The 50,511-nt window shown below is 41.1% G+C and overlaps 5 protein-coding genes across 7 annotated transcripts; 4 read left to right on the top strand and 1 right to left on the bottom strand.

Annotated features, from left to right (window-relative positions):
• The first annotated feature begins 1,406 nt into the window (after positions 1 to 1,406).
• psmd7 (proteasome 26S subunit, non-ATPase 7) lies at positions 1,407 to 4,795 on the top strand. Its single transcript, XM_048262874.1, has 7 exons — positions 1,407 to 1,572; positions 2,627 to 2,718; positions 2,843 to 2,935; positions 3,072 to 3,169; positions 3,260 to 3,340; positions 3,647 to 3,738; positions 3,844 to 4,795. Exons 1-7 carry the CDS (start codon positions 1,499 to 1,501, stop codon positions 4,298 to 4,300), a joined length of 987 nt encoding a protein of 328 aa, XP_048118831.1. The 5' UTR covers positions 1,407 to 1,498; the 3' UTR covers positions 4,301 to 4,795.
• A 589-nt stretch (positions 4,796 to 5,384) lies between these two features.
• Positions 5,385 to 26,214, bottom strand: pkd1l2b (polycystic kidney disease 1 like 2b). Its single transcript, XM_048262762.1, has 41 exons — positions 25,536 to 26,214; positions 24,286 to 24,444; positions 24,012 to 24,200; positions 23,177 to 23,287; positions 22,729 to 22,876; positions 21,779 to 22,008; positions 21,276 to 21,686; positions 21,061 to 21,182; positions 20,807 to 20,939; positions 20,510 to 20,699; positions 20,164 to 20,272; positions 19,514 to 19,643; positions 19,074 to 19,415; positions 18,734 to 18,879; positions 17,133 to 17,312; positions 16,574 to 16,711; positions 15,965 to 16,120; positions 15,750 to 15,874; positions 15,364 to 15,487; positions 15,028 to 15,159; positions 14,620 to 14,845; positions 14,321 to 14,511; positions 13,786 to 14,016; positions 13,413 to 13,514; positions 13,055 to 13,233; positions 12,579 to 12,725; positions 11,359 to 11,558; positions 10,979 to 11,229; positions 10,659 to 10,848; positions 9,014 to 9,492; positions 8,832 to 8,928; positions 8,591 to 8,731; positions 8,322 to 8,507; positions 7,787 to 8,120; positions 7,524 to 7,657; positions 7,283 to 7,410; positions 7,006 to 7,166; positions 6,714 to 6,924; positions 6,428 to 6,529; positions 6,202 to 6,333; positions 5,385 to 6,082 (listed from the first exon to the last, which is right to left on the bottom strand). Exons 1-41 carry the CDS (start codon positions 25,855 to 25,857, stop codon positions 5,945 to 5,947), a joined length of 7,557 nt encoding a protein of 2,518 aa, XP_048118719.1. The 5' UTR covers positions 25,858 to 26,214; the 3' UTR covers positions 5,385 to 5,944.
• A 1,186-nt stretch (positions 26,215 to 27,400) lies between these two features.
• On the top strand, positions 27,401 to 33,438 carry LOC125307038 (beta,beta-carotene 15,15'-dioxygenase-like). Its single transcript, XM_048262763.1, has 11 exons — positions 27,401 to 27,552; positions 27,867 to 27,995; positions 28,087 to 28,216; positions 28,344 to 28,491; positions 28,740 to 28,887; positions 29,329 to 29,549; positions 29,632 to 29,898; positions 30,098 to 30,203; positions 30,308 to 30,402; positions 30,598 to 30,709; positions 30,927 to 33,438. The coding sequence occupies exons 1-11, from the start codon at positions 27,489 to 27,491 to the stop codon at positions 31,085 to 31,087; spliced, it is 1,581 nt and encodes a 526-aa protein (XP_048118720.1). The 5' UTR covers positions 27,401 to 27,488; the 3' UTR covers positions 31,088 to 33,438.
• A 4,523-nt stretch (positions 33,439 to 37,961) lies between these two features.
• Positions 37,962 to 44,206, top strand: LOC125307529 (PHD and RING finger domain-containing protein 1-like). Its single transcript, XM_048263553.1, has 7 exons — positions 37,962 to 38,018; positions 41,323 to 41,515; positions 41,632 to 41,715; positions 41,873 to 41,994; positions 43,169 to 43,445; positions 43,537 to 43,647; positions 43,753 to 44,206. Exons 2-7 carry the CDS (start codon positions 41,396 to 41,398, stop codon positions 43,774 to 43,776), a joined length of 738 nt encoding a protein of 245 aa, XP_048119510.1. The 5' UTR covers positions 37,962 to 38,018; positions 41,323 to 41,395; the 3' UTR covers positions 43,777 to 44,206.
• A 96-nt stretch (positions 44,207 to 44,302) lies between these two features.
• si:ch211-210p4.6 (malignant fibrous histiocytoma-amplified sequence 1 homolog) lies at positions 44,303 to 50,162 on the top strand. Of its 3 annotated transcripts, none has more exons than XM_048263551.1 (10): positions 44,303 to 44,606; positions 44,957 to 45,827; positions 45,955 to 46,243; positions 46,548 to 46,734; positions 46,845 to 47,026; positions 47,309 to 47,805; positions 47,975 to 48,132; positions 48,297 to 48,480; positions 49,792 to 49,859; positions 49,948 to 50,162. In XM_048263551.1, exons 1-10 carry the CDS (start codon positions 44,591 to 44,593, stop codon positions 49,986 to 49,988), a joined length of 2,493 nt encoding a protein of 830 aa, XP_048119508.1. In that variant the 5' UTR covers positions 44,303 to 44,590; the 3' UTR covers positions 49,989 to 50,162. The 3 variants fall into 3 exon arrangements, with proteins under 3 accessions (XP_048119508.1, XP_048119509.1, XP_048119507.1); XM_048263552.1 differs by having other exon boundaries at positions 44,304 to 44,606; positions 46,596 to 46,734; positions 49,789 to 49,859; XM_048263550.1 differs by having other exon boundaries at positions 44,305 to 44,606; positions 49,789 to 49,859.
• Positions 50,163 to 50,511: the final 349 nt, after the last annotated feature.

Raw genomic sequence — 50,511 nt, 5'->3', positions numbered from 1 at the left:
ACACGTTTTACTCTTTACTCTTAATACTGACGTAAAGGCTTATGTTTTGGCATTTGCAGAAGTCAGTGAATGTGTGAATATTTTTACAGCAGACATTTTCCCCTTAGTTTAAGGTCATCCAATCAGAGTTGCCATGAGCTTAATGTTCTGGAACAGAAAAGTTAACAGAAGTTATTTGTGCTATATAAATACTGAATAGTTCAGCCTCTTCAGAAGCAATACCCATGGAGTTTATGTTTATAAACCACTTTTTTCTGCAAGATTAACAATTACAAATGAGAAGTATTCATACTCCCCTCCCTGTTCCTTCTGTGTCTGCCATACACCAGAGCCCATCTCCTAGATATTCTCTGGCTGCACACTGAATGTGGTTATAATTTGTGCAGCCTCTAGGGTACAAGGTCAGCAGTCTCAAACCTGGGACAAGAGCACTTATTGCTGCATCACGAGTTTCCAAAAATAGAACTACACGTCACTCATCTGAATTCACTCACTTTCGCAATTACAAGAGTCAGTAAACGGCAAGTGTTTTGTCAGCTGTTACACATTATCAAGCAGCCCATTGGTCCACCTATAAAAAGAAAGAAAATGTAAAGGTGAATCTTCAAAGGGCTCAGATTGTTGCTGTTTATAGTTGTACCCTTGACATTGACTGTCTTTATTGGTAACTGTGATTCAGCTGATAAGTACCTCTCTGATCCCCTTCACCATAAAAGCTCTATTCTTGTTTAATCATATCAAGTAAAGATAAGAATGCAGGTCAGTACTCCTCATGGAGATGAGTGGACTCAAATGGTTGAACTCTTGTTACAGACATTGAACAGACTTAGACTCTTACTGTAACTTTGAAAATGTTAGTAGTAACAGCCTATCTGAGTATTGAGTAGTAGGCCTAACAGCCTATCAGAGATGCAGTGTCTGTCTCAAGGCTCCTACAGCCCTGTCAAACGGACCCTGTCAAACAATGTGCATGTCCCCTAGTGGTAATTTCTGATATGACACACTAACTGCCTATATCACCTTTCAAAGTAGTCTAAATCATGGCTACAAGCTACTACTGTATCCATTGAATTAGGTTATTTGTTTCTATGAAATTTATATGAAATGGAGTGTCTGCAGGTTTGGCACCACAAATGTACAACAACACCCACTCAGCCACTTGATATAGTCTACATAGGCCTATTATGGGCTCTTAAATAAGAAACGCTGAAATGAAATAAATTAAACTCTGGCATTGGTGTCATATGGTGATATATATTTTCTTCTGATATATCTTTCTTCGTCCTACTCATAGTCCTACTCCTCATGCCCAAGCACAATTTCAAGAGTGAGCCCTGTCAATTTTACCCTCCAATCCAATGGATGGCAGTATAATGTGGAAAGGCCTCGAGAACAACTGACAGGAACTGTTTAGCAAGCAACAAGCCGGAGAGCACGTCAAGTAAATGTTCGATTGAACGTTAGCTAGCTAGGTTACTGACAAATTTCATTGACCAAAATGCCGGAGCTAGCTGTTGAAAAGGTTGTTGTACATCCCCTCGTTTTGCTGAGTGTGGTGGACCATTTCAACAGGTACAATTTTACCGTGGGGTTATTTGGAAATTATAGATTGGGTCGCGATTTAATTTGAGGGGCCCAACAGTGCTGGCTCATTGGCTAAATATTAGCCATGCTAACGCTAGTCAGAAAAGTTACTTGGATGATAAAATAACATTTCATTGAATTACTACTGAAACTATTTTGCCGCATTGTATGTGCATGGAAGTCTAGTTTGACAGCCAACGTTAGCGACTTTCATAGTTGTAGCAAAATGCCAGCTCACTTAAACTTGACTTTAGAAGACTGTCGATAGCTAACGTTAGGCTTGGCTACCATTTGAGTGTTACCTCTAGCAGACCTAGCTAAACAGCAAGTCATTTGCGCTTGTGAAATGTTAAAGACGTTTTGCTTAATAACGTTCATAGATATATATGAATAACGTTACGTTGTAAACTATGAATAACCACCAAACCAAACCTTATTAACAGAACAAGGTGCCTATCAGGAAAAGGCTAATTGATTCAGTTCATATGTATTATTGTAATGTTATTTAGACAGTATTTTGCTCGTTAGCATAGACTAATCGTAGCTACCGTTATATGATAACGTTAGTGTTAACTTTTTGGCCAGAAATTCAGTTTACTGTCTACATGTCTTTCCTCATCATCGTAGTTGAATCTATACTTTGCCTTTTATTTTTGATTTGTTGATGAAAGGTAATTCTGTTTAGAATAGGTAATCGGGTTGTTATGATCATATGTCAGTCAGACTTTTTACTAACGTTAGTTTGTCTGACTGCATAGCTCTAGCTCCAAGCTAGCAAAATGACTCAGTCATTTAACTTAACCTTAGCTATCTAGCTAATGTTAGCTAGATTCTACCTAGATCTTAGGTCATTAACAAATAACATTAATTTGTTAAAATTACACATATGTGCATCAAGGCACTTGATCTGGTTAGCTTTGAACCACATATTGCTGTATATTGATAGTTGACATGTCGGATAATACCTGAGATTCCGTCATTTTTTCAAGAATGATGCCTTAACATTGTGTCTTTCTAAAACCTTTTTCATCCTCAATGCCAGAATCGGTAAAGTTGGGAGTCAGAAACGCGTTGTGGGTGTTCTTCTTGGGTCATGGCACAAGAAGGTCCTTGACGTGTCCAACAGTTTTGCAGGTTACAACACGCTTGTCTTGTTTTGGAACATAACCCCATCATTTATCTGACAACCAGCAAAATTCAATCTACGAATTTTAATGTAGTTGAGTATTGCTCATGCATTGTGTCTTTTGATATACAGTGCCTTTTGATGAGGATGACAAAGATGACTCTGTGTGGTTCCTGGACCACGATTACTTGGAAAATATGTATGGAATGTTCAAAAAAGTAAATGGTAAGTTTGTTTTTGTCAACGTTTGTATGGGGTTTAAGTGGCATATGTTGTGTTTGCCTACATTGTTTTCCTCTGCAGTAAGTGGTGAAACATAATTGGCCACTAGATCTCAATTTTCTGTTCGATTGCTCTTCAGCCAGGGAAAGAATAGTTGGATGGTATCACACTGGTCCAAAACTACACAAGAATGACATTGCCATCAATGAACTCATGAAGCAGTACTGCTCCAATTCTGTAAGTACCAATACACGGGTTGTAACTGTGTACAAATTATGCAATTGTACTGCATAGCCTAATACTGTGATTTGTGTTTGTGGTGCAAAGGTGTTGGTCATCATTGATGTGAAGCCCAAAGACCTGGGGCTGCCCACTGAGGCCTACATCTCTGTGGAAGAAGTGCATGATGTGAGATCCTCTTCAGTATTCTTGTTCATAAAACCATTTTAATATGCATATGAGAATTGTTTTCCCTTATATTTGTTTATGAGAAACGAAGATGTTGAATAGTTTTTCATTGTGCTAACTTCCTTTAGAACGACTTGAGTGCATTCACTGAGGCTTTGGTTTGATCCACAACAGATGGATTGCTTTGCTTTGAAATTACTATTTAATTATAAAGTCAGTGATTTAAGCACAGATAAAACCTCAGTGAATCTAACTCTAAAAAGATTATAGACAGGGCCTCATCGGTTTTTGTACTCTGTGTGGTAGGATGGTACTCCAACTTCAAAGACATTTGAGCATGTGACAAGTGAAATCGGAGCTGAGGAGGCTGAGGAAGTCGGTGTGGAGCATTTACTCAGGTACAGTCATTTGACGTGCTGAGTCCGGCGATGGTGCTAATGATAGGCATTCATGTCATTCGATTTTTCTGTTACGGTAGCTTATTTTATTTTTATTTTTTACAGAGATATCAAGGACACGACAGTTGGCACGTTGTCTCAGCGCATCACCAACCAGGTGCATGGTCTGAAGGGCCTGAACTCCAAACTTCTGGACATCAAAGGTTACCTGGAGAAGGTGGCCACTGGCAAACTGCCCATCAACCACCAGATCATCTACCAGCTGCAGGATGTCTTCAACCTGCTGCCAGACGTCAACCTGCAAGAGTTCATTAAAGCCTTCTACCTCAAGACGAATGACCAGATGCTGGTTGTCTACTTGGCCTCCCTAATCCGTTCTGTTGTCGCCCTCCACAATCTGATCAACAACAAAATCGCAAACCGTGATGCGGAGAAGAAGGAGGGCCAGGAGAAAGACGACGCCAAGAAAGAGAAGAAAGAAGACAAGGACAAAGATAAGGAGAAGGACAAGGAGAAGGGAGACGCCTCTGCTAAGAAAGAGGAGAAAAAGGAAAAGAAATGAACTGGAGCTTCTAGCATGGACTCACACGGTCTTGACTAAAGTTGAGAGGATGTTTTGTTTTTTGGTACCCTCCTCCTGTTTGTATGTACAGGATTGGTCGGGCATTGTATTTATCTTTTTGATAAAGGACTCCACATGCTCTGTTTTGATTAAAAGAGGGAAGGGAATCATTTTTTGTCATCAAATCCATCTTTGTGTCAAAATGTATCTTTCATATTGTCTTTTTTTCCCCTTCCGTTCTTTTTAAAAAGAAAAGCACTGATGGTAGTATATGACGGTTGTATACTGCAACTACAGCAACTGATTCCTTAATGAAACGTCAACCATGACGGGGATCCCATCAGAAACATAATTGTGGACCTCACCTAAAATTGAATCAAAATTGAAGTACAGACATGAAACATACTACATTGTTCCCCTTAGTTTGTGTAGGATCTGTTATTAAACAACAAACATGTAAGCCATTTTTACTAAATAAAAAAATCCATTCCAAAATTGCACACCCTCTAGCAACCTTTTTATAATTCACAAAGGGGGAGAAGTAGGTGACAGGAAGCTGATCTTGTAAGTACATTATTAATCCAGTGTCACATGTTTGGCTGTGCTTGTAGTGTACTGTACGAATTCAGTACATACACCAGACATACGGTGGGCCTTTATGAAGTCATCAGCCATGAGACCGCGATGGGACCCTGCACACTGCTGACTTCATCTGTCTCTTTCAGGTCTGGAGTGAGACCTATCAGAAGAGCTTCAGCATCACATCCACTATCCCTTTTTTCACATGGATCAGGAGAGTACAAGTAAACAAAGATTTATTTTAGAAGTATCTGAAGTTGTAATCTTAGGTTTTGTATTGAGGAATGGACACACCCTGACATCTCATACACCTTAAAAGACCCTCTAAACTATTGAACTTGAAATCAATAGTTTGAAAGGCTACAGCATTTCACTCCAGATGGTAGGCTATTCACCTTAAACTTGTCTGTCGGCCTAATATCTACATTTATAGCCCTGAATGCACATTTGACCATCTCCATGTAACGTATAGTGCAACAATTGATTCTAAGGCTTTTGCAGATAGGGCAGTACATCATTAATATCTTTTTGAAACCCCTTAAATGCTCTACAGTGTCTCTTTATTTAGAAACATAAACAAGAAAGATACAACAGGTGTGTTCATTGTGCATTATAAAGATTTACACAAATGAAATATCCAGTGGAATTCTGCACCAGAATAATGTTTGAACTTGGAACATTACATCAAAATATGCCACATCATTTTTTTTATCCTAATGTATTTATTCCACACCACAAAAAGTGTGCAATGTTCCAGTCAAGTGCTAATTAGTATAGCTAGGAAGTTTCACTATAATTTCACTATGATCTTGTAATGATAATGTGGACAGTTTACAATGTTTACACAGTTTAAAATAATTCACATATGGAAGCCACAGAATGTTCCTTAACACATTGCAACTACTTTCTCCAAATCTTGGAATCTTAGGATATTTAGGTTTCGAGTTAGCAACATACTTCAACAAGAACCAAAAGCAGCAACTGGATTTTGCTTCATGTTATACACCATTACTCAAAACACAGACATTCTACTCATACTTAAATAACAATGGACAACCAATAGTTTTACGATATGACAGATGGTGCTGGATTGTTAGTGGCAGAGAAGGAGCCACTCGCTTCTCCTTTCTTCTGAATTTTGATCCCAAACAGACTGCAGAATTTCATCAGCATCAGGTCCACTATCTCCTCCTCTTCAGATGGCTGAGGAACATAAGTGGACGACAACAGAGTTAAAATATTGCAAATCTTACTCTTATAAGGGAGCTCTTATTATATTTCAGAGCATGTTCTTAAACACAGAAGGTCAAATGTTTGGTAACCTTATGGTGAAGTTGCTCTTCACTAAATGCCACCAGGATCACGGAAATAAAGAGATTCAACACCACAAAGGTCATGAAGATGATGCAAGAGCCAATTAGGAATGCACCAAGAACTGGGTTATAATCTAACACCTGGAATTCAAAAGCAAAATAGAGAGTCATTAGCGTTGAGTCATTGAGTTTGCAGTCATCTGCATTTATTTAAGTTAATTTACCAGGAACTGACCTCTTCATAATTGAAGATACCAAGCTGTAGGCTGACCATAGTCTGTGCTGCATTAATGAGAGTCCTGTATGAAGACAGCTTCCAGCCATACATTAGGTTGCACTGCAAAAAATATGCAGAGAATAGTTATTGGTTAGGAACACAGGAAATCTACAGTGTATCCAAAGCAATAATCATAAAGCCATATATTAAAGCAGATTTACATATAAATGAATATGCTTCTATCATAATAATAAAGTTATTGGACACAGGTGTTCCATGCATACTGTGGGTGACTTTAACCTACAGCAATAGAGTAGGCCAGAAACATGATGGTCATGACCAGCAGGAAGCCTGAGATGTCTGTCCAGGCCCTTTGCAGGGTGGAGGTGATAAGGTGCAGTTTGGGGTTGAGCCGCAGGAGGTGCCACAGCTTAATGGTGGACAAGAGAACCAGGAAGGCGATCAGGTAGCCCAGCACCGCATCCGCTGTGGCAGTCTCATGGAAACTGATGTACCTGATGAGGGGAAAAGGTTTCAATATAACCGCTAAGTTCACTATCCAGTCCCAAGATGTTCATGTGACGGTGATCACTAACTGGTCCTTGTTGTTTTGATATAATTCCAGGTCCCTGTTTCCCAGCAATGTTCTTTTGATAAACACACTCAGTGCACTCCAGCTGAGGATGATGATGGCCAGCTCAAGAAGGTTCCACTTAGTCTTAAAGTAAGCCCACTTCTGCTGCCTCATTAGTTTGCCCTGATTGCAGAGAGAATAACGGCTTTACAGATAGGAATATATACCAACTGAGGAATAAACAGGTTGGGGTATTAATTTTTTTAGTTCTTCTTAAGTACTTCATGAAAACTGCTCACCTGGACATACATGTAGTAGAGAATGAAAAGAAAGTAGATGACCTCAGAGGCCATGACAAAAATGTGTAAACCACCCGTAGACTGATAGAGACGGACAGTCTGTATCTCACTACGGTACTGGAATGCACCTGTGCAGACATTTGAGTGTAATTATACAGTGGAGAATAATTGTACTTATCTCTAATCATTCATATCTACGGTAAATATGAAATGGCTTCAATCAATGAGATGTCTGCCTTACCCACAGCTGTTGTTTCTAGCATTAGTGTAGCAATGCAGAAGAGGTTGATGTTGGCATTGTACACAGTGAACTCCGCAAAGATAGCACGAGTGTAAACATCCAGCCATCTGTTGTCAAACAAGTACTGAAGCGCACTGTGGATTAGAAAAGTAGACTCTCAAACACGTTTTCACACTTCTCTCAGTGGTCTCAAACTGTAATGTCACTCACTTCCTCTCTCTGTACTGGTTATATTTATGATTTGCATATATGTATGTTTTTACCTTGTAGCATTGGTCAGGTCAGGGCCCAGCTCCACCACAAAGCCTCCTCCTCTGTACAGGGCCACGTTGCCCCATATGGGATGAGCTCTGAGTCGGGACTGGCTCAGGTATTGCCAGGGGCCGGAGGCAGCAGCCTGGGAGGTGTTTGTATCCCTGGTGCGATTCCAGCCTGGTCCATAGGAGCCCCTGTCCTCTATCTCCCAAGAGTACGGCGCATGGCAGTCTGTGACCGACAGTTCCATGGAGCGGGCAATGCGACAAGAGTCTTTCTGCACCCTCACCTGGCGAAGGCGGGCGTTGCCAATAAGTTTGGAATTCCCATCTGTTATGAAGCCTGAAGTAAATACAGACAAATGAGTATATCAGACTGTGTTGCTCACATTGTTTATAATATATTTAAATATTTTGTGCTTTAAAAAAATTATTTAATATGGTTGAATAGGGTTACGCTTATGTTTCACTTTGCCTGTTATTGATTTCTCTGTGTATAATGAAAATACATTATATGAAAACTGCAATATTACAAACTGCATACCTGGATATTGTCCAAAAATGTTGTTCAGAAGCGACGTGTTGGCCCACGTAAACACCTCCTTGTGGCTCATCGAGTCTGTGATCCCACTGCTGAAGCTTTGCTGAATGTGCCGGGTCAGATAGAACGCGTTTGGATCCCTCTGACTATAGGCAACCAAGAGTAACATCCACATAAACCCCATGTATACTGTGTAAGAAAAAAAAACAGTTAGTTCTCTCTTTTCCATGGCTGGAAAGAATGTGTTTGATCAGTAGGCAGGTCTGACTCACTGAGAATCTCTCTGATGAGGGCAAACACTTTCTGTTCCTTGATCATATTCATTCTCATCCTCTCAATGTCTGAGGGTGGTGGCGGCTGGTAGAAACTGCATGTGCTGTCTCTCCGTGCAATACGTACGGCATCAGGATCACCTTTAAAGCATGTGTGGATGCATTCATTTTATTTGCGTTCAATAATTTACACATGATTGATCAATTATATATTCCTAAAAGGATTTTGCAATAACGGTACCTGTATTCGACACTGATTCCTCAATAGGAACATCACCATATTCCTCCTGGTCAACTTTCTTCAGCACTAGGGCAAAGAAAACCGCAAACCCAAGCACCTGTGTTGTGTTGAATATGAGTATTCTTATACAAATCCATTGAATTAAATGCAGTCGATTTAAAGTGAATTCCACAGTTTCTTACTTTCAAAGGCTGAGTGATAAAAAGGCTTTCAAAGAAGGACACCAGCATGGAGATGAGCCAGTTGACAGAGCGCTCTTTCCCGTATTTCAACCCGTACAGCATCGTGAAGAACGCCGACACCCCGCTCGTCGCCGCCACCAGAAGCCAGCCCAGGAACACGAACCACCAGGGCAGGCCTCCCTGACAGCATCTCTTGCCACCACTACTGTCCCCTCCCTCGGCGCTGTCCTCGGGGCTGGGGCTGCGGCTGGGGTGGTCTCCGTTGGAGGTGGAGGACAGGTGGGGCTCCAGGAGGCCTTTCATGCCCCGGACCTGCTGCACGGCCTGGCTGTAGCTGTCGGGGTTGGAGAAGCGCTCGGGCCCCAGCAGGCCCAGATCTTTCTCCACGTGCTGAAGCTGCCGGTAGAGGTACTGGCTGTGAAGGCTGCCTTTCTGGCCGTCACTGGATGTTTTCTTTGGGCTCTCAGAGGAAGGGTTCTCTATCAGCGGGAGAGAATTACACTTTTGTCATCTTGCATGCTGGATCACAACATCACCACTAGGGAGAGCTCCAGTCTCAGGGGACACAGCTTTACAATTGCAATTTCAAGGAATCCTAAATTCCCTCTTCAAGATACAATTACCATTCATAAGATCAGTGGTCCCCAAACTTTTTCTTCCGAGGGCCAGCTCACTATGCCTGGCTCTAAGAGAGGGCCAGAGACTCGGAGTATATCAGTAACCATAAATAGCTTAGCGCTGTGAACAAAGGCAGTCTACCTTAGTTGAATATTCCATTACATTTAATCTATAGGCTATTGCAATTTAATACCATTGTTATCTGTGTTTATATTGCCATCATGCCATATCAGTGTAAAATGTAGCTCAAATGAAATAATACTAATAATAGCATTCTCAAAACTATAAGCAGGGAGTCCCAAAAATATATTTTGAACTCTGAACTTTGAATACACAGCTCAAGTTGTGAACAAGCAATATCCTACAAATAATTTAAAGTTCTCAAACTATGAGTTTTATGAAGTGGGGGCAGAAACATCTGAAATGACCACCATTCTAACTTTCACTCACCTGATTTGACTTTCAACTTTGTTAACTCTGTATGAACATTTGAACGAGTGAATAAAAAATATAAATAATTATACCAGAAAGTTCCAGAATTATGACTTGAATAGAAGTTAGTTAGTTATTAACAATTAATTGATACATTTTTAGAATACTTTGAGCACTGTTGCAGTCAGCAGAGGCCTCTTACATTGTTTGCAGGTGGGCCTATACATTTCATTCCGTTTTCGATGGCAAACGCGAAACAGCGCCAAAACAACCACCAGTGGACAAAAAGAGTATTACATGTGTACTGTTAAGACCCGCCATAGAGAATGAATGGGGGAAATTACGGAGCTTATAGTTTGACGATGTCGTACTCCCGTGCGGGCCGGATCCTATATACCACGGACATGTTTTGGGGGGCCACCTAAAATGAGGTGGCGCGCCGTAGTTTGGGGACCACTGCATAAGATAATAGTGTGTTACTATATTCCCATTTTCTCCCCATCCTATCATCCATATACTCTCTGTATGTGACATGTGTTTTTGTACCTCATACAAAAGCATAATAATACAAATAATGAGACAATGGTTTAGTAACCTTCCAAAGTGACCGTGAACTTGGAGCTGTCTGTGTAAAACATGTCCCCTGCACGGTTTTGCTGCCGGATGATGTCTTCCACGAGTGAAAGAAGCGTGTTGATGTCAGGGTTTTTGCCAGATGTCACATCTATCCTGGGAAGAGGGTTCTTCATCACCTTGGAGAGTGACTGTGCTATTCTTCTTATGTCCTGGGAGACACAGACATCTCACGTAAGTAATTATTAGCATTAAACTGAGGAACCCATTCCACTTATTAGATGGTTAAAGACCATCTAATTGAATATCCGGTTATTCAATATCTGTGTAGGTTTTTTGTACCTTGGTTACGGCTTCTGGTGTTATGTCCCTGTGCTGGCTCTCAGGGGAGGGCGGCTGGGTTGGTGACACACGGCCACTCTTGGCCTGTTTGCAGGTGTCCGCTTTACTCTTGTCCTTTACAGGCTTCTTGGACTTCCTCTCCCGCGGGCGTGTGTTTCTGAAGATGCTGACAATGAGGAGGTTGATGGGAAACATGATGATGGAGCTCTGGACGCCAATCATCACTTGCTGCCAAGTGAACTCAATGTGACCTTGGTGGGGAAATAAGACAAAGAAATAGTTTGACTTTAAAAGGCATCTAACCTCAGAGTTGAGTGCTACTGATGTCTGTTTTTTTCATGCAGGTAGGTTAGTAAAAGGTGAAATGTGCAGAAACGTACCCAAGTCCATGGTCTGCTCAGCAGGATCTGTGGGCACACCATAGAACATGATGCTGGTCAGCATGGTGCATAGTAGCAGAGAGAAACAGCAGGAGACGCGCTGCACACATGTGAAGTTGCTGTTTGCGGGGCGGCTGACCACAGAGAACCAGATGTGGCCATCACGGAAATCTTTCACTGTCTTCATGTAGAACAGATTGCTGCAAAATGAAAGACAGGACAAATGACTATCAACTGCCTAACTGGCTTTTTTGTCATACCTGAATTGCAAAACAAAATGGTGATTAGGGTTTATCATGACAGACAATATTCTTGTAGTAATCCAGTGGTCCCCAAACTACATTTTAGGTGGCCTCCCAAAACATGTCCGTGGTATATAGGATCCGGCCCGCACGGGAGTACGACATCGTCAAACTATAACCTCCGTAATTTCCCCCATTCATTCTCTATGGCGGGTCTTAACAGTACACATGTAATACTCTTTTTGTCCACTGGTGGTTGTTTTGGCGCTGTTTCGCGTTTGCCATCGAAAACGGAATGAAATGTATAGTAGGCCTACATGCAAACAATGTAAGAGGCCTCTGCTGACTGCATCAGTGCTCAAAGTATTCTAAAAATGTATCAATTAATTGTTAATAACTAACTAACTTCAAGTCATAATTCTGGAACTTTCTGGTATAATTATTTATATTTTTTATTCACTCGTTCAAATGTTCATACAGAGTTAACAAAGTTGAAAGTCAAATGAGGTGAGTGAAAGTTAGAATGGTGGTCATTTCAGATGTTTCTGCCACCACTTCATAAAACTCATAGTTTGAGAACTTTAAATTATTTGTAGGATATTGCTTGTTCACAACTTGAGCTGTGTATGCAAAGTTCAGAGTTCAAAATATACTTTTGGGACTCCCTGCTTATAGTTTTGAGAATGCTATTATTAGTATTATTTCATTTGAGCTACATTTTACACTGATATGGCATGATGGCAATATAAACACAGATAACAATGGTATTAAATTGCAATAGCCTATAGATTAAATGTAATGGAATATTCAACTAAGGTAGACTGCCTTTGTTCACAGCGCTAAGCTATTTTATGGTTACTGATATACTCCGAGTCTCTGGCCCTCTCTTACAGCCAGGCATAGTGAGCTGGCCCTCGGAAGAAAAAGTTTGGGGACCACTGTAGTAATCGAACAAAACACAACAAATGAATGTTTTACCTAAATTTCTTTAAGTCCATTTCTCTGGCTACAGGAAACACTTTATCCAGGACACACTCCCCCATGTCTATGGCGAGCCACGAGCTGCAGAGGAAGTGCCATTTCTGCCCCGTCTCAATGTCCTGCACCATCACTTTGTTAATGTACCTGATTTGCACAAAACAGAACATACAAGTATGAGAGATACTGTGAAACATGGATGTCACAGACACAGGTGTAGTTATACTATGCTCCCTGTTAAGCAATGCAACAGCTTTTAGGTTTAGTTTTAGTGAGTTACTTTCTAGTTAGCTCTGTGTCATGTACTTGGGCTCAGCTCTGGCACATAGCAAACTGTGATGAACTTCAGCTGTGTGGATGACCGTTTTGATTTGTCCAATTAATGTGTAGCCTTTAGTTTGAAGATTGCAGTAAGTAGGATAATATTAGTGGATCAGTTCTTGACTGGTGGTAGTGTACGGGCATATCTGTGTTACCAGCCAGGGTGATTCCCTGAGTTGTCATGCCAGAGCCTGATACTCTGCAGTTCGCCCAACGAGAACGGCGTGGTCAGTAAAAACATGTCTACCCCGCCTCTCTCAAACACTGGCTTGTCTGGGTCAGTCAGATGGTGTGGTTCACTCTCGCCCTCAGTGCCCAGCAAAGTCACTGTCACCTGCCCAGGAACCAAAGACACAGTATGAACTTTGACCTATGAGGTAACCCGACATAAAGAGCATCATACAGCCATTGTCAGTGAATGAGAAATTTTGTTTGCCAAAACAACAACAGGAATGTGCAATGATGCCAACCAGAGATGGCCAATAAGCCTTCATAGTAGTGAGGTATGCACACCTGTGAGGATGTAGAAGCTCCGCGTCGGTGCCCAGTGCTGATGTTGAGCAGGTATCTGTACTCTGCCAGGGGGTCGTTGTCACCTAGCACAGTAATCTTAACCTAAGAGGCAGCAGAAAAGGCATTTTCAAACTGAAAAAACAGCATATACCGTGAGTTGATCAATCTTCTAATATCATTTTATAAATGCATTCATAAAGATAATCTATATGAAATGTAAAATGGAAATTCAGTTCAATTCAATTTAGCATTCAAAAGTATTCAGTGGACGCCAATCAAAGAAAAACATGAAATAAAGTATAGTTTAGCCATATGTGTTCTTTTGGAATACTGACCAGAATGTCACATTAGTGTGGATTCTACAGAGACAGACCTTTGCTGTGTCCTGAATGTCCTTCCGTCGTGCCCATATTACCACCATGAGGTAGGCCAGGAAAATAGCACCAACAAAGCACACCACCACCGGATTGTTCACAAAAGTGCTGAAAAGTTGAGCTGTCTGGCTCACATCCACCACGTTGGGCATGACGAAGAAGGAGCTCCCAAAGAACGTCAGGTGGTTGCACAAGCACTGCGTGACCAGGGGTGTAGTCAGGGGGCCAACCTATGAAGACAGAGTCAAGTATGTGCTAAAGAGTGAAATACAGAGAGGCATCAAGTCAAATTCACTAGGTGGTAGAGATTGCTATCAAAATCTGACTAAGGCCAGTTTGCACTGTTCAATGCATTTATAGTAACATCTAACAATCTAAACATCTAAAAATACACCCCAAGGGCTCTACATAGCCAAGCTTGAACAAAACATTCACTGATTACAATGATTCCTAAAATGATTTCAGACACTAACTTCGGGTCATATACACAATTACTCTTGCAATAGTAGAGAAATGTAACGTGAATGAACACACCCTGCATCCATAGTCACTCCAGTTTAGCTTTAGTTCATCCCAGTACACACACTGAGCAGCAATGGACGTGATGGAGACTGTGACTTTTGTAGAGTTGACTCCTGCCCCAACCACAGGCCTCACCAGAAGGTAGTATACGCCTTCATCTATGGTCATATCCCTGGGGCTCAACACCCATGTGTATCTCTCCTCTGCCCAGAATCAGTGGAGTGAAAAACAAAAAAGTAACTTCAGTTATCTTGTTTCTTTTCTTTGACATTTTTTAAAAAAAAAGTAGAAATGAGTTAGGATGTGGAAACCTTGTGTGTCTCTGTCATGCGGCAGGTAGGTTTGTGCCTCGTAGTGTGTGTCGTTGGGGTGCTCCTGGAACCCTATTAGCAAATGTAAGGAGACGTCTTCTGAGGGGTCCAGCTTGAGCACCAGGGACACGTTAGGGGACGTCACATTGATCACGATGGTGCTGAAGTTTCCAAGGTCCAGAAAGGTGCTGTTCACTTCAGCAACCAATTGCCTCGGCAAGAAAATCTGAACAAAATCACATCAGTTAATGGACAATTGGGCCTCAACTAAAGACCCTTAGCTACACAAAGGGTTTCACATGTAATTGGTATACTACAATAAGACTAAATCAGAATTTGCTGTCAAAATTAACACTGCAATACATTTTTTAAAAATACTCTGTACAAAATAATGGTAAGCATGTCTACCTCAATCTCGTTTGTCAGGTTAGCAACAGGGATAAGGGAGCCATTCTGTTGGGTGAGAGACAGAGCCCCCACTGTGCCATTGATGGACTGCGCTGTATTCCAGCCAAATGGGTTTGTCTCAAAGGTCATCATCTGATATGAAACATATATAAAGGTGGTCAACCACTGGTGTGTGCATGTGTGGAGGAAGATGGTGTAATGATGTGTGTGTATGGGTGGGCATTTCTCTACATTAGAGAAAGTAAAAAATGATATAATAGATTATTGCATTTACACACCATTGAGAGAGAACATACATTAGCATCCATTCATCAGACATTGAGGGCCTGCTCTTACCCGGACATCCACGGGCGTTGATGACACAACAGAGAGACCTAAAGGTGGGAAAGCAAAGCTGGCAGAGCTGGAGCTAGAGTTCTGAATGGTGAATGGCTGCTTCACAAGGTTCTTTGGAGACATTCTGCAGGAGGAATATGTCTTAGATTTTTTTGTAGAGCGCAGGAACTTGACATTGAACTAGAAAATATCACTAAAAGACATAATCAGCACATCGGATAATACAAATTAAATTGATCTTTCAATTAAAAACGTAGTCAAGCAATACTAATTCTGTCAACGACATACCATTTTGAGTGACTGCCAAAAAGGATATGGATTGTCCAGCTATGCATAAAAGAAATAACATATAAAAGGACTCTGCAACTTAGTCAGCTGGTTATTACCTGTTGACATATAAACTAATCTGAGGAGTGGTTATGACTGTGGGCCCATGGCTGGTCTTTTTCCCAACCAGAAGGGCACTCTGGACGTTGTCTACAGCACTGAGTAAGTGCTCGGAGATCTCATTCTGGAAAAGACGTTAAAGTCATTATGTGAGTACCTGCACCAAAATGTGATTTAAAACCACGGTTGTCATGCAGAAGAAGTGAAGAAGTACCTGTTTATCTGTCGCTGCTGAGACCACAATGATGTTACTAGCAGCTTCAATGAGAGGCTTGGATGCTTCCAACATCTTCTCATTTACATTACTTTCAGGGAGTGGAAGTGAGTTGAGGGACTTGCTGAGCTTTGACAAAATACTGCTTGCCTGAATCTGTCCGGAAGGGAACAAAACATATTACTGTTTTATATTTATATGTGTAAATTCAGGATTAATACAATCTCTCTCTCTCTCTCTCTCTCTCTCTCTCTCTATCTATCTATCTAATCTAGTTGCAATTCCATATGTTACTGCCACTGCTGTTCCCACTGGTTAAGCCAAAGGCTGTTGCTACTATGGACAATTATAGCCACAGCAGTTGCAATGGGACCACAATCCCCTTGATTGAAATGACCACACTGGATTCCTCAAACCCCCTCTCACCCCTTTGATTCCAGTATGCAGGTCCAGGATTCTCACTTCCTGGGGCCCGTAAAACTACAGATCTGTCCATGTGTGGGTGGCCACTCCTACTCAAACTGTACTGCAAGCCTTATGTGACAGAGATAATCTTTCCTTGACAAATAGGGCACAGTACAATACAAACATCCAGAAGTCGTCCTGTACCTGTGTGTCTGTGGTCAGCTCATCATCCTGCTTAGTAAGTTCGGCCACAGCACTGGCGACTGCCTGCACCTCCTCTGGGCTCCCCATGGGGACACTCTCTATTGCTACAAACATATTGGTGACCATCTGCTCTCTGAGCTGAAAGGAAAACAATACTAATCATGAACTGGACTTCATGTCTCAGCATCTTGCAGGCGTTACCATAGGCTACTTACAAGCATCTCAATAATCCCCATTATATGTCATATGAAATTTATTTGGATAAACATTTGTGCTCATTTTTAATTAGAAGAACTATGTGTAGTGTTTTTAGTTTAAAATATAAAAAAATTATCTAGAAATAATAACAGAATGTGAAAGAAAGAGTTTTGATGTAATGTCAAAGAAATGTATGCTCTGTGTTGTTCAAATATCCACTAATTTTAGCTTGAGGACCAGCCAGACTTGTAATGCCACTTTGTGCCTAATCTGTATTGAATACACTGCAAGTTAACTGAAGAGTGCCGTTTTTTTCTCCTGCAGAATTGGACACATAGCATTCAATGATGGACACTGGTACCTCTTTTCTTGCACTCTTGTCCTCGTCATTGTAGCCTCCATTCAATGCACTGGACACGGTTTGGTACATCTGAGCTAAGGCTGCCCCTGTAAACTGGCCTTGGCTCTGTAACTCTGCCACCTGATTTGACACCAGGTTCTGGAGATCCTGCACAGAGGACTCCGAAACAGAGTCCCTCACCTAGATGATAGACACAAAGGTATGTAATGTGGACATCAACTTATTGTGATTTTATAGCTTCATCAGTGTTAAGGTGAATATAATACACAAATTGGACAGTGTCTGTTAACACTATTTTGAGTTTAAGTGGTAAAACTTCTCTGACAAGAGTTCAGTAGAGCTTGTTACTCTTCCCAGATCAAAAGTGGCCTTACAGTGTTTAACACTTACAGGGCTCTATCTTGTCGATCTTATCACAGCGCAAAGCTTATTCCTTTTTTAAACTCAATAAATCGCCATGCTCTTCATTAAACAATGTGCCCAGGGGTGTGGCAGTTAACGGCATAAGGTGTGGTCTGGCGCATGATCTAAAAATCGCTATCTTACACCCTCTAAAAATCATTACGCCACTGACCAAGAAAAACCTGGTCTATAGCGAAAGGCGCACATGAGGCACAGCTGAAGATGCACTGTCTCAAGATGTAAGCAGCAGCTCCTCTGCAGGATAAATGTCCTTAGGTTTTTTATTCAGTCATTCGAACATTATTGGAGTAAGTGTTTTTCAGGCTATGTTTTTGATGGTTAACCCATTGTCAGTTAATAGTGAAAGTAATTAACTGTGTATAACTGTTTTGTCATTGACTATGACACCACAGTGAAGTTAGTTTCATATTACCTATGAGTTCAAATAATAGACGAGGGCAGATACGTGTAGCCTATACTCTTCTAGTCACAAACAGGTTTTAGTTAAGCATGGTTTAGTGAAATACCTGTTCCAAATGGTCTTGTGTGCAAGCAGATTCCTTCAAATGCGCCGGAGACCATCAAAATACCAATGCGCTGTTTGAAGTCGCACTGCTTGCTGTTAAAGGGAATGACAGATGTCATTCTCATTGGTTTAAAGGATGTTATGCCCCAAAACACACCCATGATGACTGATTAAGAAACATAAGACCAACTTTTTTGTGCCAAGCGCCCAACGTTTGATAACAAAACTACCCGAATGTGGACTGGACACACCCCTAAATGCATTTAAGCTTTTCGCTACTGACCGGGTTTTAGATCGCCAAGATAGGGCCCACAGTGTTATAATGAATTCTTAAAGAATATTGGAATTGAACACTTCAGATTTTACACATTTTACTGTGTAGGCCTACGTATACAGAAGACAGATGGATCTAAATGACAGATCCTATTTGAGCTGCACATTTTGGCCTACAGTGTATGTTGTGTTGCTATTTGCTGTGTTATTTTCCAAGCCCTGTATCACATCTTCTCAGAAGAGTGTTGGGCACAATGGTGAACAATATTCAAACACATTTTCTAGTGGCTGCTGATAACATGCTACCATTCCATTTGCATTCTATATCGTTTTTGAGCAGCTAATTGATCAAAATGAATGAATGAAAGAATGTACAATCATCTTATTAGGTATCACAAACCTTGACGAGAATTGTGGTGTTTAAGGTTTGTCTAGCTGAGTTCTGCAAAGTTACAACCACAGTTAGGGTGTAGTCATTACTCCTGTCTCCTAGTGACAGAAAGAGTGACCTCTCGCTAGGGTTATTACCACAATAAAGGTAATTGCCTGTGAAAAACAATTACAACATTTGATAAGATAAGATGTAAAAGAGATAACAAAATGTACATGTTGATGAAGATAGAAGAATAAAAATAAACAAATCATGACACCTTGCATTCCAAGCGATCCCCACCTTACCTTACTCACAGAAACTTGTCAAAACGTTGACATTGACAATGCCACCAAAATTAGTTTCTTACCACTGGCAGTGTTGAGGCAGTAGGTGCAAGGTGCAAGGCTACAGAAGGACTGGGTTACACTGCAAGTGAAGGTAAATGGAGAAAGAACATCTCCAGCAGTGCGGTTTGTCCAGCATGACAGGACACTGGGTGGACTTGCAGTTGTCCCGGGAGAGGCTGACGATGTAACAGAGGCTGATGTGGTCACACTTGAGGCTATGGTCACACTTGAGGGTGTGGTCACAGTTGAGGCTGCGGTCACAGTTGAGGGTGTGGTCACACTTGAGGCACCGGGTTGAGGTAATGTAATGCCAAATTCACTATAACCGGACTCTATGTTACCACCTCCTGTATCTTTTGTGCCTATAGTGAATATAGTAGATGAAGAGCAACCAGTGAGTAACATACAGAGACTATTAGATTCATGCACACAGTGTGTGACCCCAGCACAAGACAATTACCATAAACAATGACTGTGATGAGCTGCTGTGCACTCTGAAGGGTCGCTGCTGGGACTGCCCATGAGCTGACTGAGTTCGCTACCTCTCGGAATCGCTTTTCACCATTGCTGTAACAGGAGCTGAGGGCAGCCTGGAAGGAAACAACAAATACATCAAATTCAACAACAAAAAACATAATTTGTCATTATTTTCAAATCATTCCCCAACTTCTTTCAATCAATATGGAGTCTTAGATTGAAAATGATTCTAGACAGTTATATTTCTATTTTTGTCAGCATTAGTGTGTCGGTTGGACATATTGTAAGACTCTTTAAAAGGTGTAATGTGTGTGAGGATTGAATGTTTTTTTTGTGTGCTAAATGTCCTTTTTGTTGGTGCACTTCAAGTGTTGAATGAGATGTATTGTAATGTTAGATTTTAGTGTTTTTTTCTATGTTATACTTTTTCTTGTCACTTTGTCTAAGCTACAAAAATGACTGAGACAGAATATGTATTGCAAGCAGACAGAACGGCAAATGTAGTATAGTTAGTACCTAACTAATTACTCCCCCCACAAGTGACATATTAATTAAATCTGCCCAGGGAGGCCATATCACTATCTACTACTATCCACTACTTTTGAATGTTAATGTATAAATGGACATACTTACAGGGACTGGAGATGTGTCCTCAATTAACCACACTATTGTCTGACAACCTGGACAATCCACTTTTAGGTTGAGGTCATTTAGAATGTTGATAGAGTTACAGTCCTGACAGCTGAAAAAGACATTGCTTATTGTCTGAGGTAGAAATGATTTAGAAAGGTAAAAAAAATCACCTCAGAATCTGAATTGGTATTTCTTCACATATTAAGGTACTGATGTATCCTATGTGACAATGAAACTAAAACTATAATACTGGAGTACATCCAGCAATATGACATCCAGCAATATGGTGTACTTTGACTCCTGAATACTGCAAAAATATTATCATTGAACCAAAATAGATTCTCACTGTATTGTGACAGTTATTTCTCTCCTTGGAGTAAGGGTTACACATTTGGTTGCCGTCGACACTTCTTTATTTCCTGTCTTCTTTGTAACAGTCAGAGAGTATACCACATATTCAAAAGGTTTTTGTAGGCATTTCTTAGGAATCACAATTTTCTTCTCATTAGAGGTGTCAGAACATATACAATTCCCAACTGAAAGGCAGAAAAAAAAAAAAAAAAATCCAAATTAAATTGTTACCGACGTGCTGCCTGTCAACATACAACAATGTACATTTGTGAACTATAAATGTTAGACTTACTGCATTCCCAGTGTAAATCTGAATTTCCATGTCCATTGATCTCAAGCTCGACGCTTGGGTCACCAATGTTGGGCTTATTAGGGTCCATCTGGATATTAACACTGGCTCTTGGAATTCTCAGATGCTCCTCTGTCTAGGTATAAATGTAATGCGAGATGTTTAGATCAGGGTTAGTCCAGTAGTATTGGCAAGAGAGTTACAGGGAAACAAGTAAGGGCTCAATAACTGTATACGTCATTGAGACAAAAACCTACTGAATTTTGAGCATCATTTGACAGTAGTTCTATCTCAGGGAGGCAAAGCACTGTTGTATTTCCTGCATCCTGCTCTGTGGCTGAGAATGTATTCCATGCTTTGACCTTCACTTGTACCATTCCTAAAATCCAACATATACAACATACATTTCATGACGACTCATTCTGTGATGGATTACTTTGTGATGGAAATCAAATTTCAAAGGCGTGGAAACCTTGGACGGTTGTTGAGATGTTGAAAACCTGAAGACTGCCACTGTCCACTTCTCTCGTCTCCTGGACAGTGTTGTTGTCACTGTCGGATATCTGGAAGAGCAGCTGCGCGGGGGCCCCGTAGTCCAGAGAGACGGTGATGTGGAGATACGCCTCGGGGCACGGCCTGGCCTGGGTGGACACGGACGCCTGCAGCCCCTGCACCGGATCCAATACACACACCTCCAGCGCTGTGGAGGGGTCAGCAGCCGTGACGTTGTTAGAGGCCAGCAGAGTCAGCCGATGACAGCCTGGAATCAGGCTCTGCACCTCCTCTGGACCCAGGGTGATGTTGTGAGGGACTATGCCCACAGCAGCGGACGACGAGGCCAACAATGTGCCATCTCTCTGAACTTTGTAGGTGACATTGCTTCCTGTAAAAATGAAGTGAAATTGTGTGTTGTTCATCGTTGTCAAGTCTATAACTATTTTCTCTTGTGTACTTCACGTGGAAAAATTTGGTTACCTGCGTCCAGTTTGACCTGGATTGTAAGAGGGTTGTTAGCAAAGGCTTTGCAGTTTGTGCTGTTCATTGGCTGGCCCATGCTGTAGCACTTGACCACTCCATATTCCCCAAGTGGCTCCTGGATGGTGATGGTCTTCTGTGCAGTGACGTGCCACTCACTGGTGGTGCACTCCACCCCGACAGTGAAGACCCCTGGATAGCTGTACTGATGCACCACACTGGCCTGTGACCTAACAAAAGGAGAGACTGACTAAACCTCACTTATGCCAAGCAGAAACTGGGCGATTATTTTGACCAAAACAGTCTGATTCCTGAATTCCTGTCCGATTTCTCATGTCGTTTGAGCACTCAAGACACACGATGAGAAGACGGAACAATCAGCTTTCAAGGTCCGGTGCGATACAACTGGATTTCTGGCATGCCATTTTTGTCGGCTGTCTTGCAGTGTGAGCAGTCAAACATGCAATGTGAACACAGCAATCACTGTCAAACTAGTAGAACATACCATGTGGTATGCGACTGGAAAAAAAAAAAAAAAAAAAACTCATAGTGCTTTACATGCCGCTACGCCTTCTCCTCAGAAGCTCAGAATGCAGGCTTGTGTTCCATGTTCTATCCCTCTTTTCAATCAGAAAGAATCCCATCTAAGCCTACTTTAGATAGATAGATAGATAGATAGATAGATAGATAGATAGATACTTTATTGATCCCCAGGGATCAATGCTTTCCCCATTTTCTCCCTCCAACGTAGGCCTTCATGCCTAATGCCAATGCCAACGCTATTATACCTTATATCCATTGCCTCATCTCTGTCCTTATCATCACCTCTACTACTTTCAAGGTAAATTATCAACCTTCTTTGTGAATATGGGTGTAGTCTATATGTCGTGGCAGTGTGCACAACTGCAATCAATGTACAGTGTAAGGTAGAGATGTGCATTTGGACTCACTCATCAGGAATGTAGGGGTCAATGATGTGGCCATCCCCTGCAATGAGTGTGCATGTCAGGTTACCCTGGAACGGGTGCAAAAGCCACTTCACCTGGATTGTGACGTTGTCAAACACAGCAGCCAACTTGCCCATGAGCAGGTGAAGACCTACATGTAAAGAACAATTATGAATGTGTTGCAGATAAAAGAGCCTCTTGCCACAGATTTTTGACATTTGGCATTTACAGCAAGAGTCTTATTATAGAGTTCCCTGAGACTTAGTATTGACAGTGGCTGTATAATCACTCATTTCATTCTGAATACTGATCCATTCATTTAGTGTGACATTTTTACAGTCCACAGTTTTACTGCTACCACTACCATCAGCCATCATATTTTATGTATATATTAATATGGACAATATTGGAAAGCATAAACAATCAATCAATTAAGACAGAGACCTCCTACCATCTTTACAATGATATTCCACAGACAAGTAGCTTCCAAGACCAGGGCATGGTTCTCCAAAGGATGATGCATCTGCCAGAGCTTGGCAGGCCTGCAGTCCGTGACACTGCCCTTGAAATCAAATAGCCATCTTTGTATTACTATTTGTTCAGGACATTTGGTCTACCCTCACCTCTCCTTTTGCAAGGCTCTCTTTTCAACGGAACGTATCCCTGTGCCAAGCATTGGATTCACAATAATCACTGTACTTTATAAAGAGGAGCCCATACATACAGTGTTGACTATTCATCCCTGTAGCTCGTAGGTCTCCTCTGTGAACACAGAGTTATTTCTGGGAGCCTCATTAAATATTGACTTGATTATGTTCAAGCTTTATTTATCTCAGTCATCAGAGCCTGTTACAGGACAGAGATCCTTTTGTGGTTCAACTATCAGTGACCACACAAACATTATGCTAGCTCATAGCCCTTTTCATTTTGATTCTATACAGAGAGCGTCTAATTGAACTGCTGTTTGCACATAGTAGTCTTCATACAGAGATTTTGTATCTCGGGCACAAAGCAAGACACAATAGGCCGCAGCACTGTCACAGTGATTCCTATTGTGCCAGTATATAGTATTTAGAAAAATGTTCCACATTTCTTACAGCTGCAAGCTATGTTTCTCTAGAAAATCATGTTAAATCTACACATTTATCATTTATTAAACAGTTATCATAATATTATTGAACATATTTCCATATATGTGTTATGTGCATTTTACACATTTAGAATGTGTAAATGTAAGCCTACAGTATATGAAGCATACCGGTCTAGAGATGTGTTGAAGATCATACCTTCTACTAAATGTACTACATCCACCCAGCTGCACTCCTCTTGTGAGGACGTGATCGAGGAAGAGGTGAACCCCTGGCAGTAGTGTATCGTCTTCCTCCCAAAGAAGCTGTCGTCCACCTCTATCACCTGCCCAGAGCCACACTGAAGTGTTGCATTGTAGTTTGCACAAGCCATAGATTTCCCAGTTTCTGGGGAGAAAGAGTGTTACTAAGACGGTTCTTATCTCACAGGCCTGTACACACCTCACACAGAGAACGGGGAAAAAAGGCTCACCAAATTCACAGGCGAAGTGCATCTCTTGGGTGCAGTTGTCTGTGGCCTCCCATTGAAAGCCAGAGCCCTGGAGGATGTAACCACACCTGGCTCCTATTGAGGGTTCACTCGCCCAGTTAGAGTAACTAACATCAGAGCCATCGAGCCAGGAGAGCGTTCCTATGAGAAAATAATATGATTAATATTAGAAAAAATAAACTTTCCCAAACATGCTTCTTCATTTAATATTTCCAAATATTTCCTTTAACTCTACCCTTAATGGGATTTGTCAGAACAGGTCCACAGTAATGAAGCTGTTTATATCAGAACAATACATTTCCAACATCACAGAACAAATATACCGTAAAATGCAGCTTCACCCCAGCAGGGTCTAAATTACTCAAACAAAACACAGGAGGAAAACCCATAAATGGAACAATAGAGGCCCTGCAATGGTCTGAGTGATAATGTTTCTCTTTTGTGCAGAAGATAAAGCAGCTGCTGTGTTAGCCACAACACTATACTTGGACCTATTTCAAAGACATGAGGGTAAACACATTAAGAGACGATATTGTTTGTGAACAGACAGCTGCTAATCAGAGATAGACAGAGGGCACTGTTTCGAGGATGGCTGTCAGGCGTTCATCTGGACGCCAGCTGAAGGGAGCGATAACATTGATTTTAAAAGCAGCCTAGTCCTGGTTGGTTGCCTAGTCCAGTGACCACATGTCCAGCATCATTTGACAGACAAATGGAAAACAAAGCAGATGTAAAGTTCACAGATTGTTTTTGGTCACCCACTACAGAAAATCATGCATTAAACATTTTCTCCTACAAGTGGTCTAGTAACATATTTAAGAAATATAAGTTTATCCAACCAAATCAGAGAATTTGATCTGGAAAAGGTAAAGATATTTGTAATGTTAATCTTGGTAAACAAAGATGTGGTTAAGCTTAGCATAATGCAGAATGCTGTTAACCTAAGCAGTTATTCCTGTTGTTCCTCTAAATTTCTTTAGAAGAAATGATTGCAAAAAACGCTGGAAACATTGTTCTAAAGAAAAGACAGAAATAGAAAGCACACAACATGAGGGAACAGCTTGTACTATTATGTGCAAGTAAAAAATACAGTAAGAATTCCTTATTACAGTATGTTCATGCTTGTGCCTATACACGTTATTCAATATTAAAAACACAAATTGAGATGAATACTAAAACAACTTGTCAAATCAGGGCAATCAGCTTAAAACCCCTCACAGCCTTGGTATTACCCTCTGCCGCAGCTGAGTCCAGGGTGAGGTTGCTGGACGCCGGGGCCAGCCCTATCCACCAGTCCTGCTGGGGCTGGATGTGCCGCTGGAGGAACTGCTGGGTCTCATCGTTCAGAATAAACGCCAGGTGCCCTCCGCCTCGTTCGCACCAGCGCTGGGCGTTCTGGAAGGTGCGCTGCTGCGCCACAAACTCATAGCAGGAGCCGTCAAAAGGCTCCTGGTGCTCTGGACAGCCCAGCGCCTCTGTGGGGTCTTGACCACGCGTTGCGGCTATGTGTAAAATCGCTAGCAGAACCACCTCTGCAAGGACACCTTTAACCATCTTTGCCACTACCTGTGAACTGGTGCAGGCAGCCTTAAAGCTCTGCACATTTAAAGCATGCTGACGTCAGTTTCCTTCATATCACTCCAGGCCCATAAAATGACCTGTTCGCACACAGCGGACTGGCTGTTTGGTTGCTTTGTGAGGCGTCCATTGTGGTGTTACTGTGAACAATGGCCTGTAGTGAACATGCTGTAAAAGGCCCATGGGTAAATAACTGCAGGCCAATCTGTAATCCCAGAGGGTGGATAGTGAGGTATCAGGACCACTGTCTGCTTTGGAAGATAAGGTTTGTGAAGTTGGCCATTCATTGGTGAGATGCTATTTCTGTGTACTGCATTTTGAGCAGCAACAGTTTTTTTTCTTGTGAATTATCTTTAGTGTTTATGTAGACTTTAGTGTTTATGTTATCCAGGTTATCCAGAGACATACTTTTAGCTAGTTGCATGAGAGGATTTTTTGTGCTGAAAGGCTGTTTTATTTATTTATTTATTTATTTATTTATTTATTGGTTTATTTGATAGGGGACCATGCATATTAATGAATATTGTGTAAAAAACACCATGTAAATATGCCAGAATTAGTAAAAATAACTACTTTTCATCTGCAGTCCCTAGGCAGGTGACATAGGACAAAACATATATAGCCAGCAGTCATACAGCACTCATACACTGTAAAATTAAACACATAAGGGTGACATATGCATTAACAGAATAAGCAAAACATGACAGACAAACAAAACAAAACAGAAATACATGAAGACAAGGACATTATTCATCCACCTCTATACATTCAGTTGATAGTGAACGTGTGTGGATGATGAAATTACATGTGTGGCAGTTTAAGGTGAGTGCATCTCTGGTTTTCTAGGAGCCACTGTTTTCAGTGAGTTTTAAAAGTGTTATATGTAGGACACTCTCTTATCGGGAGGGGCAAGCTATTCCGTTTACCTCCTACTACTGACAATACGTTTTGGCCAAAAGCGGTGCGTCTGAATGGTATTATACAGACCCCTTTTACAGAGGCCCGTGTACTACCTCCACTTCCAAGTCTTTGGAGAAAGCCATGCAGCGGAGGGGGGGCAAGATTGTGCAGCACTTTGTATACCAAACAAGCACTTAAAGTGTTTAAAATTGTCAAAGTTTAAAAATGTGTGTCTCTCTAAGATATTGCAATGGTGAAATGACAGTCAGTCTGTGTGCATCAGAGGTGATTTGAACTCAAATGGCCAGGCAGCTACAGGCTACTCAGTTTGTATAGCCTAAAGACGTTTTTGACTTTGACTTTGCATTGCGTGTGCCATGTCTCCGGTCCCTTTAATAGGGTTAGATAGTAAAACACTTATCGCACTTAAATAATTTAAGACAGTTCTGTAGGTTAACAGTCCTCCTCACGGTGAATAAACAGACACACCAGACGAAAAAAAATTCTGAAGAGTGCACTATCTGTACAGTTTGAGTTTTCTGTGAAACTCGCCAATTCGCTGACAAATGTCCGTTACGTAAGACAAAAACATGTTGTTGGGCTGTGATATATAGTCGACGCACAAGTAGGTGAGCATAGTGACCTTTTGGACTGAGAGAGCAACCTCACTTACCACACGGAAAATAGTTTGCTGACAGCACGGAATCATGGACAAAGTATTTGCAAAAAATGGAACAGAGACCCCGGAGCCTGTAAAAGCGGAAGTATCAGGTATCAACTTCAACTGAAACTTACATAAAATATCTACAGTTTCAAAATGCTATTACTCATCTAGTTACACTGATGACGGATGGTTATAGTTTATGTCCAAACCAATTGGGATAGCTTGATTTGCATAATTTTCTTGGCGTTGCATTTTTCATCTGCACATGCTATTTCGACGAGAACAATATGGTGACGTTATGATGATTGATTATTGCCAAAATAAAAGTATCACTATAAATATCATTAACTGTACCGTTGGTTTACCGTAGCTGATAACCGCAGGTTGTTATAATTTTCTTGTGTTTCTTGTGTGCGTTCAGGCACAGTTCCTGAATGGTTACAGGGAACCCTTGTGCGCAATGGACCTGGGATGTTCTCTGTTGGGGATACTGCATACAAACACTGGTTTGATGGCATGGCTCTCCTCCATAGCTTCACCTTTAAAGATGGTGAGAAGGAAGGGCAGAGCACACATCACTATTTGCACTGAGTTGCAATGCAATACAACAGCTACTGATAGTGAATGCTGTCACTTTCCAGGTGATGTCTACTACCGGAGTAAATTTCTCAAGAGTGATACTTTCAAAAAGAACACAGGTGCCAACAGGATTGTGGTGTCTGAATTTGGGACTATGGCCTATCCTGATCCCTGCAAAAGCATATTTTCAAAGTAATACCTGAATTTCAATGCAATACATTTTCATTGTTCAGTTGAAATTACAAAGGAACAGTTCTAAATTAATTTACATAAAGCAGGAGTAATCTCAAAACCCATGACACTTTTGGCCTCTCCAAAGGGCTTTCTCCTACTTCAGCAATGCCATCCCTGATTTCACGGACAACAACCTTGTGAATATTATACGATATGGTGAGGACTACTATGCTGCATCTGAAGTGAACTACATCAACCAGGTCGACCCACACACTCTGGAGACAGTTGGGAGAGTGAGTTCAAATATGAACACATTTGTATTCAATACAATAGAATAAAAAACATGATTTAAATGTTAATTTCTGAGTTTTCATATGGTTATGTTTTTTGTCAGTGGTGTGCAAGACTGTTCCATAGTCTTTTTGCTTTGTTGTATGAGTTGTGTTTTATGAGTTGTGTGTGTCCACATTTTCATTGAGCAAGGTGTGAGAGGCCTTTATAAAGTTATGAAACTGATGAACTGTGATAAACTTTGCTTCAGGTAAATTACAGGAACCATATTGCAGTAAACTTGGCTACTGCACACCCTCACTATGATGAAGAAGGAAACACCTACAACATGGGCACAGCAATTATGGGTTTTGGCCGACCCAAGTACATGATATTCAAAGTTCCAGCCAACGCATCAGGTATCAACAAGAAAAAAGTGTTATGGCCAGTCACAGCAACACATGGACAAGATAACATTAACATATTTTAAGTATGAGTAAATAAGTAAGTATATATAATCTTTTGATCCCATAAGGGAAATTTGGCATTTATCCCAATCCGTGAAATAGTGAAACACACTCAACACACAGTGAGGTGAAGCACACACTAATACCCGGCGCAGTGAGCTGCCTGCAACAACAGCGGCGCTCAGGGAGCAGTGAGAGGTTAGGTGCCTTGCTCAAGGGCACTTCAGCCGCGACCCACTGGTCGGGGCTCGAACCAGCAACCCTCCGGTTACAAGTACGAAACGCTAACCAGTAGGCCACGGCTGCCCAACTATTATAGTTAATAGTTTAATTGTTTAAAAACCATTGACATAACAACTGTTGCATTACAGAAATACTGATATCTGTCTGCAGATAAAGACAAGAAACAGCCAACCTTGAGTAAAGTGGAGCAGGTGTGCTCTATCCCCTTCAGATCAGCCCTCTACCCGAGTTACTTCCACAGCTTTGGCATGACTGAGAACTACATTGTCTTCGTGGAGCAAGCCTTTAAGCTTGACATCCTCAGGCTTGCAACGGCCTACTTCAGAGGGGTTAATTGGGGAGCCTGCCTCACATATGACAAAGATGATGTTGTAAGTGACAAATGTACTTTGAAGTACGCACGTTTTCACTTTACATTCCAGATATTACATGACTTGTATTGGTCTGTTGTAGACAATATTTCATCTGATCGACCGGCACACTGGGAAAGCCATTTCCAGAAAGTTCTATGGAGATCCCTTTGTGGTGTTCCACCACATAAATTCTTACGAGGAAAACGGCCATGTTGTGTTTGATCTGATTGCATACAAAGACAGCAACCTGTACGAAATGTTCTACATTGAAAACCTGAAACAGGACACAGACAAGTTCATTGAAAACAACAAGATCTTCTCACCACCAGTCTGTCAGAGATTCGTTTTGCCCATCACTGTTGACAAGGTACAAGGCAGTAAATATCTCTGCATGCAATTTTATATTCATATTCTCATATATATATATATACAAGCACGGCATACTGTACAAGCACGATTTATTTTTGTGGAGAGAATGTGCAGGACTGAGCAGTGGTCATATTTTGTACCGTTTTTTCAGTACATCTAGTTTATATTGTGTTTATTGGTCACACCCTCTCCTTCAGAACACTCCAGTGGGCACAAACCTTGTAACACTAGAGGACACATCAGCCAAAGCAGTGACCCAAAATGATGGCTCAGTCTTCTGTTCACCTGATACACTCTTTGTGGGTAGGTTTCCTTCTTTCATTGGCTATTAGCTTGCTGCATTTGATTAAATAAGCTGTTGATCAAAACGTTTTCCTGGAATCTTATTATATTATGTTTTTTCTCAGGTTTAGAATTGCCACAGATTAATTACAAATTCAATACCAAAAAGTACAGATATTTCTACGGCTCAAGAGTGGAGTGGTCTCCACATCCAAATAAGGTAAGATGCTTTATCAGCACCCGATAAGAACCCCACCCGGCCTCGAACCTGGGTTTCTGAGCTACTAAAACAACCAGGCCCTCTTAGTCAGAGCGCATACTCAACTGTAGTGACGGCACTCCGTCATAAAGTAACAGGTAACACCAAAAACGAATTTGCTCATAAGGGTTACACTATCTGTCATCTTTCCTGCAGATTGCCAAAGTGGACATTGTCACCAGAACTCATAAAATCTGGACTAATGACGAGTGCTACATCTCTGAGCCGATTTTTGTGGCCTCACCTGATGCTGTTGAGGAGGATGATGGTTAGTAGCATGCACAGAAAGCAAAACAGGAACATTATATAATACAATATATAATCTATAATAATATATAATACAGAACAATATGATGTTATTTCTGAGAATTATCACAGAACACAGCATGTGCTGTAATGTAAAGTGAATACCACCCACAACGATTCATAATGCGCCATTAGTCTTCCAAAAATTATGACCTTATTTTTCTTTGACTTCATTTCAGGAGTCCTTCTGTCCTCGATCGTGTCTCTTAATCCTGCAAAACCCAACTTCATGCTCATCTTGAATGCCAAGACATTGGAGGAGATTGCCCGTGCAGAGGTGGATGTGTCTGTTCACATGGATCTGCACGGCTATTTTATTCCTCAGAAGGACAGCAACTGAGCAGGTTTTGGTCTTTGGGTTTAACCGTTTCTTTCAGCCCTTAAAATAGTTATTGAAAACCCTATGTGCTCTGTGATTATTATTAACATTATCGATCAAATCTCAATGAGACAAATTGTAACACATTATCTGTCAAATGTATTATTTACATATGATGCTGCCTATTTATTAACATATAACAAGCCCATAATATAATTTAGTATTTAATTTGTTTTTAAACTTCACTGTCTTCACTAGCTGGGTTTCTATCCAACTTTTTGATGCAAATGTTCATCATTTGAATAGGGACTCCTATAGGGAATAATCTGGAGTAAAACCACCAAGGGTCTATTTATGGATGGAGTTCAAATTTAAATACATTAATCAGAGGAGTTTTGAGATTTTTGCATTAACAATGAAATGGTTCAGTAGTGGTGTGGAGAGGGTCCCTACAGACAATCAAAGTATTGTAAACGTTGTGTACAGAGAGGTTATAATGAGGACTGTTAAGGAAATCAGTGCATTACCTTAAACTTGTCTTTCAGTCGCCGGCATCTTGAGAATTCCTAAGTTATTTTCACTCCGGAGTATTGCTTTAAAGCAACACAATGTAGTTTTTTGCCTCAAAGGAAGGCATTTTGATGCTACACTGACTTACAATATGTGAAGTCACATTTCCAATGTGTGCCAGGAATGCCTGGTATTCACTCCTATTTGGAATTACACAGATGTCACAGTTGCAAACGGAAGTTCATGAACGTGAGGAAACCTTGCCATGGAACGTGAGGAAACCTTGCCACGCCTCCACTTCCCATTAACCAGATAACTTAGTCAAGGCTCACCTGCTCGCACCGCTTCAGCATTCGCTCGCGCTCGCAGTAGCCACCGGTTTGCTCCCTCGTTTCATGCAGAACTTGCTGCCCATTAAATCCGTCTGTTTACACACTTTCATTTGCGTCTGCACGGGGACTCTTGGAGTGAGGCAGTTGTTGCATTCGTATTAGTTATGTAAAGCCCACTCGTTCGTTGAGAGACATGTCGCAAACATGTATGCCAGTTGAAGCCACTTGTTTTGCTGATTGCCTGTTTCTACCTAACAGCTAGTGTTCGGTCGCGTCGGGCTTGTTCATAGATACTTCAGCTCACAGAGTTGCCTCTACCTTTTGGCTTGTGTAACGGATGCCAGCTAGCTTAGCTGTGCTTGTGGAACGTTGGTAAACCTAACTCCCCGGCGCCTCAAGAGTGCTGCTGGCATGCGAGCCAGGTTCAACACAATGCAGGTTACACTTGCTTGGAGGCATTGGGCAGGGCTGTAGTCAAGACCACATTTGTCGAGTCCAAGTCAAGTCCAAGACCAGGACTAGTCGAGATTCGAGTCCAAGACAAGACCGAGTCCAAAAAGGTTCAAGACCGAGTCCAGGATAGGAAAAAAAGTCTTATGCATGACAGTATCAAGACAATCATTTTGGGTTATTATTATTATTATCTAAAAGCAAAAACAGTGTGAACACACCCAGGATTTGTAAGTGTAGCCATTCCCCTTCTCCAATATTATTATAGGGCTGTCAAACGATTTGAAATGAATTAATCTCGATTAACTCATTTGTAAATGGTGCACTGTCACTTTAAGCCCATTGTGGCCACGTTCTCATAATGATCTTTTTTACCAGCTCCATTGAAATATAGCCTATAGCTAGTCCACAAGCTCTAATATTGTTTGTACCACATGTATTGTACAATATTAACAATGATAAGCATGATATTAAGTTGGTATAAACAGCTTTCATTCCTTTGGAAATAGAAGCATGTAATGACATGATGCTAGCTAGACATTTTCTGTTTGCAATTAAAAGTGAATGATGAGCCTGAGCCAGTCACCTAGCTAGCGATGTGTTTCAATCGGCATAATATGTGCTTCATGTAAACAAATTATTGAAGACTTCAAGACTCACCAGTTCCATTACACAAAGGCAAAGACAACTCTTCATATTTTTGTCCATTTTTCAAATCACAGTGAGTGCAGCCTACATGTCAAAGTGCCCTGGCTCTCAGTTTAGGCCTTAACTGGTCAGTAGTGGAAATCGGATAAATCAGCAATCTCCTCTAACCTCGTCTTTGTTGCCTTCCTTTTATAAGTTTCTTATATTAAAAAGGAGATATCAATTATCATCAACAACGAAAAGCCAGCTGGAGCCTGCCAATCGTTTTCTCTCCCTCTCGTGTGCGCTCAGACGTGCTCTCAATCAAATGGAGTAGCATACGTTCAAGTTGGATCTTAATGGAGAGGACCCGAAAAGTATCATCTTTATGTAACTGTTGCTGTTGGTGCATTTTGACATTGTAAACGTTATCTAACAAGAGTGAAAAGCAGTTTGCAGTAAAGCTACTATTTATTGGCTAAATGTTGGTTCCTCTTCATCTTCAGCTAACTCCACAGACAGTAAAATAAACTCTCAGGCTTGCGGTTTTAGGTTTTGCGGCTTCCGTTATGTGACATCAGCCCCCCACAAAGGAAAACACTATTGCGTTAATATTTTGTAACGCATTATGTATTTCAAAATGAATCGCGGCGATTAACACGTTAATTTTGATGGCCCTAAAGACACCTGGACTCGGTCGAGACCAAAAGCCATATTTGGCAAGACCAGTGGCCGAGACCGAGACAAGACCAAGTCCAAATACTAGCGAGTCCGAGACAAGTCCGAGACCATAGAAAAACGAGTCCAAGACCGGACTCGAGTACTACAGCCCTGGCATAGGGTGAAATCATAATCAGCAAATATCTCGTGAATCACAATTGCAAACGGCCATGTGTCTAGACGTGACGATTCTGATAAACTAGGCTTTCAGTCGAACTGTCACTTGGGAGAACACTTTGGCGCACTTGGGGAACGGCTCGCCAACCTCCTGTGACTGCCCCAGTCACAGTCAGCTTGCTTGGGGCTGGCCGGTGGGGGGCTGAGCGTGAAGCGGACCGCTGCAACTTCTGCTGTGGCTGTTGTTGTTGCTGTCACTGTGGGTACGGCGCACGCCTCGCAGAGGCAGAGAGCTTTTTTTAGTGCCTCCGCACTCCTTTGTGCCGCTTCAAAACGCTGCCTCATGTTGCCCCTGGTTGGCCCGAACAATCCCGAGGGGGTCAGTGGCGCGTCGAGCAACGGAACAGTGACAGTGACAGTGTGAGCCACAGGTGACGCACCAGCACCACCAAATGGCCCATCGCCCTGCCCTGCGCCAGAGCAGCGCACCTCGATGCTCGTAGAAAGAGGTCCAGGGCCCTCCACCACTCTGGGGTGGGGTCGAGGTCCCCTCCTCCTCGGCAGGCAACCACATACTCTCCCCCGGCATACACCTGGAGAACGGCCGCCGTATTGAGAGCCCGGCAAGCCTGCCCCACACAGGCATACGCCTTAGATACCTGGCCAGCCATAACCCGACAGGACTTGGATGGTAGTGTCAGCGGCCCTCGGGCTGATGCTCCCTGGGGGCAGTGGTACGCTAGCGTCTACTCCACCTCTGGGAGGTGAGCCAGCCCCTGGTCCAGGGCAGAAAAAGGGCCGAAGCCCTGCACTGGGGACCAGGCCGAGTATGGCTTTTCCCACGACTTCTGTACCTCCGCCAGGAAGTTGGTTGTGGGTCCAGAGCAGGGATCCATATCCCGCAGCTCCAAGCACACCTCTGCATCTGGGCTCAATTCAGCTGACCAAGGGAGCACCTACACCAGCTTGTAGCTCTGCTCCGTTACTCTCCTAGCTGACCAAGGGAGCACCTACACCAGCTTGTAGCTCTGCTCTGTCCCTTGGAATCCTCTCTAATAATTCTACTGCTCACCACTTCTCTTGCTGTTAGTTACAGTATTCCATTGCTTCTAGCTTACCGTAATCGTAGATAGTTAAATTGGGATGTCATCGTGATTCACTCATAAATCGTCAAATCACGGGCCATGAGCCTGCAACTGCACCAGTTCCTCTATTCCCATTGTACTGACCCCGAGCTCTGCAACTGCAAGCTGTATTCCCCTGCACTGACCCGAACTCTGCAACTGCAAGCTGTATTCCCCTGCCCTGACCCGAGCTCTGCGACCGCAAGCTCATTGCTTGGCTCGTCATGTTAGTTAACTCTCGAGTCTACCCATTCTTTTAAGATTGGTGCAGCCACCACGGCGGTAAATGACGGTCTTCCAAATCAGGCTGCCTAAACTCAACCCGTCTTCATTTTCCCGGCTGAACTTTCCGGCTTTAAACTCTGCAACTGCAAGCTGTATTCCCCTGCACTGACCCGAACTCTGCAACTGCAAGCTGTATTCCCCTGCACTGACCCGAACTCTGCAACTGCAAGCTGTATTCCCCTGCACTGACCCGAACTCTGCAACTGCAAGCTGTATTCCCCTGCACTGACCCGAACTCTGCAACTGCAAGCTGTATTCCCCTGCACTGACCCGAACTCTGCAACTGCAAGCTGTATTCCCCATTGTACTGACCCCGAGCTCTGCAACTGCAAGCTGTATTCCCTGCACTGACCCGAACTCTGCAACTGCAAGCTGTATTCCCCTCCTGGCCTCGGCTCTGGAGCCGAAGCTTCATTGCTTGGCTTTCGTCATGTTAGTTAACTCTCGAAGTCTACCCATTCTTTTAAGATTGGTGCAGCCACCACGGCGGTAAATGACGGTCTTCCAAATCAGGCTGCCTAAACTCAACCGTCTTCATTTTCCCGCTGAACTTTCCGACTTCAAGAAATCTCAGCGAGCACTGTCATACTAATCCCCTGTTGCAGGGTCCTGGCCAGGGGTCCCAATATTACTGGCTTTGTTGAGGTGGTTGGAGATATCACCGAATGCTGCCAGGGCATTTGCTGCCGGCAGAGCATTTTTGGACCCTGGTCACCATTTATATTAAATGGTAATATACTCTTAGCTCAGGCGCAGGCTGCCAGCGCAGTTCCCGCCCGGCGTGATGCCGTGATGCACTTCGCGACCACGAGCAGTAATGCCGCGCAGAGCTGCCGTGTTCCAGAGAAGCTTGTCAGGACCCTGACTACACCTAGAGGTTGCCATACAGTAATGCTTTTATTGGCAGTATACATTTTGGGTAACCAAAAGTATCAAGTGAGAGGGCTGAAATGTGGTCAGTTCAGAGATGCTTGTTATCCGGCAGAAAGAAAAAACAATATTATAGCCTCTGTAACTCTGTGCCAGTACTTCACACAACTATTCTGACTGTTTCCTAAGAAACTACAGGGTCTCAGCCTTCTACAAAATAAAGGCCCGTTCTTAAAAGTGTTAATGATTAACTTTGACTTATTGGTTGATATTGGTTATGATTATTCTTAATTAAGAAATATTATTTACTTACCTTGTTGTTATGTTAAGGTGACCTTTGTCTTTGTGTTTATCTTCTTGTAAATGTTGTCTTCCCTTGTGCGTATTGAATGGTCTAATCAGCCAGTATATATGTTCCCCGGCGTGTTATTGTAGGAGGTCAGTTCTTTATGTTCAGTTCTGTTTGAGTCAACATTATCTTTTGATTTGAGTTAAGTTCTGTTTTGTAGCTCTAGGCCTAGACCTATCTCTTTCAAATTAGTTGAAGATTTTGTTATGATTTCTAGTTCTGATTTCTGACTGTTTTATGTTTTGTCAGAATAAACGTTTCTTTTGAAACGTTATCCCTGCATCCCTGTTGCCTGGCCCTCACATATTTACTTATTATTATTATTATTATTATTATTATTATCCATTATTATTATTATTATTATTATTATTATTATTATTATTATTCATATATGGTTTTCCTGTTCTGCTTCGGATTCCTTGGTGGACTGGGGTGGGCCAGACCTCATTTGGTGCTTGGTCTTCTGCCCTGGGCGGGTTTGACACGGCATGTGCGGCTTCTTTTAATGCATCACCTATCAGATAAGGCTCATACTTATACAAACAAATAAACAAAGAAAAGAGACAAACAATGGAATAGGGCAAGTGTGTGCATGTATGGGGAAGCCAGTGGCGATCATCCTGGTGGTACATAGCACACCACATTTCTTTTAATGCATTGCACATCAGATAAGGGTCATACACGTCCAAAGAAAAAAAGAAAAAGGCAAATTAAAATGTTTTGAGTGCATGTTTTGATCGCATACTGTACAACTCACTTATTTTAATGCACCCCACATCAGATAACGATGCTGCATTTCGTTGTCTTGTACAAGTACTTGTACTCTGCACAATGACAATAAAGTTGAATTTAATCTAATAAGGTGCACACATACACACATTGTGTTGGGCTGGCAGCAGTGGGCCCTGTGTCCCGCAGCATCTCTCCCTGACTTCCGACCGTAATGTGCCTTTGATGTGGTCCAGCTTATGCTGTGACCATGGAGGCATCCAGGGCAAGCCTATTATTGTTATATTTGTCATACTTCTCACACCTCCCATAAATCACACACACACACACACACACACACACACAGGAGCTATTAGGACATATGCCAGTCCCCTCCTCCCTTTCGGTCTGTTTGGTTGTTATGTGCATTGTGTTTTTGTGTCTTTGGTTGTCATACTTGGTACTTAATATTAACTAGTATTAACATTTGTCAAATGTAATTAATGACACTTTTCTGTTTGCAAATAAATAAATAAAAATAGAAAGCCTGGTATTGCACTATTGTTATCAAGGGCATATGACCTTTTTGTCAGTTTTAGACGAATAAGCCTACCGCCTTAGTAGCAGGTAATTCAACATCTTGATAATGAAGAGATAAATTTGAAGCTAAATGCCTTTTTAAAAGGAATTCCGGAGAAATGTGCTTTAGACGTTATTTTTCGATTCGGACAACATGAATGTGAAATTAGCCTAGGTGAAATAAAAGATCATTCAGACCTTCACTCCGTTTCGGAAGGTGGCGGTAATGCACTCTTCAGCAGCCTACATCAACAAGAAGAGGAAGAAGAACAAAGCAAAAGGTTTGTCAAGAATAATTTCAAAGGTATTTTGTGCCGTGGCGATTAATTATGTTATCCGTCTCTTTCTGACCGGTTGTTGTTGTTTATCTGCTTGTTTGTTTGTGGACTAGCGTACTGCGAAGTCAGGCCTACCAACACGGCTCCATTTCAAGCTCACAGAGTGAGCTACTTTCCCACTATCCAAGCAAGCAAGATATTGATATAACGCTACTTCGGTTTAACAGTCTAAAAAACACACCTGTCGGATATACAAACGTTGTAGGATGTAAGACAAACATGTTAGTATAATTGAACGATGAGTTTGTATGGGAAAAGTGTGACATTATTATTATTTCACACAAGCTTACGTCACAGACCACTCAAAACTCCGCGCCATGATTTTTTTCAAATTAGTCACATAGACACTTATACAGAGTAGGCTATGTAGTGAAATGCTTTGTCCACTGTCTTCATGGCTGTGCAATGTGTAAATAAATAGAAAAAGAAGAGAAGAAGAAGAAATGTCAGTGTTTCCAACATGCCAATCTGCAAAATTTCTTACCAATACCTTTTTTTTTTTACTATGTCTAGTAACACATCTTCCAATTTATTCATGGCCAAATCCTCAGGGAAACGACTGGAGAGCCAATCATGTTTGTGGTGCCCAGAGGGCCTGGGCGAAAATAATGAAAACATTTTTTTTTTTACCAATATTAGCTTTTGAGATGTCTAACTAGGGGTTGTTAAGGGTGCAGAATCTATCCCAGCCATTAGTTTTGAGTAATGTCGCTGCTCATCTTCATCTGTCCATTATTGAATAAAGCCTGCCCAGACAATTTGATTGGTGATAACTGTTCTGGTTTGTGCATAGTTGCATAGTCCAGACCGAATTTCCCTTTTTGTGAGTGACAATTTTGTGAGTGTGGTTATCTAATTCAGACTGGCTTTAAGACTAGATAGTGGTTAGTAGGAAGGAACTTGAAAATCTGTTGCTCAGTGTCTGAATATTTAGGGTCCCCACTATCAATGTAGTAGCCTACATAATTAGATAAGAGTTCCATAGGAACAAGATAGCCTCTGTCTCTGTCAGCGCATGACTAGAGCAGAACTCGTAGCACTGTAGATACCAAAGAGCATAGGACCCCCTCAGCGAGCTGTCTCTGGAACCTCCTTACAAACTAACAAACACTAAACGGAGGCTCCCATGCTGTGATCACAATTGATCTGCACTCGATTGGTCTTCCTTAGCTATCAGCTGTTTTTGTCTCTGTAGACTGAAATTGTGGTTATTGAAATTGAATTTCAGTGTAAGACTAAATTGTGAGAACTGAAAGCCCCATCTTGGCGATGCATGGTCACTGGTGAATAGCGTAAATACATTTAGGAGTTTGTCCAGTTCACATTGCGGGTGGTTTTGTTATCAAACGTCGGGCACCTGGTGCAAAAAGGCGGTTCTTCTGTTTCTTAATCAGTCATGGGTGTGTTTTGGGTGTAAAATCCTTTAAACCAATGAAAATTACGTGTCATTCCCTATAACAGCAAGCAGCGCAACTTCAAACAGCGCATCAGTATTTTGATAGTCAGCGGCGCATTTGAAGGAATCTGCTTGCACGCGAGAGTGTATGGAACAGGTATTCCACTAAACCATGCTTTACTAAAACCTAGCAGAGAATAGCCTACACGCATCTGCAGATTCTGCACTCGTCTATTATTTGAACGCATTGGCAAAGTGAAACTAACTTCACCATGGTCTCATAGTCAACGTCAAAACACTTATTAATTACTTTCACTGTTGACAATGGGTTACCATCGAAAACAGGCTGAAAAAAGCAACACTTACCCCAATAATGTTCGAATGACTGAATAAAAAAACCTAAGGACATTGATCCTGCAGAGGAGTTGCTGCTTACATCTCGTGAAAATGTGTCTTCAGCTGTGTTCAGCTGAGCTGTTCATATGCGCCTTTCGCTAGAGACCAGGTTTTTCTTGGTCAATGGCGTAATGCATTTTAGATGGTGTAAGATAGTGATTTTTAGATCATGCGCCAGACCACACCTTATGTCGTTAATTGCCACACCCCTGGGCGCATCGTGTAATAAAAGAGAAGGGCATGGCGAAAAATTTGAGTGTAAATAAACTTTGCGTCGTGATAAGAATACGCTATGCACTGCATTTCTGATCGTCAAAATAGGGCCCTGAATGTGAAAGTGCAAAGAGTGAAATTTTCAGTTAGGATAAGTATCAGAGCAAATGAGTTCAATTTCAAAATATTATATTCAATTGCAAGTTAACTGGGATTCAGTTACAATGTAATGAATTCAATTTCAGCATATACTATTCAAATTCGGTTTCTACATACAATTGCTCAAATTCGGCAATTCAAATGCAAGTACAACATATTCAAATTCGGTTTGAAGTGACACAAGTCACATATATACCCGTATTTCTGGTATTTGCACAGGGTATTGTGCTACTGTGAGTAGCACAAGGGAGTTTCAGTGTTTCCCACAGAATTGAATACTATTTGTGGTGGTAGGTTTGCAGAATTAACTTGAATGCAACAGTTTTTAACAAATTAGCGCAGCGTGGTTATGATGCTAACCAGATTTAAGCACAATTTAGTACAACCTGGAAAATCATTGTGTGGTGGTCAATGTTGATATTGTGGTGGGCCGCCACAAATAAGTCAATGTATGGGAAACACTGAGTTTTGTTTGACGAACGATGCACTCTTGTCCTGCTTGACTCTCTGTTCCTCCTCGTCATCCGACATTTCATATATTAACTCAAAAGTTATTTTAGGGAAATCGATCTCCATTTTTTAAATTATGAGAACATTGTATCGCAGAGTGATTTCTTATTAGCTGTGCAAAGTCTGAGTTGAAATGTCGGGGTATATTCCAACGCATGGAACGTCTCTCGGCCAATCAGGAACAAGTAAATAGTTCCATAGAATCCAATTGTTGTATAATTGACAATAAACAACTTAAGTTGGCATAAATGATCCTTGTTTTCATTTATGCATGTTACAGAATAGAAAAGTGTGCCATTAAACATCCAGTAAATGTCCCAGTGTTTATTTGCTTTAATGACTTATCTTTACTGGCATTTTTTGAAGACTTAAACATAATAAGAGATCTGTCTTTTTTCATATGAAGCGCAGGCTACTCCAAGGTTACAAGTAGCTGAACTGACCATCTCATTTGATTTGCCTACTGACTACTTGCCATTTGACTGCTACTCTGAAATGCTTGTAAGATTTACCGGTAAATGGAAAGTATAACTGTACAAATCATTTAACATTAAGTTCCTTGTTTAATTTCAGGACACTGAGAAAGTGCTCTCCATTAACTAACCTGGTACCAGTGCATAGACAGATCCGGGAAGAATTCCTCAGTATGGCCCCACCAGACCCAGTAAGATGTCTCATCTGTTTTAGCAATGTAGTTGGACAAGTGGCCATACCAGAGAACTGTGACCACTCTTTCTGTCTTGACTGCATCATGGAATGGTCTAGGGTGAGTATGAGTCATTTAATTTTTTTGAAAGGCAAGCATATTGTTAAGTTGAATATACTCATTTTAGCAGTAGACTGTTAAAGAAACCTTGCATTTATCTACAATACACTTTTCAGAACACGAATACCTGTCCAGTGGACCGAATTACGTTTAATGTTATATACCAAACGGATTACCCAGGAGGAAAGGTGAAAAACACGGTACGTTGCCAGATTTGATTATTGTAAGTGTTTTCAGGCCTTACTTAGTATTTCACAATATCACTGCGTGTCAGTATGGAAAGTGGTATTTCATTATGTTTTCTCTTTATTTGATCAGTTGATTTCTATGGCATGTTGTGTGGTCATATGTTTTTAGGTAAAAGTTGAGAGGCCATTGAATAAAAAGGAGGATGTCTCAGATGACCAGGTCATTTGTGAGAAGTGTGGACGGTCTGACTTTGGCCATCTGTTGATAATGTGCTCAACCTGTCAAACAGGGTAAGGAGAGCATTTCAGCAAATACTACATCTGTCTATATCTATCCATTTACTGTGGGATTTCTTCACATATGTCTTAAGAAACTTCACACGTGATGAGTGGTATCAAACCCACAATTTTTTGGCTTAATTGGTGCAGTTTTGAGGAAGACTGGAATAAACTGAATATCACATAGTTTGGGGGCAGCTTCGCTGCTTCAAAGTAAATTGCTCTATGAAGCCATTAACTTGCCATATTCGGTTATCAAATTATACAATTGGTAATTGACTTCTACGACATGGTGGAGCAGCAGTAATTGATCGGTCTGGGTTTGATTCCCGAATCCGCCATTGAAAGTTTGTGTCGCTTTGTATAGAAGTGTCTGCTAAATCCCAGTCAGCCAACTTTAATATCTTGTTTATTTGTTGTGGAGACCTAAAATATTGGCACAACATTAATAAAGTTTGCAGCTTATTTGTGTTTGCAGACAAAATACTGATTGATGAGCTTCATAATAACCCTCTATCATTCTTTTTGCATTTTGTATTGAATCAAGGGCCTTAGATCAATAGGCATACAGTACAGACTTTAAATGGTCAAGTCATACTAATAACATATTTTATTCCTTTCTACAAAAGTTGGTCAGGCTAGAACTTTGTAAGATATTAATGCCCAAACAATGGCATCAAAGATATTGCAATTTTGAGAGTGTAATAACTCCAAAATTGTTTGGACAGTATTACATGTATTAGTTTTGGGAACTGATGCATGAAGACGCAGTGCGTGGAAACATTGATAGTTTGCACCTATTAAACACTCTGTAAGTGAATTGTGTGCTTCGGCTCCTTGTTTCTGTTCAGTAATTTGAAGTGGCCCATTGAGCTTTGCTGATTATGTAGACAAACTTAGACAAACCATTTCCTTTGATTCTGTCTGATTTGACATAGAATGACCCAATATTTCATGGATAGTATGTATCATTATTCTGAGGTCTCCCTTTGCACTGTTTGAGTGTCAGTCCATTTGTAAGTCTCTTTGGATAAAAACATCAGCTAAATGAATTTGTAAATGTTTAAAAAGTTGCTCTTGAGGATTTGAGGATATGAATTACATTATTTGTAGTTATGCAAACCAGCTACAATAAAAACATATAAAGTTTTAAATATGTTCCGATGGCCGTGGCCTCTACCTTCAGGTACCATGCAACATGCCTGACCCCTCCACTGGGTGCAGTTCCAGCACAGGACTGGATGTGCCAGGAATGTACAGATAGCCATGGAAGCTTCTTTGCTGAGGAAGATGGTGTGAGCGCTGAGGAAATTGCATATTTATTAGCTGAAGCTGCTCCAACTCCAGGTAGACTTCGTCTGTCTACTTTGACTTCCACTTCTGCCTCAATAGGCACGAGGCGCAGCAAGCGGCTCCGTGCACAAGCAAGTAAAGGTTCAAATCACCAGACCCACAGTGCACAGGTAAACTCCTTGTGATTCATTCGTTTTTCCTTTATTAATGGGATATCAACAAAGGCCTTGATGCATTGACATTATGGATTTTCTAATGCAGCATGTTCCCAAATACCTCCTGAAGTTGACAGTACCATGTGACAAAAACGACCCAAGCAGCAGCTCAAACATTAAGAACCTTTGCTCCCCAGAATTGGGACACAAGAGGAAGGTAAACCTTTTAAACATCTGTCTCAGATTATGAATCTCACTGTACCTCTTCTCACCTGTTCTCATTGTTAATTTAAATTCTACCGTCTACTTCTTATGTCATCAGAGAGGAGGCACAGACGTGCAGTGAGCGGTTTTGTTTGATCAATCACAACATTAGAAATATCACATGGAGACTGGTCTGGTAAAATGCTTTGTTTCTTTCCCCATAACAATGTGGTATATTTGTGAAAGAATGGTCACCTGAAGTATATTTTTGTCATGTTTATGTTATATTAATGATGTGTAATACCTCGGCAAACCTGCGGTGGTCCAGATTGTGGGTGTAGATAATGGACAGTAGGTGGCAGTAAACACATGTATTGAATGCTTAAACCAGATATAAGGATGACCTCAGAAATCACGTGATAATGACACATCATGATTTCCAGAGAAATTAAAGGAAATGGTGTCTCTCTTTCCTACAGTTGCTAAAATATACCAGTCACACATGATTGGTTCTTCTTGTCAAATGTTGTTGTTTTTGTATGGTGTTAAATAAAAGATACATCTTTTTTTCATTTCTATTCTATGGATTTAATTTCTTGAGAAGAACAGTAAGGCTTGTACTTAACAAAATAAATACATCAGTTGTTTGCTTTGTAAGTAAAGGAAGTTTTTTAGGAAATTAAATTCCCTTTTGGTCTCAGAAAAGGGACTAAAAACCAGCACATAAATATTCATGAACCTTTCACAGTAGCCTAACCTTTTGAAGTGTTTGACATGTACAGTACAAGCACGACTATTCATAAGCAGATCTGTGCTATGGAAAGGGTTACTGTCCCATTAGCTGCTATATAGAACCATAGCCCCACCTCTAGACCGAAGCAGGAAGAAGTGAAACTAAATAAGCTCAATACGACTGATACAGGAAGTTACACAAACCGGCATTCAAGTTTGTCAAAATGCCTTCCACAAATGGTAAGTGCTGTCTGTACATATTCAGCATATGTGCATGCAGAGTCTTCATTAAGGCTTTACTGTAGATTTTAGTGTAAATGTCATACCGCAGCTGTGACTCTTAAAGCAGGTTGTATCTAAAAAGAGCTATATCAGTGGACAAATAGTTATCACACTGAGGAGGGTACATCCGATCAGTCATGCTTTCTTATGGTAAAACAGCAAAAAAATAAAGCTTTGTAAAAAGATACCCCTCCAAAATTACATTGGTTTGAGGGCATAATGTTGTTTAACACTGTCTGCCACATTTATAGTTGTTCTTTGATGAATGTGATGGTTGAAGCATTAATTATTAGAAGTGCATTGCTTAGGTCACAACCTGCAGGGGAAAAAAGACAGAGACTTTGCTGGGAGGAAACTGAAGTCACTTCCCAAGTCAATTTTTGATAACTGCGAGATCATCACAAAGGTTGACCTACAGCGCAACAGGCTGAAACAGGTCAGTGGGATTTCTCAGCTTGTTAACCTTACAGAGCTGATTCTGTCCAGAAATGAATTGGCAGATTTTCCTGAGGAGATTGGAAAACTCCATCACTTAAAGACATTGTACATCAATCAAAACATCATCAAGTGCATATCTGAGAAAGTTTTCCCAAGTCTACAAAAACTTGAATTTCTCAAGTTAAGCACAAACCGCTTAATGGAGCTCCCATCTGACATCAACCAGTGCCGAAGCCTCATTTACCTGAACGCATCAAACAACTACTTGAAGGATCTGCAAGCTCTGGTGGGTGTTCCAAAACTTCGGGATTTGTATGTGGAAAATAACAGGCTGACAGATCTCCCTGGGGAGTTGTTTGCGAATCTGACCATGTTCAAAGCCACTGGCAACCCACTGAGGAAGCCACCAGGGGACATCTGTATTGGTGGCTTAAAAGACATTCGCTCTTATTTCACAATGTTAAGGGATAGCTCATCCCCAGTGACGGTCAAGACCATCAAGACAATGTTCCTTGGATCATCAATGGCAGGAAAGTCCACACTCTGTCGCAGTTTTCAGAGTTCCCGTCCAGTGGAAGTAGACGTAGCTGACAGGACTGTGGGCATTGAAATTATCGAGGTAGAAAAAGGAGGTGTCCGTTTCCTCTGCTGGGATTTTGCTGGACAAGAAGAGTACTACATAACCCACCATGTCTTCATAACCCCCCAGGCATTTGTCATCCTCGCAATTGATTTGTCAAGGTATATAGCTTTTTATTTTTGATTTTCATTAATAACCATAAAATAAAGGCTTGTACTTCATTTAATAAAGGCTTGTTCTTCAAATAAATAAATAAGCAAAATAGTAAAATAATCTTGCCTATTTCAGCTATGACCCCTCAGACCCCCAGTCTTTCGAGGAACATGTGAGCTTTTGGATCAGCAATATCCAGCTGCGGGTCCCTGACTCTGTGGTTTTGCCAGTGGGAACTCATGTTGACCAGTGTCTAGACATTGACCGTAAGAAAAAGCATATCAACAGCAAGCTGCAGAGCATGCTAACTGATAGGACAGAAACTTTACAGCAGCTGAAAAAGAAGCTCCAGGAATCAGACGACCCCTCGCTTTACTCAGATCAGATGAATGACCTTAGTAGGCTCACACACTACAAGCTGAAGGTAATGTGTTTTTTCCTTCAGGCGCTTCATCATTCTCCATAGTAGAACTGCAAGAATGAATTGATTTATCAATTAGTTGTCAACTATTAAATTATAGTAATCGGTTAAACGGGCTCGCAGCTTCAATGTTCTGCTTTACTCATTCTGCTCTGACAGTGAACTAAATGTCCTTGGTGTGACCATTTTCTGACATTTTATCTATCAAACAACTTGACGATTAATCAAGAAAATAAACAGATTAATCAACTGTAAAAGTAATGGCTAGTTGTTCTACATCGTACTCAAAATTGTGCCTGTTGTGTAGGTACTTGACCTTCTACTTGTTGACTGCACCAAACCTGGATATATTCAGATGTTCCAAGATCACACTCTGAAGGAAGTCACAAATAAGGACAACTTTCCAAGCATTGAGAGGACACTACCAGGGATCTATCAAGAAGTAGAGAAAGAGATTCAAGATCTCCTCATAGAAGATGATATACCTCAGCATGGTTTGTTTATTTGTGTTCTGTTTGGTTTGACACAAATGGATTATAGAAGAAGCATGTCTCTCTTCGGAAATGCATTTTTAAAAATGTAGACCCTGACATTTTGTTTGCAGGAAGAGTGACTCTTTCTGACCTGCTAGATATATATATCAGCCAAAAGGAACTGGATCCAGAAAACATCAAGTGCATTCTACGTTACTTCCACCGGATCGGGGTAATTGTTTGGTATGAGGAGATTGAGTCTCTGAAGAATGACGTGTTTCTGAAGCCATCTATATTGATTACATTATTTAAGGTAAGTGCAGAAATGTGTGGGGAAACTCTAACCGTCTTTCAAAGAGAAACTCATAATTACAGTTTATTATGACAACTGATTTTGTCTGATCTGTTATATCATGAACATGTTGACACAGAAATGGGCATGTAGACATAGCAATAATGATCACTAGCAGTATGATTACTGTAATATGTGGTTTTAAAAAAAAACATTATCACCCATATTCTTAACTAGTCTTAAGGTCTTGTAAACATTTTTGTACTGGATTTTGTCAACCAAATACCATTTATTTGACCACAGGCCATCATAAGACATGACTTGGAAAAGCAAATAAAAGACATCACAATGCGACAGCTGAAAAGCATGAAGGTCCTGAACAAGCACAGGGAGACCTGGTTGAGTGATTATAAGGAGAAAGCCACCCTACACAATGTAGCCATATCAATCCTGGTGCAGAAAGAGCTTGAAACGTTGCATCTTGATGATGCAGACCTTGTTCAAGAAATTGTAGGCAATGGCAATAAACCAGGGAGCCTACTTTGCCTCCTTCAGCACTTTGAAGTGTGTCTACCAACTAAAATAACAAGCCCACTCAATCCCACAGCCCCAGAGTTCCACCCCAACAAAACATGGGTGGCCTCTAACCCCAACGTGTACGATCCTGACAGTGCCTGCATGTTTCCCAGCTATCTACAGAACAATGATAGAGTTTTTCAAATGTGGGGGGAGGATAAGATGAGTGATCTCACTGTTCACATATACTTCATCCCAGAGATTCCTTATGGATTTTTCCACAGGTGAGGTCGCCCAACAAATAGCCAAATACCCAACATGTATATTACTGTGGCTGTAATTCCCAGGGATTATACATGCCCATAATAGTCCAGCTAATGAACTGAACACATATTCTTGTCTGCCAGCAGTTCCTATGTTTGAGTGTGACCTAACAGCCTCATGTTTTTGCAGACTCGTCATCAAGACCTGTCCACTGTATACCACTCACTGGGTGGGGAAAGACCAATGCTGTTTTAGCTCTTGCAAAACTCTGACCCTAATTCAAGTGAAAAATGTGGAGGGGGACCAATACATTAACATCCGCTGCAAAGAACAGACAGACAAAAATGGTAGAATATGTCATTTCATTCATCGTTGTCTGTAACAGATAATACAGCACAAAAATGAATGCCAAGCTCCACTCACTTTGCCTAGTTGACTTTCTATATTGGAGCGCATACATTTCATGTTACTCTAAATGTACATTAAGTTAATTTACAAGTGTACTTCGCAGAAATAAAGAAGTCTTGGCAAATGGTCCGGGATATCATGCTTAAGATGGATCAGCTGGCCCAGGAGTGGCCTGGCCTAATCCAATATGTCCACAGTCCCTGTAAGGAGTATGGCTGTTCTGCATACTTTCAGTGGCGAGATTGGACAGACTGGCTGAAGTCCCCTGGATCTGGCAAGAGTGACAGGTATAACCTCTAACACTGATCAAATCAGAGCAGGTTACTTTTTAACAACATAACGGTTTACATTTAACATTTAACAATTCACCATTATCTATTTCTTCTGTTTTCTTCACTAATTCAGCTTTCAGGACTTCTATTTGTTTTTTAGAAACATTGATTTACAAGCTTTAGTTCACAGAATTGGTCTCAGCCAACATGAAGAAATCTCACAAATGTGACTACTCATCTGAAAGCCAGTTTATAACACAGATTATTACAAAATTGTATTGGAGGTATGCCTAGATGATGCATGTTTTTATGTAGGGATAAAGTGTCGTATGAAAATAAACTTTCATATAGTTGGAAGGACTGTGGACTGTATGCCATTTTGCATAATTTATAGCTAAAGGTAACTGGTAGTGTTAAACAAGATTTGTATGCCTATAACACTTGTATCAGTCTACCTCTTTTGACTGTCTGTGTTGTTTTGCCCATCTTAATCTTTTCTTTTTTATTGGCCAGTCTGAGAAATTAATTTTTCTTTACAACTCTGTCTAGAATGCCAGCATCCTGAAGTCACCTCTACTGTTGACACTGGTGTTTTGCAGATACTATTTGAGGACCTCTATTTCTCAAACTAGACAGTCTAATGTATTTGGTCTCTTGCTCAGTTGTGCACTGGGGCCTTCTCATCTTTTTTTCTTTTCTAGTTAAACACGGTTTATTCTCTTCTGTGAGGGGAGTAGCACAAAGTGTAGTGAGATCTTCAGGTTCTTAAAGTCACACATGGAACAGCCTTTATTTCTCAGAACAAGCCTTTATTTATCAGAACAGCCTTTATTTCTCAGAACAAGAATAGATTGACACATACTTTGTTTCGGGCCATTCTATGCCTCTAATAGAACCCACAATAGCTGATGCTCCAGATACCAAACTCATCTGAAAGTATGTTATTTGTATTGCTCCTTTAATCAGAGCAGCAGTTTTCAGCTGTGCAAACATACTTGCAAAAGGCTTTTCTAATGATCAGTTAGCCTTTTAAATAGATAAACCTGGATTATCAGACGGAATGTGTCATTAGGTCATAGGATGGATTGGAGCAAAGGGGGGATTCTTAGATGTTGAATGTCAGTCATTTCCTCATAGTCATTTACAACATTAGTGATGTCTATACTGTATTTCTGATTGATTAGGTGTTATTTTAGTGGCCAAAAAATGGCTTTTTCTTAGAAAACAAGGAAATATCTACAGTATGTGATTCCAAACTTTTAAATGGTGGTGTTTTGAGGAAAAACAACAGTGTTGTCTGATGCAATTATCTGTTCTTTTTAGCAGCACAAAAGAGGAAAAAGTTACTTGCCGCAATGGACATACACGACGGATTGAGCTGATTTATCCCAAAGGTACAGTACTGTAGATTACTTTAATCAATATCGGATGTCAATAAGATTGTACATCACTATTTAATGTCATCCATGTGTACAATTGTAGGACTGTTCAACTCTGATTCTACGGAAAACCAGGCTGCTTGAACATTATCTACATGATCTGTTTAGGTAAAATCTGAAATGAATACTGACAACCACAATGAACATAAAGTCCATCTGTCACATGCACCGTGTCTAAAATGTTTGATGTGCCTGTAATTTTTTGAGACCCTGTAAAGTACACTATGTTGAATGTATCACTAAAAATCAAAGAAGATATACTGTAGAATGTCATTATTGTCTGTTACATTATTGAATATTGTCTAATTGGGAAAAAAAACATGTTTTGTTGTAAATTATTTCTATGTTACCACTGGGGGGTGCTATGCACTCTTGTCTACTGTAAATTTAAAGTTGTTCTAGGATGAAGGAGGAGGTTTGGGTATCAGGTAAAGTCTTCTGTTCTAGCACTCAAGACTGTATGCAAGTTCTGTACATAGCCTACCTTTAAATCTGTTTTCTGTTTGATAGATAGATAGATAGATAGATAGATAGATAGATACTTTCTTTCTTTCAACTTTATTCAAGACACAAAGGTCCATAGAGACAACACAGTACAGATATATAA

This window comes from Alosa alosa, chromosome 14 (assembly GCF_017589495.1).
Source record: "Alosa alosa isolate M-15738 ecotype Scorff River chromosome 14, AALO_Geno_1.1, whole genome shotgun sequence".
NCBI classification, from domain to species: Eukaryota; Metazoa; Chordata; class Actinopteri; order Clupeiformes; family Clupeidae; genus Alosa; species Alosa alosa.
The sequence above is the reverse complement of the archived record's forward strand: the minus strand, read 5'-3'. Positions and strand labels throughout refer to the sequence as shown.

What these genes read in the sequence shown, in the direction of transcription:
- LOC125307529 (XM_048263553.1), top strand. Translation starts at nt 41,396, where the DNA reads ATGGCCCCACCAGACCCAGTAAGATGTCTCATCTGTTTTAGCAATGTA. An exon ending in GAGGAAAGGTGAAAAACACG is followed by an intron (nt 41,716 to 41,872) that starts GTACGTTGCCAG and finishes ATATGTTTTTAG; the next exon opens with GTAAAAGTTGAGAGGCCATT. An exon ending in AATTGGGACACAAGAGGAAG is followed by an intron (nt 43,648 to 43,752) that starts GTAAACCTTTTA and finishes TTATGTCATCAG; the next exon opens with AGAGGAGGCACAGACGTGCA.
- psmd7 (XM_048262874.1), top strand. Translation starts at nt 1,499, where the DNA reads ATGCCGGAGCTAGCTGTTGAAAAGGTTGTTGTACATCCCCTCGTTTTG. An exon ending in AATGTTCAAAAAAGTAAATG is followed by an intron (nt 2,936 to 3,071) that starts GTAAGTTTGTTT and finishes ATTGCTCTTCAG; the next exon opens with CCAGGGAAAGAATAGTTGGA. An exon ending in GGTGTGGAGCATTTACTCAG is followed by an intron (nt 3,739 to 3,843) that starts GTACAGTCATTT and finishes TATTTTTTACAG; the next exon opens with AGATATCAAGGACACGACAG.
- si:ch211-210p4.6 (XM_048263550.1), top strand. An exon ending in TCACACACTACAAGCTGAAG is followed by an intron (nt 46,244 to 46,547) that starts GTAATGTGTTTT and finishes CCTGTTGTGTAG; the next exon opens with GTACTTGACCTTCTACTTGT. An exon ending in AGAACAGACAGACAAAAATG is followed by an intron (nt 48,133 to 48,296) that starts GTAGAATATGTC and finishes TGTACTTCGCAG; the next exon opens with AAATAAAGAAGTCTTGGCAA.
- pkd1l2b (XM_048262762.1), bottom strand. Translation starts at nt 25,857, where the DNA reads ATGGTTAAAGGTGTCCTTGCAGAGGTGGTTCTGCTAGCGATTTTACAC. An exon ending in GGACTCAGCTGCGGCAGAGG is followed by an intron (nt 24,445 to 25,535) that starts GTAATACCAAGG and finishes ATTTTCTCATAG; the next exon opens with GAACGCTCTCCTGGCTCGAT. An exon ending in ATGGACTTAAAGAAATTTAG is followed by an intron (nt 11,559 to 12,578) that starts GTAAAACATTCA and finishes TTCATTTTGCAG; the next exon opens with CAATCTGTTCTACATGAAGA.
- LOC125307038 (XM_048262763.1), top strand. Translation starts at nt 27,489, where the DNA reads ATGGACAAAGTATTTGCAAAAAATGGAACAGAGACCCCGGAGCCTGTA. An exon ending in CTCTGGAGACAGTTGGGAGA is followed by an intron (nt 28,492 to 28,739) that starts GTGAGTTCAAAT and finishes ACTTTGCTTCAG; the next exon opens with GTAAATTACAGGAACCATAT. An exon ending in TGCCCATCACTGTTGACAAG is followed by an intron (nt 29,899 to 30,097) that starts GTACAAGGCAGT and finishes CCTCTCCTTCAG; the next exon opens with AACACTCCAGTGGGCACAAA.